The sequence below is a fragment of the Sciurus carolinensis genome, chromosome 16 (assembly GCF_902686445.1).
Source record: "Sciurus carolinensis chromosome 16, mSciCar1.2, whole genome shotgun sequence".
Taxonomy (NCBI): Eukaryota; Metazoa; Chordata; class Mammalia; order Rodentia; family Sciuridae; genus Sciurus; species Sciurus carolinensis.
Window position 1 is genome coordinate 50,651,427 of NC_062228.1, and position 72,089 is coordinate 50,723,515.

General features: G+C 39.0%; 1 protein-coding gene across 1 annotated transcript; it reads left to right on the forward strand.

Moving 5' to 3' along the window:
* Positions 1-4,197: 4,197 nt before the first annotated feature.
* On the forward strand, positions 4,198-58,428 carry LOC124966126 (cytochrome P450 2A3-like). Its single transcript, XM_047527198.1, is given in 13 exon segments — positions 4,198-4,367; positions 4,492-4,497; positions 4,651-4,805; positions 7,078-7,227; positions 7,474-7,597; positions 37,757-37,845; positions 38,358-38,488; positions 38,490-38,514; positions 39,086-39,180; positions 52,207-52,269; positions 53,227-53,323; positions 56,608-56,804; positions 58,336-58,428. Coding segments are annotated over 13 exon segments (1,395 nt in total).
* Positions 58,429-72,089: the final 13,661 nt, after the last annotated feature.

The following is a 72,089-nucleotide window of genomic DNA, read 5'->3' on the forward strand; positions in this document are numbered from 1 at the left end:
CTGTGCTGCAGTTGACCATCTGTCAACATGTGGGGGCGCCCCTGCCCACTAGCAGGATTATACCCCACCTGGAGGCAACCAGCCCTAGAGGGGCAGCACCTTTCTTGAGATGCCACATTATCAAGTTCCTCCCAGGTATCAGGCAACTGAAGACTAGGAGGTTTGAAAAGTACTGTGTAGTTTTATTGTAGATTTTTTATTAGTAGTAATATTATGATTATTCCTATTATACCTATAATTATTCCTACTTTTATTAATATTTTTCTCACCTTCTCTATTTTCCACTTATCTATCTGTCTCCTTGGAGACTCTTTCTCCCTTTTCACATGCTAAAAATCAGTTTCTTTTAATTCTGCTTTCACTACTCCTATGACATAGAACCTCTATAGATACACTTCTTATCTCATTAATGTTATATTCTACACCCCTCCCCATCCTCTTTGACTACCATTAGAAATTGGGGTCCTTATTGCAAACCTATTGGCTATCCTGTAGGTAATAATCGAACTCATAATCTCTATTTATTAAGACAATATGGTTAATATCTTAAAAGGGACTATTTGAGTTAAAGATGCATATTGTTCATATGGTGTGCTGCTAATATTGATTTCTCAGTTCAAGGTGAGGTATTGGAACCTGTGGCGACACTATAGGGGGGAAACTGCAATACCTCAGATTCATACTCCTAGAAGGGAAGATACATGAACAGTAACGACAAAACAAGGGAAAAAAGTGTCCCAAACAAACCTAGATGCTACATCAATAAAGTCCAATGACAGCATGGCAGAAGGAATGTCAGAAAGGAAGTTCAAATGGTATGCCTCTACTTCATGTAGAAACAAGATTATCCCATTTGTTTACAATAAAAATGAATTAAAAAAAGAAGTTTAGAATGTACATAATTAAAATGATCAAAGAATCAAAGGATGAGATCAGAGAGCAAATACAGGCAATGAATGATCACACCAATCAACCATTAAAAGAGCAAATGCAGGAAGCAAAAGATCATTTCAATAAAGAAATAGAGATTCTGAAAAAAAAAGATATGTTTGAAATGAAGGAAACAATAAACCAAATTAAACACTCAATAGAAAGCATAACCAACAGGCTAGATCACTTGGAAGACAGAACCTCAGACATTGAAGACAAAGTATTTACTCTTCAAAACAAAGTTGACCAAACAGAGAAGATGGTAAAAAATCATGAACAAAAACTGCAAGAACTATGGGATATCATGAAAAGACCAAGTTTAAGAATTATTGGGATTGAGGAAGGCACAGAAAAACAAACCAAAGGAATGAATAATATAGTTAATAATATAATTTCAGAAAATTTCCCAAACCTGAAGAATGAAAAGGAAAATGAAATAAAAGAGGTTTACAGGAAACCAAAAGTACAAAATTCCAAGAGATCCACAACAAGGCACATTATAATAAAAATACCTAACATACAAAATAGAGAATTTTAAAGGCTGTGAGAGTAAAATTGAGACTACATTCAGGGGAAAACCAATATGGATATCAGCAGATTTCTCAACCCAGACCCTAAAGGCTACAAGGAACTGGAACAATATATTTCAAGCTCTGAAAGAAAATGGATGCCAACCAAGAATCTTATACCTGGTGAAACTAACCTTCAGATTTGACAATGAAATAAAATCTTTCCATGATAAACAAAAGCTAAAAGAATTTACAAATAGAAAGCCAGCACTACAGAACATTCTCAGCAAACTATTTCACAAAGAAATAAAAACAATATAAGTCAGCAAAGGAGGAACTACCCTAAAGGAATAACCAAGTAAAGGAGAAACCAAGCCAAGTTAAAAACCAAATATAAGCCACGATGACCAGGAATACAAATCATATCTCAATAATAACCCTGAAAGTTAAAGGCCTGAACTCACCAATCAAAAGACATAGACTGGCAGGTTGTATTAAAAAGAAAGACCTAACAATATGCTTCCTTCAAGAGACTCATCTCATAGAAAAAGATACCCACAGACTAAAGGTGAAAGGATGGGAAAAACATACCATGCACATGAACTAAGTAAAAACGTGGGGGTATCCATCCTCATATCAGATAAAGCAGACTTCAAGCCAAAATTAGGTAGAAGGGATAAAGAAGGACATTACATGCTGCTTAAGGGAAGCATAAATCAGCAAGATATAACATCATAAATATTTATGCCCCAAACAATTGTTCATCCAAGTATGTCAAAAAACAAATCCTTCTCATTCCAGGAACCAAACAGACCACAACACAATAATACTAGGTGATTTTAATACACCTCTCTCACCATTGGATGATCTTCCAAACAAAAATTGAAAAAAGAACCATAGATCTCAATAACACAATCATAATTTAGACTTAACAGACTTATAGAATTTTCAATCCATCAATGAATGAATACACTTTCTTCTCATCAGCACATGAATCCTTCTCTAAAATAGACTATATGTTATGCCACAAAGCTACTCTTAGCAAATACAAAAAGATAGAGAGTACTACTTGTGTTCTGTCAGATCAAAAGGAATGAAATTAGAAATCAATGATAAAATAAAAAACAGAAACTACTAGCTTAAATAATAAGCTATTGAATGATGCACAGGTAACAGAAGATATTGGGGGGAAATAAAATAATTCTTAGAGGTAATGAGAACAAAGGTACAACATATCAAAATCTCTGAGACACTATGAAAGCAGTACTAAGAGGATTCAATGTATGGAGCACACTCAATAAAAGAAGGAAAAGTCAACAAATAAATGACCTATTATTACAACTCAAAGCCCTAGAAAAAGAACAGATCATACCAAAAGTAGTAGAAGACAGGAAATAACTAAAATCAGAGCTGAAATCATGAAAATTGAAACAAAATAAACAATTCAAAAAATTGACAAAACAAAAAGTTGGTTCTTTGAAAAAAACTAAACAAATTGATAAACCCTTAGCCACACTAACAAGAGGAGAGAGAAAACTCAAAATTACTAAAATTCATGATGAAAAAGGAAATATCATGACGGATGCTATTGAAATACAAAACATAATTAGAATCTATTTTGAAAATATATAATTCAACAAATAGAATATCTTGAAGGCATCAACAGGTTTTAGAGACGTATGATCCACCCAAACCGAATCAGGAGTACATACACAATTTAAATAGATCAATTTCAAGTAATGAAAAAGAAGAAGTCATTAAAAAGAGCATCAAGAAAGAAAAAGTCTGGACCAGATGGATTCTCAACTGAGTTCTACAAGAGCTTCGAAGAAGAGCTCATTCCAATATGCCTCAAAGTATTCTTGAAGTAGAGGAGGAGGGAACCCTTCGAAACTCATTCTATGAAGCTGATATCACCCTGATACCAAAACCAGACAAAGACACATCAAAGAAAGAAAATTTCAGACCAATATCCCTAATGGACATAGATGCAAAATTCTTAACAAAATTTTAGCAAATCACATAAAAAACATTAAAAAAGATAGTGTACCATGATCAAGTGGGTTTCACCACAGGATGCAAGGTTGGTTCAACATCTGGAAATCAACAAATGTAATTCAACACATTAACAGACTTAATTTAAGAATCACAAGACTATTTCATAGATGTCAGAAAAAAGCATTTGATAAAATAAAGCACCCCTTCATGCTCAAAACAGTAGAAAAAATAGGGAGAGTAGGAACATTCCTCAATATTTTAAAGGCTATCTATGCTAAACTCAAGGTCACATCATTCTAAATGGAGAAAAAACGAAAGCGTTCCCCCTAAAAATTGGAACAAAGACACTAATGCCCAATTTAATCACTTCTATTCAACATCATCTTTGAAACCCTAGCCAGAGCAATTAGACAGACTAAGAAATTAAGAGATATGAATAGAAAAGACAAACTCAAACTATCCCTATTTGCTGATAGATGGTTTTATATTTAGAGGAGCTGAAAAATTCCACCAGAGAACTTCTAGAACTCATAAATGAACTCAGTAAAGTAGTAGAACATAAAATCAATGCTTATAAATCTAAAGCATTTTTATTCATAAGTGATGAATCCTCTGAAGGAGAAATTAGGAAACTACTACATTTACTATAGCCTCACCAAAAACAAAACAAAACAAAAAACAAAAACAAAGGCCACAGTTTATTGCACAGTCAGTAAATGCAAGCCACCCAGCCATCACACCTACCTGTAACTCTACCACCATGCTGGACTCTGAGCTGATTCTGGTGGCTCTGCTGGCCTGCCTGAGTGCACATGTGTTGAAGTCTGTCTGGAAGCAGAGGAGTCTCCAGGGGAAGCTGCCTCCAGGTCCCTTCATTGGAAACTACCTGTAGCTGGACAAGAATGAGATGTGGAGCAGCCTCATGAAGGTGCCACCAGGCAGGGACATGGTGGTGTTGGCTGGGCATGGGGGCAGGTGTTCCACTGTGGTTTTGTGGCTGAGGGTCGATCACGATGAGTCAGATTCTGAGGACACAGGAGTTTTACAGGTTCAGCAGCCAGTTCCTAGCCAGGAAATTCCAGATCTTGGGATTTAAACCCTTGACTGTCAGAGCCTTGGAGAATTGCAACCCAGACCCTGACATGAAGGAACTGAACCAAATGCAGGGAATGAACCCTTTAACTACTTCCACCCACCCCCAAACAATGAGCAGGCACTATGGCCCCGTGTTCACCATCCACTTGGGGACTTGCTGGGTTATGGTGTTGTGTGGATATGATGCAGTAAAGGAGTCGCTGGTGGATCAGGCTCAGGAGTTCAGTGGGAGAGGCCAGCAGGCCACCTTTGACCACCTCTTCAAAGGCTATGGTGAGGGGGACACAGTGTGGGGTAATGTGGGCAGGTGTATATGGTATCCTTAGTTTCCCCAGTTTCCCCTTTTACCCACCTGCCCCTCAACGTTGTAGAGACATTGTGTGCTCTCTCTCCACATCCCTATCCATTGTTGCCTCTTTCTGTGTTCACTCTGGGTGGTCTTAGTCTTTCTGTTTCCCAAATTCTCCCTCCCTCCCACTTATTGTCTCCCTGTTCCCTCCCAGGAATTGTCTCTTCTGTGCTTGAAATGACCCATTTCCCACAAGCTCTCAACATTTGCCTACTGGCATCCTGCCCTTCTAAAATTATAGGAAGCTTTTATCTTTTGGTCATCCTCACCTTCTGCGACTCCTTGTGACTCTTTCCCTCTTCTTCTTCTTCCATCAGAATCTCACACCATGGGAGAGAATTTTAGAAATGGATCATTTCAAGCACAGAAGAGACATTTCCTGTGAGGGAACAGGGAGAGAATATGAGGGAGGGAGGGAGGGAGAAAATGGAAAACAGAAAAACTAAGACCGCCCAGAGTGAACACAGAAAGAAAGAGGCAACAATGGATAGGGATGTGGAGAGAAGATTAGAAAATGTCTCTACAACCTTGAGGGACATGTGAGTAAAAAGGGAAACTGGGGAAACTAAGGATACCATATATACCTGCCCACATTTGCAAATCAAAACTACCATAAGATTCCATCTCACCCCAATTAGAATGGCGATTATCAATAATACAAACAACAATAGGTGTTGGCGAGGATGTGGGGAGAAAGGTACACTCATACATTGCTGGTGGGGTTGCAAATTAGTGCAGCCACTCTGGAAAGCAGTGTGGAGATTCCTTAGAAAACTTGGAATGGAACCACCATTTGACCCAGCTATCCCACTCCTTGGTCTATACCCAAAGGACTTAAAATCAGCATACTACAGAGATACAGCCACATCAATGTTCATTGCTGCTCAATTCACCATAGCCAGATTGTGGAACCAACCTAGATGCCCTTCAATTGATGAATGGATAAAGAAATTGTGAGATACACACACACACACACACACACACACACACACACAAAATGGAATATTACTCAGCCATAAAGGAGAATCAAATTATGGCATTTGCAGGCAAATGGATGAAATTGGAGAATATCATGCTAAGTGAGTTAAGCCAATCTCAAAAACCAAAGGAAGAATGATCTCGCTGATAAGCGGATGATGATACATAATGGGGGGTGGGAGGGAGGAAAGAATGGAGGAAGAAGGGACTTCATAAGGGAAAAGAGGGGTTGGAGGGGAGGGGAAAAGGAAAAATAACGGAATGAATCAAACATCATTACCCTATGTAAATGTATTTAAATATATGATTACACAAATGGTACACCTCTACTTCATGTACAACCAGAGAAACAAGTTGTACCCCATTTGTTTACAATTAAAAAAAAATCTCACACCACGTCCTGCTTCCTCTGTCTACTTGTGCCACTGTCTCCTCTCCCAGACACGCAGTTTCTCTCTCCTCCTTTTTCCATCTTCCCCAGCTGTTTATAATATTGTCAGGGAGCAGCACACACCCCGGAAAAGAGAGTCAGGATCCCTGCAGATGGAAGAAGATGCAAGACACTGTTGGGGGAGTTGACCTGCTTTATTCAGAGGCAGCAGCAAAGTTTAATCAGCCCCCAGCCAGTTCCATTTGGCCCCTAGCCGACACCTAGTCCACTCCCAAGCCATTCCCATAGGCTTATCTTATATGGAGGCCAGAGAGGCACAAGGTCAACAGGTTGCATCACTGGTCACATGGGCACAAGCAAATGTTTGTGACCTTGGTACACACACTGAATCAGTGTTTGTGTCCTTGGCTGCTCACTGGAAACCACCCCACAGAAGCCTTAGCCAGGGAGCCTCTCAGCCATGTGGAGCTGCCCTACAACCCGCCCAGCTCCTGTGTCTCCTCCAGCTCCCACAGTCTCCCTTCACTTCATTCAGCCCTCTCCCCCTTCCCTCTCCTTCCGTCCCCACCATGGTGTGTCTCTGCACCTCTTTCTCTCCACCTCTCTGTTTTGCCCGGCTCTCTTCTCCTGATTGTCCCCTCCCAGGCCGTCTCCTCTTTCTGGGTGTGTCTGACGTGGGCTCTGAGTTGTAATCATGAGGCTCCCTCACGCTCCCTCTGGATCCGTCTTTGTCCCACTGCATGAACCTCAGGAGCCTCCTCAGGGGTGGGTTATGGATGGCGGGAGCCTCTGGGTGACCTCTGCCCTCCCGTGTGCTCACACCCCAGGTGTGGCCTTCAGCAACGGGGAGCGCACCAAGCAACTCAAGCGCTTCTGCCTCCACGTGCTGCGGGAACTCCGCGTGGGGAAGCGGGGCACTGAGCATCGCATCCAGCAGGAGGCAGACTTCCTCATCGAGGCCCTGCAGAGCACACGCGGTGAGCAGGGAACCCCAGAGTGCTCAGTAAGCAGAAGGGAAACGCCCCATGCTGATGACCTGGGTGGTGGCCTGGGACCGTGACACAGTTGTGGAAAGGCTCCTGTGCTCCAGCTCTGGGGTCTGATGCTGGGAGTCAGTGCCTGAGTGCACTGTCCTCCTGGAATTTTCAGGCTGCCATCACACCATCCACCTGATTCTCTCTCTCCCAACTCTCCTCCTTCCCTCTCCCTGCTCCACCTCACAGGTACCTTCATTGAGCCCTTCTTCTATGTGAACAAAACAGTCTCCAACATCAATAGTTCCATTGTTTTTGGAGATCACTTCAAGTACCAGGAGAAAGAGTTTCTGTTACTGATACAGATGATTGAGTAGATCCTGAATTTTGCAATTTCTCCCACAGAACAGGTAAATTATTACAGTTTTTCTCCACCAGGCCACTACCACACTGCACAAATGCACCTCGACTAGGCATCAGATTCCACAGACTCCTGAATTCCTCCAGGAAATTTCCCTCTGAACCAGTCCACACTCCTGAGCTAGACAGTGGCACAAGAGCCCAGGAATAATGTCTAATATCCATTCTCCAAGGTCACCTTGATATCTCAACAGATACCCCAACAACACCATCTACAGGGATGATAAATACCTTCATTCATCTCTCACCTGGGCAGTTGATCCCATTCCAAAGTACTTAAATATCTATCAGAAGTTGTCTCTTTAGGCTTTATAAATGTCTTCACATCTGTAGATGTGACCACCTCATCCATCTTCCAAAAGCTATAAGACCTGGTGCTGCAAAACTCAGGACACCAAAATTTTTTGACCTCTGCGCACCTGTCCCAAACAAGCTGACTGCATTACTGACAGCAGTATCCCCTACTTGACAAGATGTAAATATATTAACAAATAGACTGGTGCTGGAATCAAGACACCACATGTAAATATCTTGATGCATTGTTCCAAAAAACACAGTAAGGGTCCCCCAATCCAGTCCACTCACACAACTTACAGAGTTGCACCCTATACTGCCCACTTGAACACCAAAATACCTGGACCTAAATTCACACCCCTCTTCATCACCTGAAAGGCAGCCCACATTAATGATGAATACTATCAGGAATCCACCATGTGAAATCCAATAAATATATAGACAACTGACTACTACAGAGCCCACCTAAATACCCCGCCTCCTCAATGTTGGATCTCTCATGAAAGGCACCATCAAATACCTCAAAGCCTGGAGTTTACCCATTCCCACTTCACTTGAACACATGAGTACCTACATCCATCTTCACCTTCATTTATGAAACCTGCACATGTGTCCCATTCATCTCACCTCATTCTTAGACAACATCCCTCACAATTCATCAATAATAAAACTTAGATGTATGTTGTCATTCATCCCCATGTTAAACACCCCAACCACCAGACAGGTGCTGGGAATCCAGTATTGTGTGGGGCCTCTCTGCCACATCCCGTATGGAGGAGGAAAGGGTTAACTGGAGGGGGATGTTGGTGGTTTTTCATCTATTACCCAAAAAACTTATCTACTCAATAACTGCACAAGAGCCAATACTCTTTTTAAATGGGAGGGGGCATGACGGGTCTGGCCATGCCAGCTCTGGTCTCTAACAACAACAACAACAACAACAACCACAACAACCTGGTGCAACCCAACTCTCTTTTATTTATAGACACACAGGTGAAGGGGCAAGACTGGGAGGAGCTTCTTCTGTGATGGACAGGATTGGGTGAAATTAGGGGAGTCATTTTTCTCAGGGAAAGTAGATAGGGAACTGCCTGATTCCGCAAGATAAGAATGGCTTTCCACAACTCCCCCATTTTAATATTATTTAAAATGTTTCTAAGAGCTGCTTTGAGGTCCGAGCTCTTGGTTCTGAAGGTATGGCAACCTGACAGCTCAATAGAGTTAACATGGCTACAAACATTGTGACTGGAGGTTTAACTTCTTGTCGTTCAGTCAGCTTTTCAGACTGTTGAATCAGATTCCTTATTTTTCACCATGATGGCAGGTGGAGTGTTTGGTTTACTTAGTTCTTCCTCTTCCTTCTCCTCATTGACTTCCTGTTATTCCTGGAGGTCAGGACTGATGTTTCTGGTTGGATCTTCTACCGTTTGAACCTTGGCTCCAGGTCCACCATGCTCGATGGCATGTATAGGTTTGGAATGTTCCTTCTGAAAAGATAAGGCATACCCTCTACCCCCACTATTACTGGATTGTGTCCTTTCCACTGTCCTGTTTGTAAATCTTTCCACCAAACTAGACTCAATGGACCTGTCAGGGCAGAAGTCATGTCTGTTGGTTGCCATGTGACCTTCAGAATCACAATTTAAAAAGTTTAAAACAAACAAGACATGATTAAGTTTATTTTTCAGTGTCTTATCTCCCACTTTTAGTTTTTGTAATTGTAGCTTAGTAGATAAATGAGCCTGTTCTACAAAGAACACCTGTTTTGTGTTCAATGCAAAATTGGTGGCAAAAGTTCTGAAAAGAAGTAGTATAGGCTGGAGCATTATCAGTTTTGATCTGTAATGGACAGCCTAATATTGCAAAGGCATTTAGACAATGAAAAATAACAAGTTGAATATTCTCTCTTTTGTAGCCTTTAGTCTTTACTTACTCTAGAGTGCTAACATGTGTACATCTTAAGTTACATTTAACTACTGTTTCCTTTTTTAAATTTATATTTATTGTAAACAAATGGGATGCATGTTGTTTCTGTTTGTACATGGAGTAACAGCATACCATTTGTGTAATCATACATTTACATAGGGTAATGATTGGTTCATTCTGTTGTTTCCTCCCCCCCCCAATCCCTTCCACCCCTCTTTTCCCTCTATACAGTCCCTCCTTCCTCCATTCTTGCCCATCTCCCACCACCATTATGTGTCATCATCCGCTTATCAGTGAGATGATTCGTCTTTTGGATTTTTGAGATTGGCTTACCTCACTTAACATGATATTCTCCAATTTCATCCATTTGCCTGCAAATGCCATAAATTGTATTATTCTTTATAGCTGAGTAATATTCCATTGTATATATAAACCACAGTTTCTTTATCCATCTATCAATTGAAGGACATCTAGGTTGGTTCCACAATCTGACTATTGTGAATTGAGCAGCCATTAACATTGATGTGGCTGTGTCTCTGTAGTATACTGATTTTAAGACCTTTGGGTATAGGCCAAGGAGTGGGATAGCTGGGTCAAATGGTGGGTCCATTACAAGTATTCTAAGGACTCCTCCACACTGCTTTCCAGAGTGGCTTCACTAATTTGCAGTCCCATCAGCAATGTATGAGTGTACCTTTTTCCCCACATCCTCGCCAACACCTATTGTTGCTTGTGTTCTTGATAATCGCCATTCTAATTGGGGTGAGATGGAATCTTAGGGTAGTTTTGATTTGTATTTCTCTTATTACTAAAGATGGTGAACATTTTTCATATGTTTGTTGATTGCTTGTAGATCTTCTTCTGTGAAGCATCTGTTCATATGCTTAACCCATTTGTTGATTGGGTTATTTGTATTTTTGGTGTAGAGTTTTTTGAGTTCTTTATATATCCTGGAAATTAGTGCTCTATCTGAAGTATGAGTGGAAAAGATATTCTCCCACTTTGTAGGCTCTCTCTTCGCATTGCTGATAGTTTCCTTTGCTGAGAGAAAGCTATTTAGTTTGAATCTATCCCAGTTGTTGATTCTTGCTTTTATTTCTTGTGCTATGGGAGTCCTGTTAAGGAAGTCTGATCCTAAGCCAACAAGTTGAAGATTTGGACCTAGTATTCCTTCTATAAGATGCAGGGTCTCTGGTCTGATTTCAAGGTCCTTGATCCATTTTGAGTTGATTTTTGTGCAGGGTGAGAGATAGGGGTTAGTTTCATTCTGTTGCATATGGATTTCCAGTTTCCCAGCACCATTTGTTGAAGAGGCTATCTTTTCTCCATTGCATATTTTTGACACCTTTGTCTACTATGAGGAAATTGTATTTATTTGGGTTTGTGTCCATGTCCTCTATTCTGTACCATTGATCTACCTGTCTATTTTGGTGCCAATACCATGCCATTTTTGTTACTATTGCTTTGTAGTATAGTTGAAGTTCTGGTATTGCAATACCCCCTGCTTCATTCTTCCTGCTAAGGATTGCTTTAGCTATTGTGGGTTTCTTATTCTTCCAGATGAATTTCATGATTGCTTGCTGTATTTCCGTAAGTTACATCATTGGGATTTTAATTGGAATTGCATTGAATCTGTATAGCACTTTTGGTAGTATGGCCATTTTGACAATATTAATTCTGCCTATCCAAGAACATTGGAGATCTTTCCATCTTCCTCAATTTCTTTCTTCAATGTTGTGTAGTTTTCATTGTAGGGATTTTTTACCTCTTTGGTTAGGTTGATTCCCAAGTATTTTATTTTTCTTGAGGCTATTGAAAATGGAGTTGTTTTCCTCATTTCCCTTTCAGCTGTTTCATCGCTTGCGTATAAAAATGCTTTAGATTTATGCGTGTTGATTTTATAGCCTATTTTGCTGAATTCATTGATGAGGTCTAGAAGTTTTCTGGAGGAGGTTTTTGGATCCTCTAAATAAAGAATCATGTCGTTAGCAAATAGTGACAGCTTAAGTTCCTCTTTTCCTATTCGTATCTCCTTAATGTCTTTAGTCTGCCTAATTCCTCTGGCTAGAGTGTCGAGGACAATGTTGAATAGAAGTGGTGAAAGAGGACATCCCTCTCTTGTTCCCATTTTTAAAGGGAATGGTCTCAGTTTTTCTCCATTAAGAATGATGTTGGCCATGGGCTTAGCATAAATAGCCTTCACAATGTTCAGGTATGTTCCTACTATCCCTATTGTTTCTAGTGTTTTAAGTATGAAGGGGTGTTGTATTTTGTCAAATGCTTTTTCTGCATCAATTGAAATAACCACATGATTCTTATGCTTAAGTCTATTGACATGATGGATTACGTTCATTGATTTATGGATGTTAAACCATCCTTGCATTCCAGGGATGAACCCCACTTGATCGTGGTGCACAATTTTCTTAATATGTTTTTGGATACAGTTTGCCAATATTTTGTTAAGGATCTTTGCATCTATATTCATCAAGGATATTGGTCTAAAATTTTCTTTCCTTGATGTGTCTTTGCCTGCTTTGGTATGAGGGTGATATTAGCTTCATAGAATGAGTTTGGTCAGGTACCCTCCTTTTCTATTTCCTGGAATATTTTGAGAAGTATTGGAATGAATTCTTCTTTGAAGGTCTTGTAGAATTCAACTTAGAATTCATCTGCTCCTGGGCTTTTCTTGGTTGGTAGATTTTTAATGGCTTCTTCTATTTCATTGCTTGATATTGATCTGTTTAAATTGTGTATGTCCTCCTGGTTCAGTTTGGGAGGAGCATATGTCTCTAGAAATTTGTCAATGTCTTTTGTAGTTTCTATTTTGTTGGAATACAGATTTTCAAAGTAGCTTCTCATTATGTTCTGTATCTCAGTGGTGTCTGTCATGATATATCCTTTTTCATCATGAATTTTAGTAATTTGAGTTTTCTCTCTCCTTCTCTTTGTTAGTGTGGCTAAGGTTTGTCTATTTTGTTTACCTTCTCAAAGAACCAACTTTTTTTTTTGTCAATTTTTTGAATTGTTTGTTTTGTTTCAATTTCATTGATTTCAGCTCTGATTTTAATGATTTCCTGTCTTCTACTACTTTTGCTGTTATTCTGTTCTTCTTTATCTAGGACTTTGAGCTGTAATGTTACGTCATTTAATTCTTGACTTTTCATTCTTTCTGGAATGTGCTCCATGCAATGAATTTTCCTCTTGGTACAACTTTCATAGTGTCCCAGAGATTTTGTTATGTTGTATCATCGTTCTCATTGACCTCTAAGAATTTTTTATCTCTTTCCTGATGTTTTTTGCTATCCATGTTTCATTCAATAGCATATTATTTAGTCTCCAGGTGTTGGAGTAATTTCTGCTTTTTATTTTATCATTGATTTCTATTCTCAGTCCATTATGATCTGGTAGAACACAAGGCAGTATCTCTATTTTTTTGCATTTCCTAAGGGCTGATTTGTGGTATAACATGTGGTCTATTTTTGAGAAGGTTCCATGTGCTGCTGAGAAGACAGTGAATCCACTCGTTGGTGGATGGAATATTCTATATATGTCTATTAAGTCTAGGTTATTGATTGTGTTATTGAGTTTTATGGTTTCTTTGGTTAGTTTTTGTTTGGAAGAGCTATCTAGTGGTGACAGCAGTGTTATAATGTCACCCAGAATTATTGTGTTGTGGTCTATGTGATTTCTGAAATTGAGAAGGATTTGTTTGATGCACATGGATGCACCATTGCTTGGGGCATAAATATTTACTATCGTTATGTGTTCCTGATTTATGGTTCCCTTAAGCAGTATGAAATGTCCTTCTTTATCCCTTCTGACTAATGTTTACTTGAAGTCCACTTTATCCGATATAAGGATGGAAACCCCTGCTTTTTTACTGAGTCCATGTGTGTGGTAGGTTTTTTCCCATCCTTTCATCAGGCTCTCTATTTGTAAATTCTTTTAACTTTTGTTTATCATGGAAGGATTTTATTTCATCTTCAAATCTGAAGGTTAGTTTTGCTGGGCATAGGATTCTTGGTTGGCAACCATGTTCTTTCAGAGCTTGAAATATGTTGTTTCAGGCCCTTCTAGCTTTTAGAGTCTGGGTTGAGAAGTTGGCTGCTATCCGTATTGGTCTCCCTCTATATGTAATTTGATGCTTTTCTCTCGTGGTCTTCAAAATCATATCTTTATTTTGAATGTTAGGCATTTTCATTATAATGTGCCTTGGTGTGTACCTGTTGTGATTTTGTGCATTAGGTGTTCTGTAAGCTTCTTGTATTTGATTTTGCATTTCATTCTTCAGGTTTGGGAAATTTTCTGGTATGATTTCATTGAATAGGTTGTTTATTCCTTTGGTTTGTATCTCTGTGCCTTCCTCAATCCCAATAATTCTTAAATTTGGTCTTTTCATGATGTCCCATAGTTCTTGGAGATTCTGTCCAAGGTTTCTTACCATCTTCTCTGTTTGGGCAACTTTATTTTCAAGATTAAATATTTTTTTTCTTTCTTTTTTTATTATTGTATACAAATGGGATACATGTTGTTTCTCTATTTGTACATGGAGTCAAGGGATACCATTTGTGTAACCATAAATTTACATAGGGCAATGATGTTTGATTCATTATTTTTTTCCTTCCCCCCACCCCTCCCACCCTTCTTTTCCCTCTATACAGTCCTTCTTTCCTCCATTCTTACCACCCTCCTTATCCCTAACCCAAAATCTAACCCTAACCCTAACGCTAACCCCTCCCATCCCCCATTATATGTCCTCATCTGCTTATCAGTGAGATCATTCATCCTTTAGTTTTTTGAGATTGGCTTATCTCACTTAGCATGATATTCTCCAATTTCATCCATTTGCCTGCAAATGCCATAATTTTATCATTCTTCATTGCGGAGTAATATTCCATTGTATATATGTGCCACAGTTTCTTTATCCATTCATCAACTGAAGGGCATCTAGGTTGGTTCCACAATCTGGCTATGGTGAATTGAGCAGCAATGAACATTGATGTAGCTGTATCTCTGTAGTATGCTGATTTAAAGTCCTTTGGGTATAGGCCAAGGAGTGGGATAGCTGGGTCAAATGGTGGTTCCATTCCAAGCTTTCTGAGGAATCTCCACACTGCTTTCCAGAGTGACTGCACTAATTTGCAACCCCACCAGCAATGTATGAGTGTATCTTTTTCCCACATCCTCACCAACACCTGTTGATGGTTGTGTCCTTGATAATCACCATTCTAATTAGGGTGAGATGAAATCATAGGGTAGTTTTGATTTGCATTTCTCTTATTACTAGAGATGTTGAACATTTTTTATATATCTGTTGATTGCTTGTACATCTTCTTCTGTGAAGTGTCTGTTCATTTCCTTAGCCCATTTGTTGATTGGATTATTTGTATTCTTGGTGTAGAGTTTTTTGAGTTCTATATGGATTCTGGATATTAGCACTCTATCTGAAGTATGAGTGGAAAAGATATTCTCCCACTCTTTAGGCTCTCTCTTCACATTACTGATAGTTTCCTTTGCTGAGAGAAAACTTTTTAGTTTGAATCTATCCCAGTTGTTGATTCTTACTTTTATTTCTTGTGCTATGGGAGTCCTGTTAAGGAAGTCTGATCCTAAGCCAACAATTTGAAGGTTTGGACCTATTTTTCTTCTATAAGATGCAGGGTCTCTGGTCTGATTTCAAGGTCCTTGATCCATTTTGAGTTGATTTTTGTGCAGGTTGAGAGATAGGGGTTTAATTTCATTCTGTTGCATATGATTTTCCAGTTTTCCCAGCACCATTTGTGGAAGAAGCTATCTTTTCTCCATTGCATATTTTTGGCACCTTTGTCTACTATGAGGAAATTGTATTTATTTGGGTTTATGTCCATGTCCTCTATTCTGTACCATTGATCTACCTTTCTATTCTATTTTGGTACCAATACCATGCCATTTTTGTTACTATTGCTTTGTAGAAGAGCTGAAGATCTGGTATTGAGATACCCCCTGCTTCGTTCTTTGTACTGAGGATTCCTTTAGCTATTCTGGGTTTTTTATTCTTCCAGATGAATTTCATAATTTCTTCCTCTATTTCTGTAAGGTACATCATTGGGATTTTAATTGGAATTGCATTGAATCTGTATAGCACTTTTGGTAGTATGTCCATTTTGACAATATTAATTCTTCCTATCCAAGAACATGGGAGATCTTTCCATCTTCTAAAGCTTTCTTTAATTTCTTTCTTTAGTGTTCTGTAGTTCTCATTGTAGAGGTCTTTCACCTCTTTTGTGAGATTGATTTCCAAGTATTTTATTTTTTTCGAGGCTATTGTGAATGGGGTAGATTTCCTAATTTCTCTTTCTGAAGATTCATCACTTATGTATAAAAATGCATTGGATTTATGAGCATTGATCTTGTAACCTGCCACTTTACTGAATTCACTTATGAGTTCTAAAAGTTTTCTGGTGGAATTTCCAGGTTCCTCTAAATATATAATCATGTCATCAGAGAACAGGGATAGTTTGAATTCTTCTTTTCCTATTCGTATCCCTTTAATTTCTTTGGTTTGTCTAATTGCTCTGGCTAGAGTCTCAAGGACGATGTTGAATAGAAGTGGTGAAAGAGCGCATCCCTGCCTTGTTCCAGTTTTTAGGGGGAATGCTTTCAGTTTTTCACCATTTAGAATGATATTGGCCATGGGCTTAGTGTAGATGGCCTTTATAATGTTAAGGAATGTTCCCACTATCCCTATTTTTTCTAGTGTTTTGAGCATGAAGAGATGCTGTATTTTATTGAATGCATTTTCTGCATCTATTGAAATAATCATGTGATTCTTCACTTTAAGTCTGTTGATATGGTGAATGACATTTATTGATTTCCAGATGTTGAACCAACCTTGCATCCCTGGGATAAAACCCACTTGATGTGGTGCATTATCTTCTTAATATATTTTTGTATGCAATTTGCTAAAATTTTGTTGAGAATTTTTTCATTGATATTCATTAAGGATATTGGTCTGAAATTTTCTTTCCTCGATGTGTCTCTGTCTGGTTTAGGTATCAGGGTAATATTGGCTTCATAGAACGAGTTTGGGAGGGTTCCCTCCTCTTCTATTTCATGGAATACTTTGAGGAGTATTGGAATGAGCTCTTCTTTATAGGTTTTGTAGAACTCGACTGAGAACCCATCTGGTCCCGGACTTTCTTTGTTGGTAGTCTTTTGATGACCTCTTCTATTTCATTGCTTGAAATTGATTTATTTAAGTTGTGTATGTCCTCCTCGTTCAGTTTAGGTAATTCATATGTCTCTAGATACCTGTTGATGTCTTCGAGGTTTTCTGTTTTGTTGGAGTATAGATTTTCAAAATAGCTTCTAATTATGTTTTGTATTTCATTCATGTCTGTTGTGATATTTCCTTGTTCATTCCGAATTTTAGTACTTTGAGTTTTCTCCCTCTTTCTCTTTGTTAGTGTGGCTAAGGGTTTATCAATTTTGTTTATTTTTTCAAAGAACCAACTATTTATTTTGTTAATTTTTCCAATTGTTTCTTTTGTTTCAATTTCATTGATTTTGGCTCTGATTTTAACTATTTCCTGTCTTCTATTACTTTTGGTGTTGGTGTGCTCTTCTTTTTCTAGGGCTTTGAGCTGTAGTGTTAAGTCATTTATTTGTTGATTTCTACTTCTTTTGTTGAATGTGTCCCATGAAATAAATCTTCCTCTAAGTACTGCTTTCATAGTGTCCCAGAGATTTTGATATGATGTATCTTTGTTCTCGTTTACTTCTAAGAATTTTTTTATTTCCCTCCTGATGTCTTCTGATACCATTCTTCATATAATTGTGTATTATTTAATCTCCAGGTATTGGAGAAGTTTCTGTTTTTTATTCTGTCATTCATTTCTAATTTCAATCCATTATGATCTGATAGAGTACAAGGTAGTATCTCTATCTTCTTGTATTTGCTAACAGTAGCTTTGTGGCAAAAAATTGGTCTATTTTAGAGAAGGATCCATGTGCTGCTGAGAAGAAAGTGTACTCATTCTTTGTTGGATGGTATAGTCTATATATGTTGGTTAAGTCTAAATTGTTGATTGTGTTATTGAGATCTATGGTTTCTTTATTCAATTTTTGTTTGGAAGATCTATCCAGTGGTGAGAGAGGTGTGTTAAAATCTCCTAGTATTATTGTGTTGTGGTCTATTTGATTTCTGGATTTGAGAAGGATTTGTTTGATGTACGTGGATGAGCCAATGTTCGGGGCATAGATATTTATGATTGTTATGTCTTGCTGATTTATGCTTCCCTTAAGCAGCATGTAATGTCCTTCTTTATCCCTTCTGACTAGTTTTGGCTTGAAGTCCACGTTATCTGAAATGAGGATGGAGACTCCAGCTTTTTTGCTGTGTCCGTGTGCATGGTATGCTTTTCCCCATCCTTTCACCTTTAGTCTGTGGGTATCTCTTTCTATGAGGTGAGTCTCTTGCAGGCAGCATATTGTTGGATTTTTCTTTTTAATCCAATCTGCCAGTCTATGTCTTTTGATTGATAAGTTCAGGCTATTAACATTCAGGGTTATTATTGTGATATGATTTGTATTCCCAGTCATTTGACTCATATTTGTTTTTTGACATGATTCGGTTTCTCCTTTCTTTGGCTATTCCTTTAGGCTAGTTCCTCCCATTGCTGATTTGCATCGTTGTTTTTCATCTCTTCCTCATGGAATATTTTGCTGAGAATGTTCTGTAATGCCAGCTTTCTTTTTGTAATTCCTTTAGCTTTTGTTTATCATGGAAGGATCTTATTTCATTGTCAAATCTGAAAGTAAGTTTTGCTGGGTATAAGATTCTTGGTTGGCATCCATTTTCTTTCAGGGCTTGGTAAATGTTGTTCCAAGCCCTTCTAGTTTTTAGGGTCTGGATTGAAAAATCTGCTGAAATTCTTATTGGTTTCCCCCTGAATGTAATTCGATTCTTTCTCTCGTGGCCTTTAAAATTCTGTTCTTATTTTGTATGTTAGGTATTTTCATAATAATGTGCCTTGGTGTGGGTCTGTTGTAATTTTGTATATTTGGAGTCCTATAAGCCTCTTGTACTTGGTTTTCCATTTCATTCTTCAGATTTGGGAAATTTTCTGATATTATTTCATTGAATAGATTGTTCATTTCTTTGGTTTGTTTTTCTAAGCCTTCCTCAATCCCAATAATTCTTAAATTTGGCCTTTTCATGATATCCCATAATTTTTGTAGATTCTGTTCATGATTTCTTACCATCTTCTCTGTTTGGCCAACTTTATTTTCAAGATTAAATATTTTGTCTTCAATGTCTGAGGTTCTGTCTTCCAGGTGTTCTAGCCTATTGGCTATGCTTTCTATGGAGTTTTTAACTTGGTTTATTGTTTCCTTCATTTCAAGGATTTCTGTTTTTTTTTTTTTTTTTCAGAATCTCTAACTCTTTATTGAAATGATCTCTTGCTTCCCGTATTTGGTCTTTTAACTGTTGATTGGTGTGATCATTTAATGCTTGCATTTGCTCTTTCATCTACTCCCTCAATGCCTGCATTTACTCTTTCATCTCCTCATTTGCTTCCCTGATGTTTTAATTATGTACATTCTGAACTCCCTTTCTGACATTTCTTCTGCTGTGCTGTCCTTGGGTTTTATTGATATAGTATCTAGGTTTATTTGGGACATTTTCTTCCCTGTTTTCTCATATTGGTCAGATGTCAGTGGGACCGTGAGATATTGCAGATTTCCTCTATTGGCTTATAGTGTCCCTGTAGATTTCCAGTGTATCACCTCCCCGCCTTCAGTAGCCTGAATTCTTGAAGGAACTTGATAATGCAGTGCTTCCAAAGAAAGCTGCCCCTTGCCCCCTACTGGTTCCAGAGCTTGGAGCTGGCTCTGTGCGGAAAGACTCTCCCTGGGGGGCCTGCACCGCACAGCTGGCCGTGTGGGAGGAGCCCACTGCTGGAGTGTGAAAGGCTACCTTGGGAAGACTCCCGCTGCCCTGCCCTGCTCTGATAAGCCGCCCCTATCTGTGCCTGCCTCCCAGGCTGAGCTTCACCCGGTGGGGGAGACTCACCCTGTGGCTCTATTTTAGACCGATACTCTTAATGCCTCCCCTTCTTGAGTCCTGGGTTCTGGAGTGACTGGAGATGCAGTCACCCTCTAGTCCACCATCTTGGATCACCCCATGGATAGACCTTGTGGCCAGAGGGTGCAGGACCACCTGGAGAAATCTCTGGCTGCCCTGCCCTGATCCCAGAGGCTGCTTGTGGGTCAAAGCTCTCCGTTGGCTCGGGGACTTGTGGCTGGCTCTGTGTAGAAAGGCTCTCACTGGGTGATTGCTCCGAGAAGCTAGCCTTGACAGGCGCCTCCCGCCGCAGGGGGCCGGGCTGCTTGGGGAAGTCCCTGGCTGCCCTGTCCTGGTCCCTGAAGCCACTTGCAGGCTGGAGCATGCCGCGCTGGCTCCGGGACTTGGAGCTGGTTCTGATCAGAAAGACTGTCACTGGGGGGCCTGCTGCGAGAAGCTGGAGAAGCTGGCCATGTGGGAGGGGCCCACCGCTGGAGTGTGCAGGGCTGCCTGGGGAAGACTCTAGCTGCCCTGCCCTGCTCCGATAAGTCACCTCTAACCGGGCCTGCCACCCAGGCCAAGCTTTACCCAGTGGGCGAGACTCACCCGTGGCTCTATTTTAGTCCGAGTCTCTCAATGCCTCCCCTTCTTGAATCCTGGGTTCTGGAGCGATTGGAGTTGCAGTCACCCTCTAGTCTGCCATCTTGGATCCAAGATTAAATATTTTGTCTTCATTGTCTGATGTTCTGTCTTCCAAGTGGTCTAGTCTTTTCGTGATGTTTTCCATTGAGTTTTTAATTTGGTTTGTTGTTTCCTTCATTTCAAGGATTTCCATTTGGTTTTTTTTTGAGAATCTCTATCTCTTTGTTGAAATGATCTTTTGCTTCCTGCTCTTGCTCTTTCAGCTTATTGGTATTATCATTCATTGCCTGCATTTGCTCTCTTATCTCATCCTTTGCTTCACGAACCATCTTAATCATGTTTAATCTGAAGTCCTTTTCTGACATTTCTTCTAACATACTATCATTGGATTCTATTAATATAGAATCTAGATTTGTTTAGATCATTTTCTTCCCTTGTTTTTTCATGGTGTTTATGTATCTTCCCCTCTAGCAGTGCAGATCTGGGGTATTGCAGATTTCCCCCTATAGGCTTATAGTGGCCCTATAGGTTTCCAAAACCCTTTCTTTAAGGGGAGATCAATATTAGCAGTGCCCAATTCAGACACTATGCAATCCTAGACCAAATAGTCCCTATGAGGACAATAATAAAATTGTCATAATAAACAGAATGAGTTCAAATATTATCTTCAATAAAGCAAACAGATTTGCAATAAGGTCTGCAGTTTCTAATGGAGGACAAAGAGGATGCATAGGGATGTAGAATGTAGCTGTTAATGGGATAAGAAAAAAATATACAGAAGTTCTAGATAATAGAATGTTGAGAGTGTTATCAAAAGAAATTGGATGTTAGCATGCAAAAAAGGGAGAAAGAGACTCTCAGGGAACAGGTAAACAAAAGGAAAAGATACCAAGAAAAATAAAGAAATAAAAACTTAAAGTTTTTCAATAAGGAGAAAAAGGAAAATCTACAGTATAACCATCATATAGTAATGAAACCTCCCAATGTTCAGTAGCCTGATGCATGATAGGTACCTGACAATGCACTTCAAACCTCCAGCAGACATCTCAGGATGGGATATGCCCCACCTAAAGATCAGAGCTACGGCTTCCAGGATTATCAAAGATGGCTGCTCTGGCTTTGAAATGTGTTGGCAAATGGGGAGCTGCAGCTCAGTGTGTGGATGTGGTCAGTTGGAGGTCCTGGAGGCGTGATGCAGTTGGTCAGGCAGGGGTTCTGGATGTTGGGTGTGTTTGGTGTGGTTGCGGGATCCTAGAGGCCGATTGCAGTCAGTCGGTCTGGGGTCCTGGTGATAGGGCGCAGTCAGTTGGTCTGGGGGTCCTGGCAGCAGGGAGCAGTCAGTTGATGTGAGGGCCCTGGAGGAAGGGAGTGATTGGTCAGGCTGAGGGATCCTGGAGATGGGGCTTAGTCAGTTCAGCCAGGGGTCCTATGGGGCCTGGCTGTTTTCTGAAAATGGCAGCAGCCACGTGTAATCAAACCTGCAGGTACTGTGACAGAGAACTTCCAGGCAACAGCAGGCAGCTGGTGCTCCACTGGCAGTCGACGATCAGTTTGCTGACTCTTGTCGGATGATCGGGAGGTGAACCTCATGGTTGGGTGATGGATAGGTGTAAGGCAGGCGATGGACAGGTGGGAGGCAGGCAAATGGCGGATGATAGGTGCCTGACAGTGAGCCTTGTTTCTTTTTTAAATGCCCAAGAATGACTATGTTTTTGTTTTAATTGTTTTGCAACGTGTTTAAGACCAAGCTGATCAAATTGACCTGTTCCTGTCTCTTAAGAGTCAGGTGAGTTCCCATAGGGGTCACTCATGGGGAACTTTAGAGCACCTTCTTAGATCCTTTAGAGTCATTTGCCAGTAGGGCCTCCTTGATGAGATAGTTTCCCTTGGAATTATCAGGGATGTCTCCCTTTTCCAATGACCCTCCTCTGCAGTAGGTGCACTGATTGACTTTTCATTCTCCAGGTAGTCTCTTCAATCTCCCTTATTAGGAAGTCATGTGGCCCAGAGTTGTAAAGCTTCTTAGAGAAGTTCTCTTGTTCCCTGGATTCAGACTGAATCTGAAGGGCAAGTGCCAAATATTGGTTTTCTTGGACCCTTTATTTTTATCTCAATCTCTAAGTTTGGTCTTAAACATCCAGCAAGCCAATCTCACCACTCATAAAGTAAGAGTACTGGGCTTTCACTTCAACATCTATAACTTTACAGTTATTTACCCTCCTAATATAGACCTAATTGGGGTCTATATTATCTGTCCTATAGGTGATAATTTATAATTTAGGTTGTTCTTGAAGCAGTACTTCTTAAAAACATTAATCAGGCAATAGTTATAGAGCTTAAAAGGGAAATAAAAAATGGAATTAACAACATATTTAGTTTGTGTAAATAAAACTACACAAACTAAATATGTTTGTGAGCTATACATTATATTCTCTGCTTGAGATCACAGTGATTTTACAACAAAAAACAAAGTTTTGAAACAATGTTTTAAATGAGCTGAAGTCTGCCTTATTTTGGAGCCATTCTAACATACAGTAACATTGGAGCAGAGCCTTATTTCAGGTAAGGTGGGGTTCTTCACAAATCCTAAGTGTTCTAGGATCCCTGCCTCCTCTTTAAGCATAATTTTATAAAGTTTACATACATTTTTTCCCAAGTCTACATGAATGCCAGTCAACACGATATGACTTTACATCTAAAACATGAATCAAGGAGAGGCTGAGGGGGCTTTTAACTTTCCTTTCATATAGCAAAATGACAAAATGCTTTCATGTTTCATGATATTAACCATTAAACAAATCAGGCTCTCACTAACTTTTAGAAATACATTCACATTTTTATCCCAGTGTATAAGGTAACATAAAATTTTGAAGAACATTACAGAGCATTAAATGATATGAATAAATTCCCAATAAAATTATAAGTGACTCTTATAAGTTTAAAGTTACCATTACAAACATGCTAATTTGGAGAACAACAGCTTGTTAAATTTTCTGCTTTAAAGATTTGTATACCTGTAAGATATGAACATATTTAATATACAAAGAAGAGTGATCACTCCACAATTACCTTGATATTTTTATATTAATCATTTAGTTTTTATAGAAAAATTTAGACTCTGTAATGTACTACAATATTCTAATATTTGTTGTTTAACCATAATTATGCAAACCCTATTTTTTAAGACTAATTGTTCTAAAGAATAAAACTTAACAGACACAATGTTAAGAGTAAATTAGCATTTCAAAGAAATACTTGTCATTTTAACATATGGATTAAACTTTGGTTTATATAAGTACATTAGAATTTGACATTTGGAAAAACCTTAAATAGCTTTAACTGATTGTTTCACATGCATCTAATCAACTTAGTTACATGCAAACTTGTTGAAATTTGCCCTTTATTTACACACAGACTTTCTTAGCACTTACTTAAACCCTCATGTATTTCATCACACAAAAACTTTCCTACCTAGAAACATTTTTTCCTTCTACTAAATGTATTTCCATACCTACAAACTTTTATTTTTCTCTTTCCTATCTATTGACCTCTTTTTGTCTACATTTTGAAACAACTCTTATTAAATTTCTGAATTTAGATAAATTACTCCATTTTAATAAGATGAAATATTTTATGTTATTTATATACTCTAAGTGAAACATTGTTGAAAATTTGCATCCCTTAGTATATAGAATTGTACCTATCAGGACTTAACTCTTAGTAACGTTGTTTTAAGTGATGACACAAAGCAATTTTAAACCCTTTTTATTTACCAATCTATGAAAACACCAATAATATTTAAGTATATTACCCTATGGAATTTAAGAGTTAGCTTTTTAACTTTTGTAAATTAGTCAGAAGTCTCTAACAAACACATTTGAGTAATCCCATACATGTCAAATCTAATTTAATTATTTTACTGTAAAAAAAAGATATTAGACAAGTGTATTGAACAGTATTTGTCATCTCTATCTTGTTGAATCAAAGTCCTAGAAACAATTAATATTAGACATTTTATAGACAGCAACATTTCTTTAGTTTGACCACCCAGAGACTTTTGTGTTAAGTAATTTTAAAGACATTTTACTTTCACTTGTTTAGCCAATTTAAACTGAACCTTAAAATTATGTGAACTAAAGATATCTGGATCTATTTTTAAAATTTTGATTCATGAGTGCTCATTATTTATGTCAATTTTGATTTTACATGATATTTAGACACATATCTAGGCAGACAACACAATATACACATAACACAAAAGCAAAGGCTTTGTAGCTTTTTATAGGTGAATCTCAATTGCAGTGTAATAGATGTTCAAAAAACTCTAGTTGAATAAAAAATAGGGCTCATCAAAAAAAGTCATGAGCTCAAAAAATATAGAATTTAAGGAAAAAAATAAGAGTCCTGGAAAAATGACACAGCTATTAATTATTTCAGTGAAGCACCATACAATTTACTTTTTAGTTTAGAGTAGTTGGAGTTCAGATAAAAGATACTTTTTCCCTGTTTTTCCCCTTGGGTTTGAAACTGGTCTACTGAGCCAGTGGTCTGAATCTATTTACATTTCAGTGTAAACCTTCACAGAGATCTGTAAGGAGCTAAGAGAGATTAGTGGTTCCAGAAAAACTTGATGCCAAGAGCATTTTAACCATTTCTTATTTTCAGGACAGGTTTGGATGTCAAAGAAAATTATGAGACCTTATTTTTCCATTACTTTTTTTTTCCACATAAGGGAGTTTATTAAGCACACAGAGTGTCTCCCTGCAGGGTAAAAGAGAAAATGAGAGGAAAAGAGAAAGGGCACACACGCAGGAGAGAGAGAAATGGAGGAGAGAGCATGAAAGCAAGGAGGAGAGAGAGAAGCTTGAAAGTGAGGAGAGGAGAAGAGAGAGCATGAGAAAAGATGGTGGGAGAGCTATCCTTAAGCAGTTGAATTATGCCAGGCTAACAGGAGATCACTAACAGAGAAGGATACTTGCAAGCTGACTGATGAACCAATAGCTAGCTAGGATGTTCACAGACTGACAAGTAGTTGGGAGGTGGGGAAATGAATGCAGCATAAAGGGCAGGGGAGCAGCTTTATATTATATTCCCCCATTTCTGTTTTTATATGAAAATATTTTGTTCTCCAGTTCTTTCCTCCCTTATCTCTCTTTCCTGCCTATGTGACTAGGCCTGGTTTTGCAGGTGAAATATAAAAAGTCCATTCTCCCAGGGGCAGTCTCCAACTTCCAGACTTCCAGAGGCAGATGGCTTTCATGGACTTCATTTCCTTGATTTAATTGATCCCCTATTTCTACACTAACTGCCTGTCCCCAGTTCTGGCTTCATTTCCCCCTCTGATTTTAGGAACTCCTTTACTGCTGTAGGGAAAGGGGGATGATGACCACTCTGGCTTCTTTGAGCTGGAATGGAGTTTGGAGTTTCCTTTTTAGAAATTGGGTCAATTGAGGGGTACATGGTAGAAGTCTGGTTGGGGAAGAACAGGTTGTAAAGGCATCTGGGGGTGGGTGCTTTTATGAGAGAAGAACAAAAAGATATGAGTATTGAAATTAGATTAGTACAAGATAAACGTTGCAGAATCTGGAACATGCCAATGAATATCATGAAGATGAGAGAAGTCAATAATCCTTCACCAGGGGGTGGAAGAGCTGAGAAGTTGTTCCCATAACAAGGCCTAACAAAGGCTGGGGAGGACAAGGCCTTTATTTGGGAACTTTAACATTGTCCAGGTTATCAGGAAAGTAAACACGAAATTTAGTAGAGATCTCTATATTTCTGTTACTAGCAAACATAGATTAAGCCTACCTATGTCTGTAGGCCTTAAACTGACTAAAAACTTTTGACTTTGGCAGTTTCTCTTTATAGTTATCAGGCACATTTGCCTAAGAATCTCTCTTCTGTAGTTTTCAGTCTTTTTTCTAGTGGGCTAACACAAATGTACATCTTAAGTTACATTTAACTATTATTTCCTTTAAATGCGCCAAAATGGCTATATTTTGGTTTTAACTGTTTTGCTAGGTGTCTAAGATCAAGCTGGTCAAAGTGACCTGTCCTGTCTGTTAAAGAGTCAGCTGAGTTCCCACAGGGGTCACTCGTAGAGAACTTGAGAGCCTTAGTTTTAGTGCCGTCCATTGGTCAGGGTCTCCTCGATGAGGTGGCTTCCCTTGAAAGCACCAGGATGTCTCCCTCTTTCCTTGACCCTCCTCTGCAGCAGGTGGACTGATTGACTTTTCATCCTCTAGTGGCCTCAACAATCTCCCTGATCAGGAGGTCATATCATGCAGAGTTGCAAAGCTCCTTAGAAAAGTCCTCTTGTTCCCTGGATTCAGGCTGACTGAGGGCAGGATACTGGTTTTTCTTGGCCTCTGTATTTAATTTCAATCTCTAAGTTTGATCTTAACCATCCAGCAAGCCAGTCTCACCAGTCATAAAGTAAGAGTGCTGGGCTTTAATTTCAATGTCTATGACTTTATAGTTATTTATTTCCTTTTATCTAATTGGGGTCTACATTTTCTGTCCTATAGCTGATGGCTTACTATTTCAAGTTAATTTATGGTGTTTTCTCTTGAACCAGTACTTCTGCAAAATATTAATCAGGCAACAATTAGAGTTTACAAAGAAAATACAAAATGGAATCATCAACAGTAAAACATTCAGTTTGTGCAATAGCTATCTTGAATTTTGGCTGAGTTATTCATTATATCCCCTGTTTGAGATCAGAGTCATCTTTACAACAAACATCAAACTTTAGAACACAACTTTAAATGAGTTAAAGTCTGACTTACTTTGGAGATATTTAACTAACATGCAGCAGGGTGAGGCAGAGCCTAATCTCAGGTAAGGGCTCTTCACAAATCTTAGGTAAAATGTTCTAATCCTGAAGCTAATTTTTTCCTCTTTTGCCATGACCAGCATGACCAAATTCTCAAGTTCAGTGAGGGACAAAGGAGTATTAAAAAATAAAGGGTTATAAACACAGATTTTGAAGATTAAGCTGAGATCAGATGGAGCTCTGTTCTCTGATGGAAATGCAGATCTAAAGAGTTATGTCGGCAATCTTTATATATGTATGTAAACATTATCAGGAAAGTTACAGAGACTAGGATATCTATGTAACTTTTTTTCACAGCTGCAAAGTGCAAAGTTAGGAGCTCTGTGTAGCTCTCAAAGAAGGCCACTGTCCAAAGTTACTGTAAGGTGGGCAGGAACCAGAGAAGGGAGTTGATGAAACACTGGTTATCTAGCAAAAGAATTCCTTCCTGCCCAAGAGCTGTGTGCCTGAGATCAATGTCAGAGCTGATAGGACTCCTGTATAGAGCATCCCCAAGGAGGGTACTGTCACAGTAGTTAGGCATCTTGTGCCCCTGCACAGGAACACTCCCAGGCACCAGGCATGCCACAGTCATGAGGTCAGAGACCCCAATCTCAGTCAACATTATATCTAAAGCATGAATTAAAGAAAGGCTGAGAGAGCTTTTAACTTTCCTTTTGTGTGGCAAAGTGGCAAAATGCTTTATGTTTCACTATATTAACCTTTAAACAAATCAGGCTCTCACTAACTTTTAGAAATACATTTACATTTAATTTTTTATCTCAGTGTAAAAATTAACAAATTTTACATATACCCTATTGATGATAGGTCCTATAATAGAACATTAAATGATAGAAATAAATCCCCAATAACATTTACTCTTCTTATAAGTTTAAAATTATGATTACAGACAAGTTTAATTTGGAGAATAGCAGCTTGATAAATTTTCTGCTTTAAAGTCTTATATACCTGGAAAATATGAACACATTTAATATACAAAGAATGACCATTCCACAATTTAAAAAAAGAAAACAAGATATCAGACAAGTGTATCAACAGTATTTGCCATCCCTTTCCTGTTGAAGAAAAGTCCTAGAAAACTTGATGTTAGACATTTTATAACCATGAACATTTTATTAGTTTGACCACCTAGAGACTTGTGAGTTAATTTTTAAGACATTTTGCTTCTATTAGTTTACATAATTTAAATTGAACCTTTTTAAATCATGTGAATTAAAAGTATTAATTTTAAAATTTTTAATTTTATGTGAGCTTATATTTAACACGAAAGCAAAGGCCTTGTAATGTTTATCTACATTGCAATGTAACAGATGTTCAAAAATAAGTCTAGAGTTGGATAAAAAGAACTGATCAAAAATCATTAACCTAGTTATATAGGATCAAAATTGTAAGCTCAAAAAATAAGCATTTAAGAAAAACAAGAGTGCTAGAAGAAAAATGATAATGGCCATTAATTATAGCATGAGAAATGAGAAAGAGAAGGACAGAGAGAAGAGGTGAAAGGGAGAGATAAAGTGTTCTGTGTTGCAGCCCAGAAGAAATTTAAAATGAACACTTTTTTTTCTTGTGTTTGAGACTGGTCTCCCACTGCACTTTCTGGCTTCCTCCATTTACATTTCAATGTAAGCCTGACTGACAACTGAAAGGGATTAACAGGTTCTAGCAGAAACTTGATGCCTAGGGCATTTTAACACTTTTAGTAATAATTCATGTTTGGATGCAGAAAATTGTGAATCATTATCTCCCACTACTTTTGAGGAATGGGGCTGCTACATCATACTCCTTACTAGCACATGCCACTGACTGTTGGGCTGGTTACTCCCTCCACACATATGTATGCGGAACCTCATGGCAGGAGGACTAGGTGGGCTGGGCAGGGGAATGGAAGCAGAAAGAGAGCTGAGTCAAAGTTGGAGGAGGAGGAGGAGGGATTAAGAGGGGGAGAAGAAGCCAAAAGGAAGTGTTTGAGTTTGCAGGAAGAGCCAAGAAGCAAGAAAGAAGAGACTTGAAGATAAGGAATCCCTTTCCATTTGCCCACTCACTCACAGAAGCTGTGTGCCATTACGTGGTCATTTTGGATTGATTATCTAAAGGGTACTATGGCCAAACATCATTAAGTTTTGATGACTTTAAGCTGGGGGTCAGGTGAAAGGTTCTAAAGTTGTCTAATCCCAGGGGTGAATCTACTGGAATGGAGGACCCAGGTCCCATGGTGGAGACTGATACAGCCGAGTCTGTGCCCCGGTGTCCCGAGGTCACAGAGTAGTTAACTGGAGATGAGAAGGCAGCACATCAATGGTGTCATCACACAAGCATCAATGTGGGCCAGGCAAAAGCCGAGAAATGTTGAGGACCTGACGTCAGGGATTTTGAGTATGAGTGTGAGCATGAGCATGAAGAGGGGCCTCAACCCTGAGAGAGAATCTCCACCATAAAATCAGGAACCCACCTGGCAGATATGATCGACTAAGGGGGCCAGCCATAACTATTAAAGTCATGACTGGGGGTATCCCCACCCTTCAGTTGCCTCGAGGGCCCCAGACACTCAACAATCGCTTCTCAGGTTGGCAGAGGAGTGTTTAAGTCAGCCTAGGGGAACCCGCCTAGGGAACTCACCAAGCTGAAGTCCAGTGATGGATGCAGAGCAGAGTAGCGTGTCCGGGCAAAATGGAAGGTGAGGCTGTGTCGGGAGGCACTGGGGCATCAGATGGGTTTCCACTTGCTTAAGAGACAGTGGAAGAGCCCATCCGAGTCACGGCACCAATGTAAGAAACCAGAAAACCACGCCAGACACGGGAACTCACATAAGGGAGTTTATTAAGCACACAGAGTGTCTCCCTGCAGGGTAAGAGAGAAAATGCAAGGAAAAGAGAAAAGGCACACACCCAGGAGAGAGAGAAATGGAGAAGACAGCATGAAAGTGAGGAGAGAGAGAAACATGAAAGTGAGGAGAGGAGAGAGACATGAGAAAAGATCTTTTCATTACTTTTGAGAATGAAGCTACTATGCTAAGCTCCTTACTGAGATATGCCATTGGCTATCAACTTGATTTTTCCATGGCTGCCTATTTAGTAGTTTTGGGTGAATATTTTTAGGGTCATTTTCCTTTCAGTAACAAGCGGGTTAAATCTTGTTCCTTAGGTAAGCTGAGAACAGGGGCTTGAAATAAGGCCCCTTTTTGATATTTTAAAAACCTTTAGCATGTTTTGGTTCTTACATCAAGGCAGTTGTTCCTTGGTGTAGAGTTTTTTAAGGAGACTGTAAAGAGGCTTAGCTAAGTCCCTATACTCAGGAATCCAAGGCCTACAGTATCCAGTTGTCCCTGGGAAGCCTGTATTGCTATATGGTCTGGGGAGAGGATATTGTCCCATGGTGGTTATTTTTCCTGTCCTATCTTGTGGGTTCCTTGAGACAGTTGCAATCCTAAGTATTGGACCTGCTGATGGCATAATAAAGCTTTTTCCTTTGATATCTTGTAATCCCTATCAGCTAAGAATTTTAGGAGCTCTGTAATGGCCTTGATATTTCTCCTATGTGGTACTACATAAAGGATGTCATCTACACATTGGAGAATAATTACAGATGTTTTATCTCTGAATTTTGTTAAGTCCTTAGCTAGAGTTTGTCCAAGCAGTTGAGGGCTATCTCCAAATTCTTTTTTTTTTTTCACAATTCATTACTTTTTATTATGTTCACAGAGCCTCATAACCAATTTTAGGACAATTTCACCACCCCCAAAAGGCCCATAATCACCAGCAGTCACTCCTCAAAATTCCTCAATTGTAGAAAACCACTAATCAAATTTACATCTATGTTTTGAGCATTGGCATACATAGAATTATAATCACATTTGGTCTTTTGTGACTGCCTTCTTTCACTTAAATATAATGTTTAAGGTTCATTCAAACTGTAACAAGTACCAGTATTTCATTTCTATTTATCTATTGTATAATATTACATTGTATAGAAATACCACATTTATTTTTATTCATTCACTCATGCATTGATAGATATTTGGATTGTTTCACTTTTGATCATTATGAATAATGCTGTTATAAACATTTTTGTACAAACTGTATAGACATGTTTCATGTCTTTTGAGCACATACCTAGGAGTAAAATGAACAAGTACTTTTGTTTATTTTCTTTTTTTGACCATTCAATCATTGTTCCATCATTCTTACTATTCATATTGAGACTGAGGAAGAAATTTTAGCCACTTTCACGTGTTACATAGATCCAAAACTTTTAAGTGCGAGATGAAGAGATTGAGTAAAATTCCTGAATTGAGTCATGGCCCTGTTATTCAATGTGATGTCACCATGTACCCAGAGAACTCTGGATATCTATAAAGATTAACTGAAGGCACTTGATGACAGTTCCTACTGCCCAGCAGCTAAGCATCTTGTATGGGACATTTTATGCAAAAGATGCCCCAACACTATTGAAATGTGGGATGATTTTCTCCATGACACACATCTGGGAAAAAGGGAAAATATAAAATGTGGCATTTCTTACTACAGGTAATTGAGAAAGAGGCCATACCAGCTGTCTACATACTTTTCTGTAAGGGGTTGTGAATGTAAAAACATCTAAATGTGTTTCCAAAGAAATAACAAAGTGAAAAAAAAAACATCCAAAACTACAATACTATCAGTATCTGAGAATTAAAGTTTGACTAATGAAGCCAATCTTATGATAGGAATTCCTTCTCTAAGCCAGGAAATGTTTAATATACTAATGAAATCTCCCAGGCCAAGGTTAGATAGTGACAAATAATAAACCAATAACTAATACTCCTATAGTGCTTCATGTAGGTCAAGCAGATATGTGAAGGCACACTCCAATGATGCTACCAGAAAAGTACTGTCCACTCTCCTTTTACTCATGGTTTAAAGTGAGGCAGAAGTGATTACGTGAGAATGACACATTCACCCAGGTAGTAAGTGGTGGGACATGAGTTGAACAAAGGCCATATGGGTGCAGGATATATACCACAAAATCCCTCAAAAATCTGCACTTCCATAAAGAAACTGTGAAAATGGCCACATTTGGATTATTTTGCTGGAAGATTTCTATTTTCTCTGTGTAACCATCACATTGACAGTCTTTGATGAATAATTTCTATGTAAGTAGCACTATTTCAGATACTGCAGCTTCAAAGTCAACTCTACCCTTATGGAATCTGACAAAGCTTAGTAGGAATTCAACAATATAATTCATGTATAGAGGTGTGCTGGTGAACCTGAGAATGTGGAAGTATCTGAAGCTATTTCCTAGAAGATCCCTGTTCACAATAGTCCAAAATTGACATCAACAGACTTGGTGAACAATTTTAACCTAACCATCATGCCTGGTATACTGCAGATCCAAAGACAAATTAGATGGCATCTGCACCCATAAGAACTGTAGTTCCAGCTACTTGGAAATCTGAGACTAGAAATCACAACCTTGAGGTTCACGTGGACAACTCAGTGAGACCCAATCATCTGTGGGATGCCAAGCCAAGAGCCAGGAGCCATCTTGGGATTACTGCCTTTTTGTTTATTTTCTGTTCTTCCTTTTCCTTTCTCCACCATGAACTATACATGGTCAGGGTTTTTGGTTTTTTCACTATTGTGTCTCCAGAGCCAGAACTTTGTGTGGTACATATAGTAAGTGCACAACAGACTTTGCTGAATGTATGAACAGAGTAGTAAAACATTTTTGTTTTCTCTGAACACACTGATTAGCAGGAATTAAGGGACATTTCACATTCAACAAAATGCCAAATGGATCATCATTTTGCTGTGAAAAATTGAGAAATTGCCTGGATAGACAATTCAGATTTGATCAAATTCACAACTGAGCTTTAATCTTTGTACTAGAGAGATGGCCACTATTTGCATTAGAACTTAAAATCTCATTGAGCTATTTTCGAATTTCCTTCTATAGATGTTCTAAAAATTTTCTAGTCTTTTGCTCAGTTACCTCCCTTAGCAAATAACTTCATTTCCTACTTCACTGATAAGACTGAAGTCAAGGCTGGCGTAGTGGTGAGCACCTGTAATCCCAGCGGCTTGGGAGGCTAAGGCAGGAGGATTATGAGTTCAAAGCCAGCCTCAGCAACTTAGCGAGGCCCTAAGCAACACAGCAAGATCTTTCTCTAAATAAACATTTTTTTGGCTTTTTTTAAAATTTATTTTTATTGTATAAAATGGGATACATGTTGTTTCTGTTTGTACATGGAGTAACAGCATACCATTTGCATATTCATACATTTACATAGTGTAATGAGGTTTGATTCATTCCGTTATTTTTTTCCTTCCCCCCACCCCTCCCACCCCTCTTTTCCCTCTATACAGTCCCTCCTTCCTCCATTCTTGCCCCCCTCCCACCCCCCATTATGTGTCTTCATCCACTTATCAGTGAGATCATTCATCTTTTGGATTTTTGAGATTGGCTTATCTCACTTAACATGATATTCTCCAATTTCATCCATTTGCCTGCAAATGCCATAATTTTATCATTCTTTATAGCTGAGTAATATTCCATTGTATATATATACCACAGTTTCTTTATCCATTCATCAACTGAAGGGCATCTAGGTTGGTTCCACAGTCTGGCTATTGTGAACTGAGCAGCTATGAACATTGATGTGGCTGTATCTCTGTAGTATGCTGATTTTAAGTCCTTTGGGTATAGGCCAAGGAGTGGGATAGCTAGGTCAAATGGTAGTTCCATTCCAAGTTTTCTAAGGAGTCTCCACACTGCTTTCCAGAGTGGCTGCACTAATTTGCAGCCCCACCAGCAATGTATGAGTGTACCTTTTTCTCCACATCCTCTCCAACACCTATTGCTGCTTGTATTCTTGATAATTGCCATTCTAATTGGGGTGAGATGGAATCTTAGGGTAGTTTTGATTTGTATTTCTCTTATTACTAAAGATGGTGAGCATTTTTTCATATGTTTGTTGATTGCTTGTAGATCTTCTTCTGTGAAGTGTCTGTTCATATCCTTAGCCCATTTGTTGATTGGGTTATTTGTATTCTTGGTGTAGAGTTTTTTGAATTCTTTATATATCCTGGAAATTAGTGCTCTATCTGAAGTATGAGTGGAAAAGATGTTCTCCCACTCTGTAGGCTCTCTCTTTGCATTGCTGATAGTTTCCTTTGCTGAGAGAAAGCTTTTTAGTTTGAAATCTATCCCAGTTGTTGATTCTTGCTTTTATTTCTTGTGCTATGGGAGTCCTGTTAAGGAAGTCTGAACCTAAGCCAACAAGTTGAAGATTTGGACCTACTTTTTCTTTTGTAAGATGCAGAGTCTCTGGTCTGATTTCAAGGTCCTTGATCCATTGTGAGTTGATTTTTGTGCAGGGTGGGAGATAGGGGTTTAGTTTCATTCTGTTACATATGGATTTCCAGTTTTCCTAGCACCATTTGTTGAAGAGGCTATCTTTTCTCCATTGCATATTTTCTCCATTGCATATCTCCAAATTCTTGAGGCAACACTGTCCAGCTTAGTTGAGATCCACTATCTGGTTCCTCAAAGGCAAACAGATATTGTGATTGGGAGTCTAGAGTACACAGAGAAGGGCATCTTTTAAATCTAATATAGTAAACCAAGCAGCTGCTGGAATTTCAGGTAACAGAGTACATGGATTAAGAACCACAGGGTGGAGGGAAATTACTGCTTTATTAATTATTCTTAGATCTTAGACTAGGCAGTTAACTTTTGAACTCCTAAAACCATTAAATTGCATGGCACTAAAAGTTTCTGTTGTTTGCAAGCTTTATTAGTATTTAGAAAAGTCAGTAGTCAAAAAAACCACCCTAAGATTCCATCTCACCCCAATTAGAATGGCGATTATGAAGAATACAAGCAACAACAGGTGTTGGCGAGGATGTGGGGAAAAAGATACACTCATACATTGCTGGTGGGGTTGCAAATTAGTGCAGCCACTCTGGAAAGCAGTATGGAGATTCCTTAGAAAACTTGGAATGGAACTACCATTTGACCCAGCTATCCCACTCCTTGGCCTATACCCAAAGGACTTAGAATCAGCATACTACAGAGATACAGCCACATCAATGTTCATTGCTGCTCAATTCACCATAGCCAGATTGTGGAACCAACCTAGATGCCCTTCAATTGATGAATGGATAAAGAAACTGTGGCATATATATACAATGGAATATTACTCAGCCATAAAGAATGATATAAAAAAAAGAAAAGTCAGTAGTCTAACTAAAGTCTCAAAGGTACTTGGATCATTGACTAGATTGTTTGTTCCTCAATATAAATGTGCTACAAAGTCTGAAAAACTTTCCTCTGACCTCTGCAGAATTTTGCTGGGGTCTACAGTTTTCTCTCCCTGGGCAGGTAATTCTCTCCATGCTCTTTGTGCACATGCACTTATTTGAGCATATGTTTGCAAATCATAAGTCAATTGTTGTCCCAAATCAGTCAATTATCCTGAGCCAGTAAGCATATCTAAGGTAATCTGAACTCCATTTAATTTATTAATTTCCATCTCATCTGAACAATGCTCTATCCAATTGGATTTTCAGGTTAAATACTCTTCTTCAGAAAGGCAGGAGCTAGCTAGCAGGAGCCAATCATTAGGTGGTAGGGCCTCACAATATATTGTTTGTAAAAGGCTTAGTACAAATGGCATGTTTGCTCCATACATACAGCATGCAGATTTTAACTACCTTAATTTTGTAAAAGGAATAGGTGCATGAGTTCTTTTTGGGCTCTCAGAACTTTGAAGATCATTTTGCTCAAAAATAGGGTATAACCCGAATTTTGCTTATTCCTTCTCTGCTGTATTAGCAGTGGTAGAAATTCTTGGCTTTGTGGCTTTAAGGTCTTACCTAGGAGCAAGAGGGGGCACTGGAGCAGGAAACTTCAAATGTAAATTATGGAGGTCCCATGCTAACTCATCCTCCTCTACATCTGCATGCCTTCCAGTCCTCTGAATAGAAATTTTGTTCCCACCCTTCAGTATCTCTTTGTCCATGGGGAAATGCTTAAGGTTAACCACTAAAAACTTTTAAAATATATTCCCAGAAAACAAAGGGGTCCTAGAGAATGAATATTTCTGACTCTTAGATTTAAAATTCTTAATAGTAGTTCTAAGTCCCATGACTATTCTAGTCTAGATGCTCTACATTTTCAACTGTGCTCTTAGGCATGATTTTAAATTTCCCATAGCATGTGCTGCTGTGCTCCCAATTCCCATACTATTTCTCCTCTTATCTTGGTGGCCTGGCCCTAAGGGGCTCTGCCTGAGCAGGGAGTAGTCATGTTTTTAGTAGGTTTTTCTAGTTTGTGTTTCCCATCCTCCTCACACAGGAGCAGAAACCATGCTGCTTCTGGAGGGCTGGAAGCCATGATGGGAACACACATATTTAAATTAGGAAACTCAATGAGTAATTTCCCCTTCTTAAGTTAGAGATTTCCCCTGAATTCCTGATTAGGATCTTTTATTCTCAGGATTCTAAACTTTTGCACCTATCTAAGCCAAGTTAAGTCTCAGTTTCATACAAATCATGCAGGGGCAGGCAGACTTGCCTGATACAGTCTACGGTATTTAAAGCAATCAGATCTCCATTTACCTTTCAAGAACTGTAAGAGTTGCATTCTTTCCACTGAATTTTCACTCTGGCTAAGTATTAGATATAACTGAATAAATTTTATTTCTCTCTCTGTAGAGAGCAAATTCCCCAGGCATTAATCACACAATTAAGTGACACTAATCACACAATTAAATTCCCTTTCCTTTCTTACTGCTAAACTTATTCACATGCTTGTGCTTCCCATGGGATAGGGGTCAACACCTTACCTTTATTCTTTCTTCTAAAATCCTCTTGAACAGTTGCTGTTCAGATGCAAATGTGGGGGGGCCTCTGTGCCACATCCTGTGTGGATGAGAAAAGGGTCATCTACCAGAGGAGAGTGTTGGTTGTTTTTTCAATCTATTACCCAAAAACTTATCTACTCAATAAATACACAGGAGTCAATACTCTTTAAATGAGAGGGGGTGTGATGGGTCTGGCCATAACAGGTCTGGCCTCTAACAACAACAACAACAAACTGGAGTAGCCCAACTCTCTTTTATTTATAGACACACAGATAAAGGGGGCAAGACTGGGAGAAGCTTCTTCTCTGATGGACAGGATAGGGTGGAATTAGGGGAGCCATTATCTCAGGGAAACTAGAGAGGGAACTGCCTGATTATGCTAGATAAGGATGGCTTCCCACACAGTACCATCCTGGCCTTGAAACAGATACCACTCACACTGGGTGCTGTCCTCTGACAACTATCTTTGTTTTTTGCCTTCTCTCCACAACCCCAGCATTTTGAAATGTTCCATTCAGAGATGAAGAACCTGCCAGAGATTCACAAATATGGGTCTCATCACCATGGTTCACAAGGTCATCAAGGACATCAAATTTCAGGACTTCTTCCTACCCAAGATGCTTCCCTGCCCTACCTGGCAGGACTACACCATGCCTCCTGGGAACCCAACACTCACTCTTCATCAGATGCTTTCCAGACTGTGTCCCATTTACTCAGTCAAAGAATTCCTCAACCACCATGACCCTTTAGGTTTCCCACTCACAGTTTCCTACTTCCCGTGTCTCCCCCACACTTAATGCCTTAGGAAATTCATACCAGTCCCCAAATCTGTCTCAGAGCACATGAGCCTCCAAGTCCTCCCAACTTCCTTCCTTGAGTGAAAAGAGCAGTATATGCCCCAAGGCATATACTGTCCTAGGACACAACCCCATCTTCTCTGAACTTCTGAAAGAGTGACAGTAGTCTCATGTCCTACAAAGCTCTCCCAGAGATGACCCCAAGTACCTCACTTCCCATTTCCCTTCACCTCCACCACAAAATTCCCTCCATCCCCAACTAACACTTCACTGACTTCAGTACATACTCCTCACACCCATCTTGTCAAATCCCCCTTCCTCTCACCTGCTAGGGCACTGATGTGATCTCTATGCTGTGCTCCCTGCTGATTGACCCCAGGTTCTTCTCCACACCTGATGATTTCAACCCCCAGCACTTTCTGGATGACAAGGGACAACAGAAGAAGGTTGATGCTCACCTTTTCCATGGGTAAGCCCTTTTCCATGGGTAAGAGACCAGGTGGCTCACACCCACCTGGATCTCCATCATCCCAGATCTCCTTCCTCCCTGCAGTCTAGTGTCTTTCTCCAGCTGGGAAATTTCTCTTGCCAACTGAACCAACTACTTGCAACGCCCATGACTCCCAAGCACCAAGTGTCTGTAGCCAGGCCAAAGGGAAAAGAAAAACCACTTTCCAAAATGGAGGAAATCAAGACTCACAGTGAGGAAGAGTTCTATCCAAGGAACACACACACACACACACACACACACACACACACACACACAAATACTCAGACCCTTAGGAAGGAGAAGACAGCAGAGAGGACCTATATGAGAATATTTGTGGGAAGGTGCATTACTCCAAAACTTCCCATTGCTATAGCCCTCCATGGACCACACCATCTCATGTACAAGGGGCAGTAAGACTGGGAGAGAGATAGAGTCTTCCCTTAGTCTCTCAGGTCACAGTACTGCAGTCCCTACTCCCTGGGAGAATGCAGCAGGGATCTAGTGGTAGTGGAGCAAGTCTGCAGTGAAAGTTGGCTTCACCCCCACTCCTCCCTCCTCTCCTTATCAGGCAAGCAGGGCTCCTTGGGAGAAGGCCTGGCTACCATGGAGCTCTTTCTCTTTCTCCACACCATCATTCAAAAATTCTGCTTCAAGTGTTCCCTGGTATCCCAGAATATAAAGTTGTTTTCAAGACCCAGGCTCAGTCAGGGTCCCACCAAACTTCACCATGAGCTTCCTGCCACGCTGAACCAGGGCTGTGCCAGGGCAGGGTGAGAAGGCCCAGTGAGGGGTGGGAAGGAGCCAGGGTTTGAACCCATGTGAGGGGAAGGGCTAAGGGAATTGGTGACAAGAAGCAGGAAAGAAGGGAACAGATGAATGGGAGAAGAAAGAGAACACACTACTCATCCTGGTAGAGTCCAATTCTTAAATTCTGGGATAAAGGAAAGGGAAACCTCACACTTCTGTGACCAACCAATAATAACAGCCATTATTCACTAACCAACTATTATGTGTCAGCTTGTGATAAATGAATCTTGATCTACTTGCTTTATTTTTGGGAATGAATGTGGAAGGGAATGGTGTTCACCCCCATTTTACAGTTGGTAAACATATTCATAGTGATATTATTTAAAATTAATTTGCCAACTTGATTTTTTAATTGATTTTTCCACATTTTTATTGGTGCATTAAGTTGTAAATTCAGATGGAATCTATTGCTACATATTCATACATGCACACAATATAACAATATAATTTGGCCAATATCACTCCCCAGCCTTTGTGTACTTCCTTTTCTACCTACCACATTTTGGTCCCTTTCCTCTACTGATCTTCCTTTGATTTTTAGGAGATCCACTCCAACTTAGTTTTCCTTCATCCTCTAGAGTATCTACATAGGAAAGAGAACACACAACCCTTAACCTTCCGAGTTTGACCTATTTTACTTAACATCATGGTCTCTAGCTCCACCTATTTTCTTGCATATGCCATAATTTTATTTTTCTTTATGGTTGAATAAAACTCCACTGTGTATACACTGTGTATATATACCACATTATCTTAATTCATTCATCTGTTGATGGGTACATAGGCTGGTGCCATAGTTTGGCTATTGGGAATTGTGATCCTATAAATGTAGTGATGCATGTATCACTATAATAAGATGACTACTTCCTCGTGTCAACACTGAGAAATGGTATAACTGGGTCATATGGTGGTCCCATGCCTAGTCTTTTGACGCTTCAACATTTATTGTTATTTGTGTTCTTGATGACTGCCAATCTGTCTGCTGCAAGATGAAATCCCAGTCTAGTTTTGAGGTGCCTTTCCCTAATTGCTAATGATGTTGAACATTTTTTCATGTTTTTGTTGGCCATTGGTGTTTCCTCTTTTGAGAAGTGTCTGTTGAGTTCATTGACTCATTTATATTAATTAGGATATTTGGGATTGTTTTGGTGTTTGATTCTTTATATATTCTAGTTATTAACCCTCCATCAGAATGTCAGTTGTCAATGATTTTCTCCCATTTTGCAGGTTCTCTCTTCACATTCCTAATTGCTTCCTTTGCTGTGCAGAAGCTTTTAATTTGATGCCATTCTGTTTATTAATTCTTGGCATTATTTCCTGAGTTTTAGAAATCCCATTGAGAAATTTATTGCCTGTGCATATTTGTTGGAGGGTTAGCTTTACATTTTCTTTTAGGAATTGCACAGTTTCTGCTGTAATGACAAGTTCTTTGATCAATTTTGAGTTGATTTTTGGTCAGGAGGAGAGAAAATGGTTAGTTTCATTCTCCTATGTATGCATTAGCAGTTGTATCAGCATCATGTGTTAAAAATGACATTTTTCATAGAACTAGAACAAGCAGTCATGGAATTCATTTGGAAAAATAAGAGACCCAGAATAGCCATAGAAATCCTTAGCAAGAAGAGAAAATCAGGAATCATCACAGTACCAGACCTTAAACTATACTACAGAGCTATAGTAAAAAAGAAAAATGGCATGCTACTGGCACCAAAACAGACATGTAGACAAGTGGTACAGAATAGAAGACACAGAGAGAAACACACATAAATATAGTTATCTCATCCTAGACAAAGAACCAAAAACATTCACTGAAGAAAAAATAGCCTATTCAACAAATGGTGCTGGGAAGTCCACATGTAACAAAATAAAATTAAACATCTATCTCTCACCCTGAAGGAAACTCAACTCAACATGCATCAAAGACTTAGGCACTAGAACAGAGACCCTGCACCTAATAGAGGAAGAAGTAGGCCCAAATCTACACCATGTCAGCTTAGGATCTGACTTCCTTAACAAGACTCATAAAATGCAAGAATTAAAATCAAGAATCAATACATGTGATGGATTCAAACTTAAAAGCTTCTTCTTAGCAAAGGAAACAATCAATAATGTAAAGAGAGAGCCTACAGAATGGGAAAAAAATCTTTACTACATGCATCTCACATAGAGCACTAAACTCCAGGATATATAAAGAACTCTAAAAACTTAACACCAAAAAAGCAAATAACCCAATCAGTAAATGGTTTGACTAAGGAACTAAACAGACACTTCACAGAAGAAATACAATCAATCAACAAATAAATGTTCAATGTCTCTAGAAATCAGAGAAATGCAATTTAAAACAACTTTAAGATTTTATCTCACTCCAGTCAGAATGGCAATTATTAAGAATACAAGCAACAATAAATGTTGGCAAGGATGTGGGGAAAAATGTACTTTCATACAACGCTGGTGGGACCGCAAATTGGTGAAACTATTGAAAGTAGTAGAGACTCCTCAGAAAACTTGAAATGAAACAACCATTTGACCCAGCTATCCCACTCCTTCGTTTATACCCAAAGAACTTAAGATCAGCATACTACAGTGATGCAGTCACTTCAATGTTCATAGTATCTCAATTCACAATAGCTAAACTATGGAACCAGCCTAGATGCCCTTCAATAGATGAATGGATAAAGAAAATATGGAGCTTCTCCAGGTTCTCGGAATGGAACTGGCCCGCTAGTGAGAGCCTTTCTGAACAGAGCAGGCTCCGAGTCCCGGAGCCGCTGCAGCGCAGTGTACTCCTGCAAAGAACCAGTGGAGAGCCTCGATCTGCAAGCAGCCTCAGGGATAAGGGCAGGGCAGCCGGAGACCTCTTCAGGCAGCTCTGCCCACTCCGGCTGCGGGCTCTCTTCACGGGGCGATCCAAGATGGCGGCCTAGAGGGAGACTGCACCCCCATTTGCTCCAGAACCCAGGAGTTAAGAAGGGGAGGCATTGAGAGATTCAGACTGAAGTGGAGCCACGGGTGAGTCTGCCCACTGGGTAAAGCTCAGCCCGGGTGGCAGGCCCAGATAGAGGTGGCTTATCGGAGCCAGGCAGGGAAGCTAGAGTCATCCACAGGCAGTCCTGCGCACTCCGGCGGTGGGCCCCACCCACACAGCCAGCTTCTCCAGGTTCTCGGAACGGAACTGGCCCGCTAGTGAGAGCCTTTCTGAACAGAGCAGGCTCCGAGTCCCGGAGCCGCTGCAGCGCAGTGTACTCCTGCAAAGAACCAGCGGAGAGCCTCGATCTGCAAGCAGCCTCAGAGATCAGGGCAGGGCAGCCGGAGACCTCTTAAGGCGGCTCTGCCCACTCCGGCTGCAGGCTCTCTTCACGGGGAGATCCAAGATGGCGGCCTAGAGGGAGACTGCACCCCCGGTCGCTCCAGAACCCAGGAGCTAAGAGGGGGAGGCATAGAGAGACTCGGACTGAAATAGAGCCACGGGTGAGTCTGCCCACTGGGTAAAGCTCAGCCCGGGTGGCAGGCCCAGATAGAGGTGGCTTAGTGGAGCCGGGCAGGGCAGCTAGAGTCTTCCCAAGGTAGTCTTCCACACTCCGGCAGTGGGCTCTTCCCACACGGCCAGCTGCACGGTGCAGGCCCACAGTGAGAGCATTTCCGCACAGAGCCAGTTCCAAAACGTGGAACCAGTAGGGGGTTAGGGGCAGTATTCTTCGAATGAGCTGCTTTATCAGATTCCTCCAAGACATCAGGCTACTGAAGGCTGGGAGGTGATACACTGGAAATCTACTGGGACACTATAAGCCAATAGTGGAAAACTGCAATATCTCAGGGTCCCACTGACAACTGACCATTATGAGAAAACAAGGGAAGAAAATGTCCCAAACAAACCTAGATACTACATCAATAAAACCCAATGACAGCTCAGCAGAAGAAATGTCAGAAAGGGAGTTCAGAATGTACGTAATTAAAACGATCAGGGAAGCTAATGAGGAGATGAAAGAGCAAATGCAGGCATTGAAGGAGGAGATGAAAGAGCAAATGCAGGCATTAAATGATCGCACCAATCAACAGTTAAAAGACCAAATACGGGAAGCAAGAGATCATTTCAATAAAGAGTTAGAGATACTGAAAAAAAACCAAACTGAAATCCTTGAAATGAAGGAAACAATAAACCAAGTTAAAAACTCCATAGAAAGCATAACCAATAGGATAGAACACCTGGAAGACAGAACCTCAGACATTGAAGACAAAATATTTAACCTTGAAAACAAAGTTGAACAAACAGAGAAGATGGTAAGAAATCATGAACAGAATCTCCAAGAACTATGGGATATCATGAAAAGGCCAAATTTGAGAATTATTGGGATTTAGGAAGGCTTAGAGAAACAAACCAAAGGAATGAACAATCTATTCAATGAAATAATAACAGAAAATTTCCCAAATCTGAAGAATGAAATGGAAAACCAAGTACAAGAGGCTTATAGAACTCCAAATATACAAAATTACAACAGACCCACACCAAGGCACATTATTATGAAAATACCTAACATACAAAATAAAGACAGAATTTTAAAGGCCGCGAGAGAAAAGAATCAAATTACATTCAGAGGGAAACCAATAAGAATATCAGCAGATTTTTCAATCCAGACCCTAAAAGCTAGAAGGGCCTGGAACAACATATACCAAGCCCTGAAAGAAAATGGATGCCAACCAAGAATCTTATACCCAGCAAAACTTACCTTCAAATTTGACGATGAAATAAGATCCTTCCATGATAAACAAAAGCTAAAGGAATTTACAAAAAGAAAGCCAGCATTACAGAACATTCTCAGCAAAATATGCCATGAGGAAGAGATGAAAAACAACGATGCAAATCAGCAACAGGAGGCGCTAGCCTAAAGGAATAGCCAAATAAAGGAGAAACCAAATCATGCCAAAAACAAATATGAGTCAATTGACTGGGAATACAAATCATATCACAATAATAACCCTGAATGTTAATGGCCTGAATTCATCAATCAAAAGACATAGACTGGCAGATTGGATTAAAAAGAAAAATCCAACAATATGCTGCCTGCAAGAGACTCATCTCATAGAAAGAGACACCCATAGACTAAAGGTGAAAGGATGGGGAAAAACATACCATGCACACGGACACAGCAAAAAAGCTGGAGTATCCATCCTCATCTCAGATAATGTGGACTTCAAACCAAAACTAGTCAGAAGGGATAAAGAAGGACATTACATGCTGCTTAAGGGAAGCATAAATCAGCAAGACATAACAATCATAAATATCTATGCCCCGAACATTGGCTCATCCATGTACGTCAAACAAATCCTTCTCAATTCCAGAAATCAAATAGACCACAACACAATAATACTAGGCGATTTTAACACACCTCTCTCACCACTGGATAGATCGTCCAAACAAAAATTGAATAAAGAAACTATAGATCTCAACAACACAATCAGCAATTTAGACTTAACGGACATATATAGAATATACCATCCAACAAAGAATGAATACACTTTCTTCTCAGCAGCACATGGATCCTTCTCTAAAATAGACCATATTTTATGCCACAAAGCTACTGTTAGTAAATACAAGAAGATAGAGATACTACCTTGTACTCTATCAGATCATAATGGATTGAAATTAGAAATAAATGACAGAATAAAAAACAGAAACTTCTCCAATACCTGGAGACTAAATAATACACTATTATATGATGAATGGATAACAGAAGACATCAGGAGGGAAATAAAAAAATTCTTAGAAGTAAACGAGAACAAAGACACATCATATCAAAATCTCTGGGACACTATGAAAGCAGTACTTAGAGGAAGATTTATTTCATGGGGCGCATTCAAAAAAAGAAGTAGAAATCAACAAATAAATGACTTAACACTACAGCTCAAAGCCCTAGAAAAAGAAGAGCAGACCAATACCAAAAGTAGTAGAAGACAGGAAATAGTTAAAATCAGAGCCGAAATCAACGAAATCGAAACAAAAGAAACAATCAGAAAAATTAACAAAATAAATAGTTGGTTCTTTGAAAAAATAAATAAAATAGATAAACCCTTAGCCACACTAACAAAGAGAAAGAGGGAGAAAACTCAAATTACTAAAATTCGGAATGAACAAGGAAACATCACAACAGACACGAGTGAAATACAAAACATAATTAGAAGCTATTTCGAAAATCTATACTCCAACAAAACAGAAAACCTCGAAGACATCATCAAATTTCTAGAGACATATGAACTACCCAAACTGAACGAGGAGGACATACACAACTTAAATAAACCAATTTCAAGCAATGAAATAGAAGAGGTCATCAAAAGCCTACCAACAAAGAAAAGTCCAGGACCAGATGGGTTCTCAGCCGAGTTCTACAAAACCTTTAAAGAAGAGCTCATTCCAATACTCCTCAAACTATTCCATGAAATAGAAGAGGAGGGAACCCTACCAAACTCGTTCTATGAAGCCAATATCACCCTGATACCTAAACCAGACAGAGACACATCGAGGAAAGAAAATTTCAGACCAATATCCTTAATGAACATCGACACAAAAATTCTCAACAAAATTTTAGCAAATCGCATACAAATATATATTAAAAAGATAGTGCACCATGATCAAGTGGGTTTTCTCCCAGGGATGCAAGGTTGGTTCAACATTTGGAAAGCAATAAATGTCATTCACCATATCAACAGACTTAAAGTTAAGAATCACATGATTATTTCAATAGATGCAGAAAAAGCATTTGATAAAATACAGCATCCCTTCATGCTCAAAACACTAGAAAAAATTGGGGTAGTGGGAACATTCCTAAACATTGTAAAGGCCATCTATGCTAAGCCCATGGCTAATATCATTCTAAATGGTGAAAAACTGAAAGCGTTCCCCCTAAAAACTGGAACAAGGCAGGGATGCCCTCTTTCACCGCTTCTATTCAACATCGTCCTTGAGACTCTAGCCAGAGCAATGAGACAAACCAAAGAAATTAAAGGGATACGAATAGGAAAAGAAGAACTCAAACTATCCCTGTTCGCTGATGACGTGATTATATATTTAGAGGAACCTGGAAATTCCACCAGAAAACTTTTAGAACTCATAAGTGAATTCAGTAAAGTAGCAGGTTACAAGATCAATGCTCATAAATCCAATGCATTTTTATACATAAGTGATGAATCTTCAGAAAGAGAAATTAGGAAAACTACCCCATTCACAATAGCATTGAAAAAAATAAAATACTTGGGAATCAATCTCACAAAAGAGGTGAAAGACCTCTACAATGAGAACTACAGAACACTAAAGAAAGAAATTCAAGAAAACCTTAGAAGATGGAAAGATCTCCCATGTTCCTGGATAGGCAGAATTAATATCGTCAAAATGGCTATACTACCTAAAGTGCTATACAGATTCAATGCAATTCCAATTAAAATCCCAATGATGTACCTTGCAGAAATAGAGCAAGCAATTATGAAATTCATCTGGAAGAATAAAAAACCTAGAATAGCTAAAGCAATCCTCAGTAGCAAGAGCGAAGCAGGGGGTATTGCAATACCAGATCTTCAACTCTACTACAAAGCAATAGTAACAAAAATGGCATGGTATTGGTACCAAAATAGACAGGTAGATCAATGGTACAGAATAGAGGACATGGACACAAACCCAAATAAATACAATTTTCTCATACTAGACAAAGGTTCCAACAATATGCAATGGAGAAAAGATAGCCTCTTCAACAAATGGTGCTGGGAAAACGGAAAACTATATGCAATAGAATGAAATTAAACCCCTATCTCTCACCCTACACAAAACTCAACTCAAAATGGATCAAGGACCTCGGAATCAGACCAGAGACCCTGCATCTTATAGAAGAAAAAGTAGGTCCAAATCTTCAACTTGTTGGCTTAGGATCAGATTTCCTTAACAGGACTCCCATAGCACAAGAAATAAAAGCAAGAATCAACAACTGGGATAGATTCAAACTAAAAAGCTTTCTCTCAGCAAAGGAAACTATCAGAAATGTGAAGAGAGAGCCTACAGAGTGGGAGAATATCTTTGCCAACCATACCTCAGATAGAGCGCTAATTTCCAGAATCTATAAAGAACTCAAAAAACTCTACATGAAGAATACAAATAATCCAATCAACAAATGGGCTAAGGAAATGAACAGACACTTCACAGAAGAAGATGTACAAGTAATCACCAGATATATGAAAAAATGTTCAACATCCCTAGTAATAAGGGAAATGCAAATCAAAACTACCCTAAGATTTCATCTCACCCCAATTAGAATGGCGATTATCAAGAATACAAGCAACAATAGGTGTTGGCGAGGATGTGGTGAAAAAGGAACACTCATACATTGCTGGTGGGGTTGCAAATTAGTGCAGCCACTCTGGAAAGCAGTGTGGAGATTCCTCAGAAAGCTTGGAATGGAAACACCATTTGACCCAGCTATCCCACTCCTTGGCCTATACCCAAAGGACTTAAAATCAGCATACTACAGAGATACAGCCACATCAATGTTCATTGCTGCTCAATTCACCATAGCCAGATTGTGGAACCAACCTAGATGCCCTTCAGTTGATGAATGGATAAAGAAACAGTGGCATATTTATACAATGGAATATTACTCTGCAATGAAGAATGATAAAATTATGGCATTTGTAGGCAAATGGTCGAAATTGGAGAATATCATGCTAAGTGAGATAAGCCAATCTCAAAAAACTAAAGGACGAATGATCTCGCTGATAAGCGGATGAGGACATATAATGGGGGGTGGGACGGGCTAGCATTAGGTTTAGGGTTAGGTTTAGAGTTAGGCTAAGGAGAGCGGTAAGAATGAAGGAAAGAAGGACTGTGTAGAGGGAAAAGAGGGGTGGGAGGGGTGGGAGGGTGGGAGGGGTGGGAGGGTTGGGGGGAGGGGAAAAATAAAATAAACATCATTACCCTATGTAAACGTAAAAAAATAAAAAAAATAAATAAAAAAAAAGAAAATATGGCATATATACACAATGGAATATTACTCAGCCTTAAAGAAGAATGAAATGATGGCATTTGCTGGTAAATGGATGGAGCTGGAGAATATCATGCCAAGCAAAATATGCTAACCCCAAAGAACCAAAGTCCAAATGTTTTATCTGATATGTGGATGCTAACTCACAATAAGGAGGGGTTGAGGGAAGAATAGAGTTACTTCAGATTAGGTAGAGCGTAGTTAGGGGGTTTGGAGGTAGGAAGGATAGTAGAATGTATCAGACATCATTACCCTATGTACACATATGACTACCTGATTTGTGGGATTCTACATCATGTACAAACAGAAGAATGAGAAACTATACTCAATTTATTTATGATGTGTCATAGTGCATTCTAATATCATGTATACCTCCTTAGAACAAATTTTAAAAAGCTGTCTGTTCTCCAATGTATGTTTTTGGTAACTTTGTGGAGGATTACAGTAGTGCAGAAGGGTGGTTTTGTTTTGCTGTCATCTATTCTGTGGTATTGATCTATATGTCTGTTTTTATGCCAGTACCAGACAGGTTTATTACTATAGCTTCATAGTCTATTTTGGAATTGGGTATTGTGATGCCTCAGCATTGCATTTTTCAGCTTAGAATTTCTTTGGCTCTTCTGAGTATTTTAGTGTTCCAAATGAATTTTTGAACTGTTTTTTTATTTGTAGGGAGAATGACATTGGTATTTGGATGGGATTGCATTGAATCAGCATATTGTTTATAGTATGGCCATTTTAACAATATTCATTCTGCCTATCCATGAACATGGCAAGGAGTTCCCTCTTCTGAGATCTTCAAATTCTTTTTAAAATGTTCTGTAGTTTCCACTGGTTAGATTTATTCCATGGTCGTTTTTGGAGGCTACTGTGAATGGAACAGTTTCTCTGATTTCTGTCTTCACAAATTTATTGTTGGTATATACTTGATTTTTCTTTGTTGATTTTGTAACCTGCCACTTTACCAAATTTGTTTACCAGTTCCAGCCGTCTTTTTTTGGAGTTGATGGAATCTTCTAAGTATAGTATTACCACTACAAACAGTGGCAATTTGTTTTTTTCCATTCCTATTTTTACTCATTTTATTTCCTTCACTTTCCTAATTGCTCTTGCTAGAATTTCCAGTGCTAGATTAAAGAGGAGCAATGAGAGTGGACATCCTTGTCTTTTTCCAGATTTGAAAGGAAATGCTTTTGGTTTTTCACTATTTATCATGGGGTTGCATTTGGGCATTTCATGTATAGCCTGTATGATATTCAAGTAGGTTCCGTCTATCCCTTATTTCTTCAGGAATGGGTCCTGATTTCGTTGAAGGTCTTCTCTGCATGTATTGAGATGACTAAGTAATTTTTGTCCCTACTTCTGTTTATGTAGTGGATTACACATATTGGTTTGTCTATGTTAAACATTCTTGCATCTCTGTGATAAAACCAACATGGTCATAATGTACAATCTTCTTAACATGCTGTTGAACATGATTTGCTAAATTTTTTAAAAGTATTTTTGCATCTGATTTCATGAGAGATATTGGTCTATAGATTTCTTTCCTTGATGTGCCCTTACCTGGTGTTGGTGTGAGTGTGATACTGGTTTCATAGAATGAATTTGGAAGTGCTCCATCTCTTTCTATTTCGTGGAGTAATTTGAGAAGCATTAGAATTAGTTCTTTAAAGGTTTGGCAGACTTCAGTTGAGAATCCATCTCTTCCTGCACTTTTCCTTATTGGAAGGTTTTTATTAATGCTTCCATATCATTATAAGTTATAGGAGTATAAAACTTTCAAAATAGTTTCTAATCTCCTGGATTTCTGTGTTGTCTGTGGTGGTGACTTCTCCTTTTTTAATCACTAGTGCTATTAATTTGGGATTTTATCCCTTTTATTTTGGTTAATTTGGCTATGGACTTATCGATCTTCTTACCTTTTCAAAGATCTTGGTTCAGAAATATAAAAACTGGCCTTGATTTACATTTTTTTAAATTTTAATTTTTTTAATTTTTTTTTATTTTTACAGACTGCATTTTGATTCATTGTACACAAATGGGGTACATATTTTAGTTTCTATGGTTGGGCATGATGTAAATTCATACCATTTGTGTAATCATACATGTACATAGGATAATGATGTCTGTCTCATTCCACCATTTTTCATAACCCCCCTCTCATTTCCCTCTACATAATCCAAAATTCCTCCATTGTTCTCTCACCCAAACCCCCTACCTCCATTGTATATCATCATTCACTTACCAGGGAAAAAAATTGGCCTTTGGATTTTGGGGATTGGCTTATTTCACTTAGCATGATATTCTCCAATTCCATTCATTTATCTGCAAATGCCATAATATTATTCTTTTTATTGCTGAATAATATTCTATTGAGATATATATATATATATATATATATATATATATATATATATATATATATATATCACAGTTTCTTTATTCATTCATCTGTTGGAGAGCATCTAGGTTGGTTCCACAATCTAGCTATTGTGAATTGAGCTGCTAATAAATATTGATGTAGCTGTGTCACTGTACTATGGTAATTTTAAGTCCTTTGGGTATAACCAGAGGAGTGGGATAACTGGGTCAAAAGGTGGGTCCATTCCAAGTTTTCTGAGGATTCTCCACACTGCTTTCCAGAGTGGCTGCACCAATTTGCATCTCCACCAGCAATGTAAAATGTGCCTTTTCCCCCACATCCATGCCAACATCTATTATTCTTTATGTTCTTGATAATAGCCATTCTAATTGGAGTAAGATGAAATCTTAGAGTTGTTTTAATTTGCATTTCATCTCATCTAGAGATGTTGAACAACTTTTCATATATTTATTAATCATATATGTTCTCTTTTCACATTATTGATTGTATCCTTTGCTGAGACAAAGCTTTTTAGTTTGAGTCCATCCCATTTATTGATTCTTATGTGATTTCTTGTGCTTTGGGAGTCTTTTTAAGGAAGTCTGATCCTAAATCAACATGATGAAGATTTGGACCTACTTTGTCTTCTATTTGGTGCAGGGTCTGTGGTCTAATTCCTAGGTCCTTTATCCATTTTGATTTGAGTTTTGTGCAGGGTGAGAGATAGGGGTTTAATTTCATTTTCCTGCATATGGATTTCCAGTTTTCCCAGCAACATTTGTTGAACAGACTATCTTTTCTCCATTGTATGTTTTTGTCTCTTTTGTCTAGTATGAGGTAACTCTATTTATGTGAGTTTGTCTCTGTGTCTTCTATTCTGTACCCTTCATCTGCCTGTCTATTTTGGTGCTAATACCATGTCATTTTTGTTATTATTGCTCTGTAGTATAGTTTAAAGTCTGGTACTGTGATATCTCCTACTATACTCTTTATGCTCAGGATTGTTTTTATAGGGGGCACACCCTATAATGGCGGCTGCACCCTCATGGCAACCTCTTCCTCATATGTGGCACTGCCTGACCTGGACTTCTTTGTACTGCCACTCTCCCCTGGAAACTGAAAAATGTGTTCTTACCCAGCAACAAGTTATGTGTAAATCCCTGATTGGCCTGCTTATCTCCACCCCCTACTGTCACGGATTGGTTAGCAACAGTTCCGTGAACGTGATCAGCTCGTGCTCGCCATATCATCCTATGGGGCTCTCACCCTTGTGAATTCCCTGTACCTTGCTGACCTTTAAGCTAATTGGTTCCCACCTAGCCCCCACCCTACATAAAAGCTGTGTAACTTCCTCAATAAACAAGTTCCTGCTATGCTTCGTGTGCTGACAGACCTCCCAGCTCTGGTGTGTTTCCATTGCCCCCAACACTCATCATCCTGCTCGGCCCTGTATTCTCCTCAGGTGGGCCCTGAGGAGATACATCGGACCTTGTTGCTCGACAGGGAGCAACAACTGGTGCCCCGTGTGAGGAAGACGAAGTCACCAACAGGCCAATCGGACTGCGGGTGAGTGTACTCCCATAAAATATGGGACAGTCCAATTCCAAGTCTGACCCCTCCCTTGATTCCCTTAGGATTCTCCTTAGAAGTAGAGGATTGGAACTCTCAGATAGCCAGGTGTTTCAAACCTGGAAGGCCCTCCCTAAGGCAGTCCCTTGGCTGCCTGAAGCAAACTTGTTTGACTGGGAGACATGGGACAGAATTGAACAACTTCTTCATAAGGCGCAAGTCAATAAGGGAGATATCCCCCCTCTCGGGGCCTTCCCCACTATCGCAGACCTTAAAAGCTGTTTCCTGCCGTATCCTACCCACAACCCAGACAAAGATAGGGGCCTCTCCAAAGGCGCCGGCTCTCCAAAGGACCGTCTTGAGGTCCTCCCAGGCAAGGGTCAAGAGGAACTATCACAAGAGACAGAAACTGACCCCCCTCTTGATTCCTTTGATGCAATCCCATGGCCACCTAGGGAGGAAACACCGTGCCCTTGAAGTGGTCCTCTCCTGAGTCCACTCCCTCTTCTAACCCTTTCCGGGCTTCTTCATCCCCTCCTCCACCCTATCCAGATATGAAACTTATCTTTAGCACAGGGCCACTCCCTGCCATGCCTCTGAAGCATGTCATCTCTTTCCGGTGAATGCTGACCCAGGAGGTAATAGGCCTACTATCTGGTACCCATGGGAGGCCCAAGATTTAGAAGGACTAAAGAAAGCCATCGCTGAGGATGGCCCAAATTCCCCCTGGGCAGAATCCTTCAAGGTCTTGCCCATCAAAATTGCACCACACAGAACTGGAAAAACCTAAGTAAGGTCATTCTTCCAGGTCCAATGTATATTAAGTGGTGCGCCTTTTTCAATGACGAGTGTCATACTCAGGCAGAGAGAAACCAAGCTGCTAATCCACCTATCCCCATCACCTTTGGAATGCTCTCAGGGTCTAATGATCTATTCTCTATGGGCCTACTGCAGGCGGCCATACCCGCTCCTTATCAGGAACAGGTATGCACTTTAGGCTTGGTGGCCTGGAAGAAAATTGAGGAGGGCCCCTCAGAGCCCCCAATCTCAGGTATCACACAAAAGGCCTCTGAGGATTTAGTCACATTTTAGACAGAGTGGAAAAAACTTTACAGAGAAAGTTCCCTCCAGGCCCACTGAGAGATCAATTTGTGAAAATGTTAGTAGTGGGAAATAATGTTTCATGATTTTCTGCATTCAAACCTAACCTGATTTCTCAACCAGGAAAAAAAGGGTTAAAAGATCCTGGGCAATTTCCCCTGCCTGGCATTGCTGAAGCCTGCATTGGAATGTAGGCTGCAGCAGTCTCAGCGGGGGATGACTTCAGACTGAAGATTCTTGTTTTGTTTTGTTTTTCTTTAATGCTGTATTTTTGAGCTCATAATTTTGATCCTACATACCTAGATTAATGATTTTTTTGATCAGTTCTATTTTTTTATTCAACTAGAGTTTTTGAACATCATACATTGCAATGGAGATTACCTATAAAGTTACAAGGCCTTTAATTTTGTGTTATTTGTATGTTGTGCTGTCTGATGTCATGTTTTGTCTGTATCAAAACTGAACACTCCTAAAATTAAAATTTAAAAATGGATCCAAATATTTTTAATTCATGTGAATTAAAAAGGTTCAATTTAAATTAGGTAAACTAATAAAAGTGAAATGTCTTTAGAAATAACTCGCAAGTCTCTAGGTGGTCAAACTAATGAAATGTTGATGTTAAACAATGTCTAATATCAATTGTTTCTAGGACTTTTCTTCAATAGGAAAGAGATGGCAAATACTGTTCAGGACACTTGTCTGATATCTTCTTTTTTTCAAAATAAGTAAATTAAATTTAACATGTATGGGACTACTCAAATGTGTTTGTTAGTGACATCTGATTAATTTGCAAAGTTAAAAAGTTAATTGTTAAATAACATTAAGTACTCTTAAGTCCTTAAATTCCATGGAGTAACATACTTAAACATTATTGGTGTTTAATTGGTAAATTAAAAAGGGTTTAAAATTGCTTTGTGTCATTACTAAAAACAAGGTTATTAAGAGTTATGTCCTAACAGGCAAAACCCAACCCGGAGGGTGAGCATTCCATCTGCTCCCTTACCACTTCCCCCTCCTCTCCCTTCAGGTCTGCAAAGCTCCAAGGAGCTCTTAGATTTGGATTTAGAGTTATCATCTACCCCTCTCACTGTGTTTCAGTTAGAGTACTATAAACAACAAAGTATTTTATCTTGTTAAAATGGAGTAATTTATCTAAATTTAGAAATTTCATAAGAGTTGTTTCAGAATGTGAACAAAAAGGGGTCAACACATAGGAAAGAGAAAATAAAAGGCTCTAGAAATGGAAGTATATTTAGTGAAGAACAAAATCTTTCTGGATAAGAAAGTGTTTATATAATGAAATACATGAGGGTCTAAGTAAGTGCTAAGAAAGTCTGTAAGTAAAGGGCAAATGTCAACAAGTTTGCATGTAACTAAGTTGGTTACAAGTATGTGAGACAATCAGTTAAAGTTGTTTAAGGTTTTTCTTAAAGTCAAATACTACTGTACTGATATAAACCGAAGTTTAATTTATATGTTAAATTGACAAGGATTTCTTACAGACACTAATTTACTCTTAACATTATAGCTGTTAAGTTTCACTCTTTAGGACAATTCATCTTGAAAATTGAACTTTATACAATTATGGTTAAACAACTGTTAGAGTATTGTACTATGTTAGAGTCTAAATTTTTCTTTAAAAACTAAATTGGATAATATAAAAGTGTCAAGGTAATTCTGAAATGGTCACTCTTTGTATATTAAATGTGTTCATATTTTCCAGGTATACAAGTTTTAAAGCAGGGAATTTACCAAGCTGCTATTCTCCAAACTAAACTTGTCTGTAATGATAATTATAAAGAGTAAATTTTATTGTGGATTTATTTCTATCATTTAATATTCTACTATAGGACCTGTTATCAATAGGGTATATGTAAAAATTGTTACTTTTTACACCAAGATTGTTTTTACCTGAGGCTGATCCTTCCTTTCTCATGGTGTTCTCAGATGGGGGAAAGAGACGAGCAGCAATAGTTATTTTTCCACCTTCTATGCAGGGTGATGTAACCCCCAGGACATTAGTCCATGACATCCAAGGTTCAGCACAATTCAAAGAGCTCTATGCCCTTGTTCTGGCCTTAAGCGAGATACAAGAGCCTTTCAACCTGTTCACTGATAGCCTCTATGCTGTCAATCTGCTCCCTAACCTCCCCTGGTCATACATTAAGCTTGATGATAATCCCATCACCCCTTCAATGCTTCAGGCAAGAAACCTATTAAAGTTGAGGACTAAACCTATATTCCTGCAGCACCTCCAGGGGCACCAACGCCTCCCAGGTATTTTATCTCAGGGGCAATACAATTGCTGACTCCTTAGCATCTTCTCTGCAAAGCTATTCTTTTCAAGAGGAGGCTACCTCCTTTCATGAGCTTACTCATGTTAATTGGCGGGGCTTACACCACAGGTATCCCCAGGTCCCTATTAAGGACCTAAAACGAATTGCCCAGACCTGTAAATCTTGTTCACCTTTTCTACAAGTACCTCCTTTACAAGAAGCTGGAGTCAATCCCTGTGGGTTAACACCTAACTATCTGTGGCAAACAGATGTCACCCATTATGCTCCTTTTGGAAAGCTCAAATACGTCTGTGTAACCATTGATACTTTCTCACATGCCTGCTGTGCCACAGCCCATGCAGGAGAAAAGACAAAACATGCTATCAATAATTTACCACAATGTTTTGCAGTCCTCAGCCTACCCAAACAACTCAAAACTGACAATGGCCCTTGCTTCACCAGTAAATCATGCTCCACATTTGTAGAACGCTGGAGCATCCAGCATAATACGGGCATACCCTACAATCCCACTGGTCAGGCAATTGTCGAATGACAAAACAGAACCCTAAAGACCCAGCTATTAAAACAAAAAGGGGGAATATCATCCCCCCATGATCAATTAAGGATGGCACTATGCACTCTAAATATTTTAAATTTTTCCAAAAATGATCATCTCTCCCCTTTCCAAAAGCATTGGGCAACCACAGTAAAATATCACACCATCAAAGTTCAATGGAAAGACCCTCTCACAGGGGCCGGGAGAGGTCCTGACCCTCTCATAACTGTTGGGAGGGGATTCAGATGCATATTTCCTATTGATGAGGACAAGTCCATTTGGGTCCCTGCATAGAACATTAAATATCACCCCCCTCCAAATGATGCCCTCCCCTCACAAAATGATAATACTGGCCCAAGGAGCTCCACCTCTTGAGGTATGGTATTCTCTTGTCTTTGACAGGTATGCAAAAACCTTGGTGGACTCTTTGCCTCATCATCACCGGACTGCTCATCATCTCTCTGTTGGTGTTCATTAGTGCCATCATCATCCAAGCTTTCTTGGAGCACCTGGAGCTATACCATAAGTATCAAAACCATACTAAACCCTACATCCCTCTGCTTACCATGAGACCTTTAGTAACCCTTTGCTTCCTAACTGTAAGTACTATACTAGTTTAAGGAAACCCCCACCTCCCATGGAACCAAACCTGGATGATCATCAATGCAGAAACCGATGAAATAGCCAATGTCACCGCTTCAAAATTCTGATTTAAGAGCAGCTATTGATCTAGATATTGACAAGCTAGAAAACTCCATTTCCAACCTTCAAGCATCCCTCGCTTCCCTAGCTGAAGTAGTAATGCAAAACAGGAGGGAATTAAATTTGATTTTTCTACAGTGAGGAGGATTGTGTGTAACCCTAGGTGAAGAATGTTGCTTTTATGTTGACCATTCAGGAGTAATTAAAGAATCTATGGCTAAAGTTAGAGAAGCACTGACAAAATGGAAAAAGTAGCAAGAAGCACGGCAAAGCTGGTTTGAATAATGGTTTAATTCCTCCCCTTGGTTGACCACCTTGATTTCTACCTTACTGGGGCCACTTATTATTTTATTCTTACTCTTAACCTTCGCCCCCGGCATTCTAAATAGGTTAATAACTTTTATCAGGGACAGTGTAAGCACAGTCCAACTAATGATGTTAAGGCAACAATACGTGAGAGTACCGGCCCCAGAGGATGGATACGCACAATATCCAAATGAGCATGATTCCTCTTTATGAACAACATGTTAAGAACAAGGTAGCTACTAAAGCAGGAGCCAAAATTGCCAGACTAGGCACCTCTCTTACCTTATATAATAAACCTTCACAACAATTAATAGATGATATGTAATAAGTGGCTAGTGCAATCTTAGACCTTCAGGCACAATTAAATTCCCTTGCAGCAGAGTTTAACCCTTGCAGAGGGTTAAATTTACTAACTACCATGGAAGGAGGGTTTTACTTGTTTCTTCAGGAGGAATGCTGCTTTTATGCCAATCAGTCCAGAATTGTCCATAACAAGATCAAACAACTGCAAGAAAATCTGAAAAATTGGCATACCAAGCTTCAATCTAGCTTCTTCTGGATGGGCTTACATGGCTGGCTCCCTTACTTACTTCCCTTATACAGTTCATACAGAAACACTTGGAGGCAGTATAATTAATGAATGTTCAAGTACAATACCAATGGCTAGCCACTGGTTATGAGGAAGCATATAATGATAATGCAAGATTGACCCCCGGAGACCCCTTGAGCTAATGACGGGTAAGATCCCAGGACACTGGGACAACCTAAGACAAGCTCTTGATGAGGTTTCCCTTCCCCCTGAGCTGTTGAGGTGCTGTGGAGTATTCAGAGACAGGTAAGATCTCTAAAGAGAAGACAACCTATGACAGAAGCTCCACCTTCCGACTGGCTCCAGGGGGGGTAATAAAACAAAAAGGGGGAATTATAGGGGACGCACCCTATAATGGCGGCTGCACCCTCATGGCAACCTCTTCCTCATACGTGGCACTGCCTGACCCAGACTTCTTTGCACTGCCACTCTCCCCTGGAAACTGAAAAATATGTTTTTACCCAGCAACCAGTTATGTGTAAATCCCTGATTGGCCTGCTTATCTCCACCCCCTACTGTCACGGATTGGTTAGCAACAGTTCTGTGAATGTGATCAGCTCGTGCTTGCCATATCATCCTATGGGGCTCTCACCCTTGTGAATTCCACGTACCTTGCTGACCTTTAAGCTAATTGGTTCTCACCTAGCCCCCACCCTACATAAAAGCTGTGTAACTTCCTCAATAAATGAGTTCCTGCTGTGCTTCCTGCACTGACAGACCTCCCGGCTCTGGTGTGTTTCCATTGCTGCCAACACTCATCATCCTGCTTGGCCCTGTATTCTCCTCAGGTGGGTCCTGAGGAGATACATCAGACCTTGTTGCTTGACAGGGAGCAACAGTTTTGGCTATTCAAGGTCTCTTGTTCTTCCAGATGATGTTCATGATTGTTTTCTCTATTTCTATGAGGTACATCATTGGGATTTTAATTGGACTTGCATTGAATCTGTATAGTGCCCTTGGTAGAATGGTCATTTTGACAATATTAATTCTGCCTATTCAAGAACATGACAGACTTTTCCATCTTCTAAGGTTTTTTGCAGTTTCTTTCTTTAGTGTTCTGTAGTTTTCACTGTAGAGGTATTTTCACCTCTTTTGTTAGATTGATTCCCAAGGTTTTTTTTTTTTTTTTTTTTTTGATGCTATTGTGAATGGAGTGGTTTTCCTAATTTTTCTTTCAGAGGATTCATCACTTATGAATAGAAATGCATTAGATTTTATATCCTGCTACTTTACCGAATTAATTTATTAGTTCTAGAAGTTTTCTCGTGGAGGTTTTTGGATCCTCGAGTTATAGAATCTTGTCATCAGCAAATAGTGATAGCTTGAGTTCTTCTTTTCCTTTAGTTTCTTTGGTCTGTCTAATTGCTCTGGCTAGAGTTTCAAGGGTGATGTTGAATAGAAGTGGTGAAAGAGGGCATCCCTGTCTTGTTCCAGTTTTTAGAGTGAATGCTTTCAATTCTTCTCCATTAAGAATGATGATGGCACAAGCTTAGCATAGATAGACTTTACTATGTTGAGGTATGTTCCTGCTATTCCTATTTTCTCTAGTGTTTTGAGCATGAAGTGGTGTTGTATTTTAATAAATGCTTTGTCAGCATCTATTGAAATAATCATGCGATTCTTAACTTTAAGTCTATTGATGCGATGAATTACATTTATTGATTTCCGGATGTTGAAACAACCTTGCATCCCTGGGATAAACCCCACTTGATCATGGGGCACTATATTTTTAATATGTTTTTGTATGCAATTTGCCAGTATTTTGTTTTGGTTTTTTGCATCTATGTTCATCAGGGATATTGGTCTAAAGTTTTCTTTCCTCGATGTGTCTTTGACTGTGTTAGGTATTAGGGTGAAATTAGCCTCATAGAATAAATTTGGAAGGGTTCCCTCCTTTTCTATTTCCTGGAATACTTTGAGGAGTATTGATATCAATTCTTCTTTAAAGGTCTTGTAGAATTCAACTGAGAATTCATCTGGTTCTGGGCTTTTCTTTGTTGGTAGGCTTTTGATGGCTTCTTCTATTTCACTGCTTGATATTGATCTGTTTAAATTGTGTATGTCCTCCTGATTCAGTTTGGGAGGATCATATGTCTCTAAAAATTTGTCAATGTCTTGGATATTTTCTGTTTTGTTGGAGTACAGATTTTCAAAGTAGCTCCTAATTATATTATGTATTTCAATGGTGTCTGTCATGATCTTTCCTTTTTCATCATGAATTCTAGTAATTTGAGTTTTCTCTCTCCTTCTCTTTGTTAGTGTGGCTAGGAGTTTATCAATTTTGTTTACTTTTTCAAAGAACCAACTTTTTGTTTTGTCAGTTTTTTTAATTGTTTCTCTTGTTTCAATTTCATTGATTTCAGCTCTGATTTTAATTATTTCCTGTCTTCTACTGTTTTTGATGTTGATCTGTTCTTCTTTTTCTAGGGTTTTGAGATGTAATGTTAGGTCATTTAGTTATTGACTTTTTATTTTTTAATGTATGAGCTCAATGCAATGAAATTTCCTCTTAGTATTGCTTTCAGAGTGTCCCAGAGATTTTGATATGTTGTGTCATTGTTCTCATTTATCTCTAAGAATTTTTTATTTCTTCTGTGATGTCTTCTGTTATCATTGCATAATTCAATAGCATATTATTTAGTCTCCAGGTGTATGAGTAGTTCTTTTTTTTGTTATTTTATCATTCATTTCTAATTGCATTCCATTATGGTCTGATAGGATCCAGGGTAGGATCTCTATTTTTTTGTATTTACTAAAGGCTTCTTATTGGCATAGCATATGGTCTATTTTGGAGAAGGATCTATGAACTGCTGAGAAGAAAGTATATTCACTTGATGATGGATGAAATACTCTGTACATGTTTGTTAAGTCTATATTATTGATTATATTATTTAGTTCTATAGTTTCTTTGTTCAGTTTTTGTTTGGAGGATCTATCCAGTGGTGAGAGCAGTGTGTTAATCCCCACTATTAATATGTTTTGGTCTATTTGATTCTTAAAATTGAGAAGGGTTTTTATGATGTACAAAGATGCTCCATTGTTTGGGGAATAAATATTTAAAATTGTTATATCTTGCTATTTTATGCTTCCCTTAAGCAGTATGAAATGTCCTTCTTTATCCCTTCTGACTAACTTAGGTTTGAAGTCCACTTTATCTGATATGAAGTTGGAGACCCCTGCTTTTTTACTGGGTCCATGTGTATGGTATGTTTTTCCCCATCCTTTCACCTTTAGTCTGTGGATGTCTTTTTCTATGAGATGAGTCTCTTGAAGGCAGCATATTGTTGGGTTCTTTTTTAAAATTCAATTTGCCAGTCTATGTCTTTTGATTAATGAATTTAGGCCATTAACATTTAGGGTTATTATTGTGATATGATTTGTATTCCTGGTCATTTTGGCTTATTTTTGGTTTTTAACTTGACTTGGTTTCTCCTTTGATTGCTTTTTCTTTAGGGTAGTTCCTTCCTTTGCTGACTTGTATTGTCTTTCACTTCCTCCTCATGAAATATTTTGCTGAGAATGTTCTGTAGTGCAGGCTTTCTATTTGTAAATTCTCTTAACCTTTTTTTCTTGTGGAAAGATTTTATTTCATCAACAAATCTGAAGGTTAGTTTTGCTAGGTATAGGTTTCTTGGTTGGCATCCCTGTTCTTTCAGAGCTTGAAATATATTGTTCCAAGTCCTTCTTGATTTTCTGGGCTGAGAAATCTGCTGATATGTGTATTGGTTTCACATTATAAGTAATCTGATGCTTTTCTCTCACAGTCTTTAAAATTCTATATTTGTTTTTTATGTGAGGTGTTTTCATTATAATGTGCCTTGGTGTGGATCTGTTGTAATTTTGTGCACTTGGTGTTCTGCAAGCCTCTTGTATTTGATTTTCCATTTCATTTGTCAGGTTTGGGAAATTTTCTGATATTATTTTGTTGAACAGGTTGTTCACTTTTTTGGTTTGTATCTCTGTGCCTTCCTCAATCTCAATAGTTCTTGAATTTGGTCTTTTCATGATATCCCATAATTCTTGGAGATACTTACCATCTTCTTAATTTGATCAACTTCATTTTCAAGATATAAATATTTTGTCTTTGTTATCTGAGATTCTGTCTTCCAAGTGATCTATTCTGTTGGTGATGCTTTTTTTGAGTTTTTAATCTGGTTTATTGTTTCTTTCATTTCAAGTATTTCTATTTTTTTCAGAATCTCTATCTCTATATTGAAGTACTCTTTTGCTTCCTGCATTTGTTCTTTTAACTGTTTATTGGAGTAATCATGCATTGCCTGCATTTGCTCTCTTATCTCATCTTTTGCTTCACATATCATTTTAATTATGCAGATTCTAGGGGTTGGAGATATAGCTCAGTTGGTAGAGTGTTTGCCTCATAAGTATAAGGCCCTGGGTTTAAATCCCCAGCACCACAAAAAAAAATGCAGATTCTAAACTCTTTTTCTGTCACTTATACTTCCATGCTGTCATTGGATTCTATCAAAATAGCATCTTGGTTTGTTAGGAACACCTTCTTCCCCCTTTTTTTCATATTGTTTCTGTATATTCCCCTGTAGCAGTGAAGACCTGAGATATTCCAGTTTACCTCCTGCAGGCTTATTGTGACCTTCAGGTTTCCAGTACCTCTCCTTTAAGGGAGAGATCAATATTTGCAACACCCATTACAAACAATATGCAGCCCTAAATCAGATATCCCCCATAAAGATTTTAATGTTATTGTAATAAGCAGGAATGGGTTCAATTATCCACAGTATTTCTAGTGGTGGATGAAGAGGAAGTGGAGGGGTGTAGCTGGTAACTGTCAATGGAAAAAGAAGTGAGTAAATAGAGGTATCTGATCAAGGGAAGAGTGTGAGCAGGGTCAAGAGAAGTTGGTCTTTAATATGAGAAAAGGGAGAAAGAGACTCCAAGCAAATAGGTAAATAAAAGGAAAACAAGGTGAGAGAAAAAAAGAAGAAATAAAAAATTAAAAATTAAAAACAACAAAAAATCTATGGTTCAGACTTCCACCACTCAAACCTCCCAGTCCTCAGTATCTTAATGTGAGTGTAGTACCTGTCAAAGGACCTGTAGTCTCCTGTAGGTCTCTCACGAAGGGAGCCCCCACTCCAATGATGGTGGCCACACCCTCAAGAATTATTCAAAATGTCTACACCAGACTCCAAAGAAGCTGGGTAGTTGCAGTGCAGGTGCTTCGAGTTCACACAGGGTGCAGGTGTACTGAGGTCCATCCCCTTCTTTTAATCTTGTTAATTATGTTTTGTATTCTAAACCTTTATAAATGTTGACACTAGAATTTTGCAGAGGGGCCACTTCTACCAAATAACCTGAGCAGTATTTTGAGATGATCGCCACCACCTACAGCAGAAATAGAATAAGGCACTGTCCCAGAATACTAATACTAACACTGATTCAATGGAAGAGACTAGTGGAACTGGCCTTCTGTGTGTTTGACAGCTGAGATTTGGAGACCCAAACTAAAGAGGATGAAAAGGTGAAGGGGCAGCCAATATTTTGATCCTCACACTCTAAGGTCAGCTAGAACCCAGAGGATAAAGAGAGTCCTCTGAAAGTACTCAAAACTCCACTGATTCACCCAATCTCCTAACCAGAGGGACCACAAGAAACCTAGAGGCTAGGACAAAATCACTACATACTTCTGCACAGAAGAGGGTTGTTACAGAGGGGAACATTCCCACTGCTTAATGGGAAGTCAGGTGCTCAACAAGACCCTGATCCATCCTGGAAAATGAAACAATTAGTAGAAGAGAAAGACTGAAGTTACCAAGAGGTTCCTCACAAGGTTCTAAAGGTAATCCATGAGAACACTTGACAGACCATATACTATGGACAAAGAAAACTGCAAAGCCATATTAATGACAGCCTACATCCCTCAGAATTGAGGAATAGACAAAAGGTAAGGGAGGCCTGGTAATAAGAAACTGCCAATATCCACTGGAGAATGTATTTCTGCATCCATTTTGTATATATCACCTTGGTTCTAAATCACCTTGGATTTCAGAAACTGTGATGGGCTGACAGATTTGGCTCCAAGGAAATGTTATAGCCAGGCTATTTGGGCAATGATGAAATAGATTCCATTTTTCTCTGAGACTCCATGTTATGCAGGAAATGCTTCTCCCATGAAATGCCCCACATCTGTACCCATCAACATTTGCTTAGCTTCTCCCATGGGAACACCCCGCCTCTGTACGAATCATCAATTACTTAGCATGACATGTTTGGCATCACTTCTATTCAACATGGTCCTTGAAACTCTAGCCAGGGCAATTAAGCAGACCAAAGAAATTAAAGGGATATGAATAGGAAAAGAGGAACTTAAGCTGTCATTATTGCTGATGACATGATTCTATATTTAGAAGACTCAAAAACCTCCTCCAGAAAACTTCTAGACCTCATCAATGAATTCAGCAAAATAGCAGGCTATAAAATCAACACGCATAAATCTAAAGCATTTTTATATGCAAGTGATGAAACAGTTGAAAGGGAAATGAGGAAAACAACTCCATTTGCAATAGCCTCAAAAAAACTAAAATACTTCGGAATCAATCTAACCAAAGAGGTAAAAGATCTCCACAATGAAAACTACAAAACATTGAAGAAAGAAATTGAGGAAGACCTTAGAAGATGGAAAGACCTCCCATGGTCTTGGATAGGCAGAACTAATATTGTCAAAATGGCCATACTACCAAAAGTGCTATACAGATTCATTGCAATTCCAATTAAAATCCCAATGATGTATCTTACAGAAATAGAGCATCAATCATGAAATTCATCTGGAAGAATAAGAAACCCAGAATAGCTAAAACAATCCTTAGCAGGAAGAATGAAGCAGGGGGTATCGCAACACCAGACATTCAACTATACTACAAAGCAATAGTAACAAAAATGGCATGGTATTGGTACCAAAACAGGTAGGTCAATGGTACAGAATAGAGAACATGGACACAAACCCAAATAAATACAATTTTCTCATACTAGACAAAGGTGCCAAAAATATGCAATGGAGAAAAGATAGCTTCTTCAACAAATGGTGCTGGGAAAACTGGAAATCCACATGCAACAGAGTGAAAGTAAAACCCTATCTCTCATCCTGCACAAAACTCAACTCACAATGGATCAAGGACCTTGAAATCAGACCAGAGACCCTACATCTTATAGAAGAAAAAGTAGGTCCAAATCTTCAACTTGTTGGCTTAGGATCAGACTTCCTTAACAGGACTCCCATAGCACAAGAAATAAAAGCAAGAATCAATAACTGGGATAGTTCAAACTAAATAGCTTTTTCTCAACAAAGGAAACTATCAGCAATGCGAAGAGAGAGCCTACAGAGTGGGAGAATATCTTTGCCACTCATACTTCAGATAGAGCACTAATTTCCAGAATATATAAAGAACTCAAAAAACTCTACACCAAGAATACAAATAACCCAATCAACAAATGGGCTAAGGATATGAACATTTGCTTCACAGAAGAAGATCTACAAGCAATCAACAAACATGTGAAAAAATGTTCACCATCTTTAGTAATGTGAGAAATGCAAATCAAAACTACACTAAGATTCCATCTCACCCCAATTAGAGTGGCAATTATCAAGAATACAAGCAACAATAGGTGTTGGAGAGGATGTGGGGAAAAGGTATACTCATACATTGCTGGTGGGGCTCCAAATTAGTGTAGCCACTCTGGAAAGCAGTGTGGAGATTCCTTAGAAAACTTGGAATGGAACCACCATTTCACCCAGCTATCCCACTCCTCAACCTATACCCAAAGGACTTAAAATCAGCATATTACAGAGATACAGCCACATCAATGTTCATAGCTGCTCAATTCAAAACAGCCAGACTGTGGAACCAACCTAGATGCCCTTCAATTGATGAATGGATAAGGAAACTGTTATATATATATATATATATATATAACATATATATATAACAGTTATATATAACTGTTATATATATATATATATATATATATATATATATATATATATATATACACACACAATGGAATATTACTCAGCTATAAAGAATAATAAAATTATGGCATTTTTAGGCAAATGGATGAAATTGGAGAATATCGTGCTAAGTGAGATAAGTCAATCTCAAAAATCCAAAAGATGAATGATCTCACTGATAAGCGGATGATGACACATAATGAGGGGTGGGAGAGGGGCAAGAACGGAGGAAGGAGAGACTGTATAGAGGGAAAAGAGGAGTGGAGGAGTGGGGGGGAGAACAAAATGACAAAATGACAATTCTTATATAATGAAAAATTGTTCTCTTTTTGATTCCTATTTTTTCTAAACAATATACCATGTTTACAGTGATGTCAACAGTGATTATTTAGATGTTAGTAAACATTCTTTAGTTTGCACCTAAGTAAGGTCATTTTGACCCACTTCCCCCTCTGCTAATGATTTCAGATCTCATCATGTTCATTTGTAATTTTAAATCATAGCAACAGACACTTATAATTGATGTACTGATTTATGGTATAAAATCCCCTGAAAGCCTATGGTCAGGACTGTTTTCCCAATAGCCATTTTGGGCATTGTGTGAGACAGTCAGCTGGCTTGATAATAAAAACTCCCAAATTTGGACTTCTCAGTGGTGATCAGTCTGTTCTTAAGTTGTGCCCCATAACAGAAGAATGGGTCCCATTGATAAACATTTGGTGATGAGTTGAAAATACCCCCAGACAACATCAACTCTGAACTGAACTCTGATAAGTTCTTGCCTGGTCAATCCTGAGATAATGGTCAACCCAAGAACAGTTTGACCAGGACTGCTTGACTATGCATGTATCTCATCCCCTCTGTTTAAAAAAATCTATAGATAGGGGTGAAATGCTTGTTCTTATTGTTTCTTCTCATTAAGGAAGTATTAAATAATAGTTCTTTCCTGCTTTTTACCATTGTATTTTCTATTTGGTTATTGTGATAAGTGACTGGACCTGAAACATTGGCACATGCATAGTCTGGTATATGGCCTAGGACTCCAGTAATCATAGAGTACTTGTATCTGAAACATATAGGACCTACTAAAAGGCAACAAAACTTATCAAACCACACAAATTACCACAGATAAAAAATTGGAAAAAAAAATTAGGAAGAGATTAATGATGGTGGATTAGAGGAATTCAGCTTTTGCTTACCACTCCTTCAGATAGATTCAAAGCCGTGAGAGTATAGGTGCTTGATGAGATTGGTGACCACGAACGAAGGCTGGAGTTCAAGAGTGCACACACAGAGGCATAGAGAATCCCAGATGATTTGTTTTGGTATTAGAGATTGAGCCCAGGGGATTTTACCAGTGAGCTATAGTCTCAGTTTTAATTTTTATTTTGAGAAAGGATTTCAGTAAATTACCAAAGATGTCACTAAGTTGCTGCAGTTGGTCTCAAACTTGAAATCCTCCTGCCTCAGCCTTTGAAGTTACTGGGATGTCAGATGTGAACAACCATGTGCACTATGGCCAATCCAGACACTTTGGATGGTGGAATAAAGAAAATGAAATAGAGTGTCCCAACACTGATTTATGGCAGTACAGAGAGTGAGGGGGAGGACCTTCTTGGTAGAGTTAGAGAAGAAAGAGTGAGTCTGAGTGAGCTCCAGTAGCTCAGGATTTGGGACCCTGAATAGTGTCTAAATAGTTTACATAATTGTGACCTGCAACACTATGAAGCTCTGGATGAACTCTCTGCACTTTCCAGCACATTCTTACAGTGCTTTAATAGGGAGACATATTGAGAAGGGTCCTATGTTCTCACCTCACTGCTCCAAGAGTCAAAGTTCCATGCATTTTCCAGTTTCTGGGTCTGGGTGGCAATATCACTGCACTGGCTCATTGCAGATCTGCCTTGAGAGTCAGTATGGTCACAGGGAGACTCTTGTTAAAGCAGGTAGGTAGAGAGACATGATCCTCCTCCATGGGCTCCCTGAACCATTGAGTTCATCCTCAGTCTTGATTGGTGGACACTTGGCCAGCCAAATCCAGTTACACAGGTCTCCTCTGTCTTTGTGTACTCCCTGTATCACATGATAGATATGGCAGGTTCGTTTCTGGGTTGTGGAAATTTAAATCTCGTGTGTGCTCTGTGAAGTGATCATCTGTAATGTTTTTGACCTGTATGTGTGGGGTCCCAATACCTATTCTATGCAAACAGTGGAAGAGTTCCTATCTTTGTCCATTTTCCTCTTCATCTCTCTGAGACAATTTCTGTTCTGTTTCTTGTTTAATCATATCCCTAAGCATATTGATTGCTCAGGGGATATCTGGCCCATTAGAAATACTCTGAAAAGAAACACTTAAACACTAACTTTGACTTTTGCTCCAGTCAACACACAAGCCTCTAATAAAGATCTCCAGCCTTAAGCAGAATTTTTCTTAGTAATGTTTTGGAAAGCTGAAAGTTTGGGTGAGTACAGAAAATGCTCTTTGTCCTACACATCGAATGGTTGATCTGCTTAAAAACAAATTAGAGGTAAGAGGAGGTGACAGATAAGAGGAAGGGTGCATTTCCCAGCAGCTGCTCCGCTTGAAACTTATAAAGCAGAAAGATTGCTCCTCAGTGAGGTGGGTTACTAAGGGAATTCACTGAAATTCAACACTGGACAGCAAAATAATCATCAAGACAAGGAAACCAGAAATGTTGAACATAAGAACTAATATTTTAGAGCTGTGCCAGCCCACTGAAGAGAGGCCAGAGGAGCACAGGCAGGGAGGAGAGGTGGGAAGATTGGCAAATAAACCTGACTTGGAGGAACCTGTGAATTAGAGGGAGGTTGAGTTTAACCCAGAGATGGTGGGGAAGTTGTTTTGTAAAAAATCATTAAAATCAATCTGCTGAAGGGCTGAGAGTCCAAAAGTAATCAGCACTTTCACTAAAGGAACCATTTTCAAGTGACCACTCATACCAAGGAGAGGATGGAGATTGGGGATTCATAAAGGAAGCAGCTAGCATGGCCCAGTGGTCACCAAATGTGGGGTCCAGAGTGTATGCCTGGACCAGAGTGATTGAAATAGGTACAAAGCAGGCTGTACCCAGGGCAGCGCAGGCTGGGGATACCAAGGAGAACAACTCTGTTGCTTGTGTCCCATGGAGCATCTGCAAAGATGCCAAAAATAAAGTCAGGCAGCACATCTATCTGTACTCCAGGGCTGATACAGGGTAATCCATAACCATAGAAATGCAATAATGAAGCCAGTCAAGGTTTAGACTCCTCACACTAAATGATATTTCAGGGGGTTCCTGAGATGCAGACTGTGGCAGGCGAGACCTGGGGCCTAGGGTTACACCACATACATCTAAGATGGCGACTGGCAGAGAGCCAAAGGGTATGCTGAATGCACCTTGAGAAAAACAGGAAGCGTTTACCATTGGCTGTATGATAATTAGTTCAGCCACCTAGCACATGGACAGATATATCTTACATGTGTGCTTGAACTCGTGATCGCTTGACATTTAATAGGATTGGATGGACATATCTGGTTACAATTGCTTATGCATGAGACTGCTTATATATTGAGGGTGTTATCTGAATAAAGTGGAAGCTGCTTCATGAACTTCTGAAGTGTATGTGTCATTTGTCCTGCTGGTCGGTGGCAAGCGACAAGTGGTGGCTGGGACAGGGAATTGGTGAGCGCTCAGGCAAGTAATAAAGAAGAAAATTTTTCACTAGCATGGTCAACTAGCAGGTTTCCCTATTTGAGGAAATGATTGCCTTACGGTTTTAATGGAAGGTTCCCCTAGAGAGGGAACGTAATGGAAGATTCCCCTAGTGAGGGAATGTAATGAAAGGCTGTCCCAAGAGACAGCAAAGGACGTCCTGTAGTAAACGAATATGTGTAAGATGTTATTTGTGTTACCTTTTCTTGTTTGGTTTCTGTTTGTTGTTGTGGTGGTGATATGGACATTAGTTCATTTCTGTCTGACTTCCAAAAGACCAAAATTTCAAGAACAGTTAAGAGAAGGGAAAAAGATATTAGAAACTGTAAAAGAGGAACAATCAAGTAGAGCTTCTAAAAGAGAAAATAGATGTTCAGACTCAGAACAGGGATGTGACTCTGAAGAACAGGAGCTATCTGAGACAGAGCTAGAAAAGAAGTTCCCTCAGTGGCATTTAACCCCTACCACGCCACGACCTCTGGCGTATAATCCAGATCACCACTCTTTTCCAAGTTGTAGGGGCGCATGTACCTGCTGCACAGGGGCGGCCCCCAGACAGTGGGCTGATGTAGAATCTCGATCAGTGTTCCCAATATTCCCGGTATTTGAAGATCAAAACAATCAGAGATATCATCAAATATTAGATATAAAATTAGTAAAACTATTAAAAGAGGCAGTTATATTCTATGGAGTACAAGCTGCATTTACCATTTCTTTATTAGAGAATGTTGCAAGTCAAAATCTTACTCTGACTGATTGGGGTAATTTAGCAAAGGCATGTTTATCTGGAGGACAATATCTCATGTGGAAGGTGGCTAACCAGGAGTTATGTTCTAATACTGCCTGATGTAATGCAGTTGCGGGCAATCCTCAATGGAATCTAAACATGCTGACAGGCCAAGGACCATATGAAGGGCAAGGTAATCAGATTAATTTCCACCCCAGTGTGTATCAACAAATTAACCCTCAACTTTTAATCTATCATTATATGGATGATATTTTGTTAGCTCATAAGGAAAAACCTGTCTTAGAGCAATGTTATAATTCCTTACTAAAGTCACTGGAAAGATTGGGCTTACATATTGCCATTGATAAAGTACAAATGACAGACACCAAAAACTTCCTGGGATCTATCATAAATGCAACTGTGGTTAAACCTATAAAAATTACTGTTCGGGTGGACAAACTTAGAACTTTAAATAATTTTCAAAAACTTTTGAGTGATATTAATTGGATTAGACCTTACCTTCATTTACCCACCTCAAATTTGGGGCCCCTGTTTGATATTCTTAAAGATGATTATGACCCCCTTTCTAAGCGGGTGCTTACCCCTAAGGCTCAAACAACTCTCAAGTTTGTTGAAACAGCTATGGAAAAGGTTAATCTTGATCGTATTGACCTAGCTAAGCCTTTGTCATTCATTGTCTTGGCCACAAATAAGTTATCCACAGGAGTGTTTTGGCAAAAGGGTCCTATTCTATGGGTTCACATGAATTATGCCCCTAACAAGGTCTTATCCTTGTTTACTGAATCTGTGGCAGAATTAATCCTTAAGGCATTAAATGTATCCCTTTCCACCTTTGGATCACATCGCTCAACAATCACTACTCCATATACTACTGATCAGATACAATATCTAATTAGTAATTCAAATTACTAGTACTTCTGCTGTTTTTTACAATCATTTGCCATCTGATCCTCTTCTCTAATTTTGGAGTCAACATCCTATAGAAGTATTCAAAACCCACCATGAGCCTTAACCTATTCTCTGATAGCAAACACATTGTTAATGCTGTTCAAAACTTAGAATTAACTGGTCTGATTTCCCTCACCTCCACTATTACTAAATATTTAAAATGCTTACAAAAACTTATGTGGGACAGAAAAGATCCTTTTTTTTTAATTGTAAACAAATGGGATACATGTTGTTTCTCTGTACATGGCGTAAAGGCATACCATTTGTGTAATCATAAATTTACATAGGGCAATGTTGTTTGATTCATTCTGTGATTTTTTCCGCTTCCCCCCCCCCCCCCCGATCCTTTTTCTATTGGGCATGTTTGGGCTCATACTGGCCTTCCAGGTCCTCTAAGTTTACACAATGATTTAACAGACACAGCCACCAGAGACCCACACATCTTTTTTTTTTTTAAATTTATTTTTTTTTATTATTGTAAACAAATGGGATACATGTTGTTTCTCTGTACATGGCGTAAAGGCATACCATTTGTGTAATCATAAATTTACATAGGGTAATGTTGTTTGATTCATTTTGTTATTTTTTCCCTTCCCCCCCACCCCTCCCACCCCTCTTTTCCCTCTATACAGTCCTTCCTTCCTCCATTCTTGCCCCCCTCCCTAACCCTAACTCTAACCCTAACACTAACCTCTCCCACCCCCCATTATGTGTCATCATCCACTTATTAGCGATATCATTCGTCCTTTGGTTTTTTGAGATTGGCTTATCTCACTTAGCATTATATTCTCCAATTTCATCCATTTGCCTGCAAATGCCATAATTTTATCATTCTTTATGGCTGAGTAATATTCCATTGTATATATATACCACAGTTTCTTTATCCATTCATCAATT